Below are 60,948 nucleotides of genomic sequence, written 5' to 3' on the forward strand. Positions count from 1 at the left end.
CTGAAATTCTAAATATTCTGGTATTTGAGGCTCACAAAAACGTGTATCGGATTAAGTTTTTATCGGTCCATTTGGTAATGCCTCCATATAGACCGACTTCACTTATTGAGGGTGTAGAAGGCCAACTGATCATGAAAATTGCTTGAAACTCAACGTAAAATTTCCAAATTTTACTTCTCGGGTGAAAATCTACAGATTTAAGATTTCAAATCAAGACGTTATTTTATAATTTTCTTGCACACTTACAAGAGATGTTAATAATTCCTCTAAAACTCAAACAAAAATGGTTCTTATAAATCCAGAATCTGATATAGTCCTCATAGGTGAAATCTTTAAATTTATCTTCCGGAAGTGTCCTCAAGCCCTCCTGAAATTTCAAACGAAACTCTAATATTTGGTTCATGGTGGTGGGTATTTAAGATTCGGCCCGGCCGAACTTTCTGCTTTATATACTTGTTGTTAATCACATGTCGAAAACCAAGTTATATGATCAGTTGTCAGCACCAATGTTCTCCAGACATGATTTGCTTTTCATTATAGATGAAAGCGATTTTGATATCCAACCACAGACGATTTCTTTTCGCGATTTCAGGAACATAGATTATGACGTTCTTAAGGATTTTATTTGTAACGTGTCTTGGGATACATTATACGATACTCCGGAAGTAGATGATCAGGTGGAATTTGTTGAGACGAAATTGAATGAAATTTTCAATATCTGTGCACCTTTGAAAACTAAAATTGTGACAAACGATGAGAAACCTTGGTTCAGCAATCACATCAGGAACTTAATGCGTAAACGGGATGTATACTATAGTCGCTGGAGGCGATATAAAATTCCACAATTATACGAATTTTTTAGGTTTTGGCCTTGTGTAGTTGCCAAGGAAATTAGAATAGCGAAATCTCGTTTCTATAAGAAGAGATTTTCGAAGGCAATTAATTGTAGGGCCAAATGGAAGGAAATACGAAAAATTGGAATTTGTTTGAAGGAAGGCTAGGTGATATTGATCTGGATTCCTTAAATATGAAGTTTGTAGGCGGAGATGTCACGGGAAATAATGGAAACGTTTATCGTGATTATTACAATGTAAGGAAGGAAAATGACTTTTCATTCCGGTGTGCTAATGAAGAAGAAGTATTGTCCGCTGTTTTATCTACAAAATCCAATTCCGAGGGAGATGATGGAATTAATCCGAAATTACTAAAGATAGTGTTACCAGTATTACTACCTTACGTTACCTACATTTATGCAATGAAATCTAGTGCATGGAAAAAGGCAAAGATTTTACCCGTACCTAAGACTGACAACGATTTTAGGCCGATTGCGTTATTACCATATTTATCAAAGGTGCTTGAGAGGCTCATGTATCAACAAATGACTGAATATATTGAAGATAATGTACTGATATTTGATAGACAATCGGGATTTATGAGAAATAGAAGTTGTGTGACCGCTCTCGGTTCAACTTAAAAAAATATTCATATAATCTCATGTGTAGAGAATTTTATTTATGCATAGGTATGTATATAATATTTTTATACCCTCCATCATAGGATGGGGGTATATTAACTTTGTCATTCCGTTTGTAACACATCGAAATATTGCTCTAAGACCCCATAAAGTATATATATTCTGGGTCGTGGTGAAATTCTGAGTCGATCTAAGCATATCCGTCCGTCCGTCCGTCCGTCCGTCTGTTGAAATCACGCTAACTTCCGGACGAAACCAGCTATCGACTTGAAACTTGGAACAAGTAGTTGCTATTGATGTAGGTCGGATGGTATTGAAAATGGGCCATATCGGTCCACGTTTACGTATAGCCCCCATATAAAGGGACCCTCAGAATTGGCTTGTGGAGCCTCTAACAGAAGCATATTTCATCCGATCCGGCTAAAATTTGGTATATGGTCTCTAACAACCATGCAAAAATTGGTCCACATCGGTCCATAATTATATATAGCCCCCATATAAACCGATCCCCAGATTTGGCTTGCGGAGCCCAAAAGAGAAGCAAATTTCATCCGATCCGGCTGAAATTTGGTACATGGTGTTGGTATACGGTCTCTAATAACCATGCAAAAAGTGGTCCACATCGGTCCATAATTATATATAGCCCCCATATAAATCGATCCCCAGATTTGGCTTGCGGAGCCTCAAAGAGAAGCAAATTTCATCCGATCCGGCTGAAATTTGGTACATGGTGTTGGTATACGGTCTCTAATAACCATGCAAAAATTGGTCCACATCGGTCCATAATTATATATAGCCCCCATATAAACCGATCCCCAGATTTGGCTTGCGGAGCCCAAAAGAGAAGCAAATTTCATCCGATCCGGCTGAAATTTGGTACATGGTGTTGGTATACGGTCTCTAATAACCATGCCAAAATTGGTTCATATCGGTCCTTAATTATATATAGCCCCCATATAAACCGATCCCCAGATTTGGCTTGTGGAGCCTCTAAGAGAAGCAAAGTTCATCCGATCCGGCTGAAATTTGGTACGTGGTGTTGGTATATAGTCTCTAACAATCGTGCAAAAATTGGTCCACATCGGTTCATAATTATATATAGCCCCCATATAAACCGATCCCCAGATTTGGGTTGCGGAGCCTCAAAGAGAAGCAAATTTCATCCGATCCGCCTGAAATTTGGTACATGGTATTGGTATATGGTCTCTAACAACCATGCAAAAATTGGTCCACATCGGTTCATAATTATATATAGCCCCCATATAAACCGATCCCCAGATTTGGCTTGCGAAGTCTCCAAGAGAAGCAAATTTCATCCAATCCGGTTGTAATTTGGAACATGGTGTTAGTATATGATTTTTAACAACCGTGCCAGAATTGGTCCATATCGGTCCATAATTATATATAGCCCCCATATAAAACGTTCTCCAGATTTGACCTCCGGAGCCTCTTGGAGGAGCAAAATTCATCCAATCCGGTTCAAATTAGGTCAGTACCGTAGTACCCCCGCGAATGATTTAGTACCTTTTGTGTATACATTTTTGAGTCGATATCAGATTTATGGTACAATAGCTATAGTCTTTTACAAATATGGCGAAGCAAACATGTTCATGTGGGAAGAAAATCTTGATTTTGTAAAAGACATAGTCAAAAACAGGATTTTATTGAACTTCAAGAATGTTTTAGTCGAAAAAAGAATGCGATTCTATATTATCGATTTTTTATTTCGGTAGAAAATGTTGTCAAAATTTTATTTCTATATAGAATTTTTGCAAAATTTTATTTTTATAGAAAATTTTGTCAAAATTTTATTTCAATTGAAAATTTTGTAAAAGTTTTATTTCTATAGAAAAAATTTTGCCACATTTTTTTTACAGAATTTTTTTGCAAAATTTTATTTCTATAGAAAATTTTTGCAAAATTTTATTTATATAGAAAATTTTTGCAAAATTTTATTTATATAGACAATTTTTGCAAAATTTTATTTATATAGAAAATTTTCTCAAAATTTTATTTTCCTTAAAATCCAGTCTCTTGACAATAATCTTCCAGTGAAATTTTTGTTGAAATTTAGTAAAAAGTTCCTTTCCGCTGCAAAAATACATTTTTGTACTTTCTTAAAAATTGTATTTTCCATCCCTGAGTAACTGGCAAAGTGACCAAAATTTTTAAAAGAATATGCACGTTTGGAAATATCTAAGCGTTTTTCAAAATAAAGCCTCCAGCTTTTCTTCAACATCTTCGATAAGATTTTTCTATGCAGCTAAAAATATATATTTATTTATATAAAAATATTCATTCATTTCGGGGGGGTTTGATCCCCCTCATCCCCCCCCCTGAATACGGCCTTGATTATCTTCGTATGTAGATAACCGGTCGCAGAGGGTGCATTCACATGGTAAAGTATCAGAAACGTTGGTGTTGGAAAGGGGAGTTCCTCAAGGATAGATTTTGGGACCACTTTTGTTTTGTCTATATATAAATGACTCCCGGATATTCTAGATAACTGCAAGATGCACATCTACGCAGATGATGTGCAGTTGTATCGCTCTTCCCATATTAGTGGAACTAACGAGTGTGTTGGGAAAATTAATAGTGATTTAGTCAAGATTAAGAACTGGGCTGGAGTAAATAAGTTATGTATAAATCCGCGTAAATAGAAGTGCATTTATATAAGAAAATCAGATGTGGATGATAATATTCAGGGTATATATATTGATGATACATTGATCGATTATACCTCATCTACTATGAATCTTGATAACACCTTACATATTCCAGGGGAACTAGAATCTGTTGGTATGCCTCTGGCCACCTGCAAGCTCTTACTGCGTGAGAAGGCTGTTATGATGGCCAATATTCGATGGGAGAATTGCAAGGGTTGTAACGACACCAAACAAATATGGCCCCATTTAAACTTAAACCGCACACTAGATATGCTAGTGTTCTCAAGGCGTCAGATAGCACTCCTGATATCTGCTATAACGGGTCGCTGCCTGATAGGCGAATTTGCAAAAACTATAGGTGCGAAGTATAATGACTATTGCATAAGCTGTCATGATGTGGAGGAAAAGGAATCAATTAAACACCTCTTGTGTGAGTGTCCTGCTTTTTGTGTAAGGCGTAAGCGAATTTTAGGAGCATATAGCTTTAGATTACTGGCGGACCTGGAAAACGTTAGCTTAAGCAGTTTGTTAATGTTTTTGGAGCAATCTGGTTGGTTCCACAAAAGTAAATAATAGAGAAGGTTCAGTGGTTAAGACTAAAAGTGCCCATATGTAATAGGTACTTTTAGTTAAATGTGGTATCACAATGGACTGAATAGTCTAAGTGAGCCTGAAATTTAATCGGGCTGCCACTTTAACCTAACCTAACCTGAATCTTGGTATTTGTTTCAATGAGAAATTAACTTGGTCTAACCATATAGCTAGAGCCTCAGGCAAAGTTCACGCCATGCTGCGCAATCTATGGGCAGTACAACAATCAACACCTTCTGATACGAATGTTGCTAGCTAAGACATACCTTATACCTACACTCTTATATGGATCTGAAGTCTTCCATAATTGTAATATGATCGACTTGCAACGACTCAAAATTTAGGTTAGGTTAGGTTGTAGAGGGTGACATGAATGTCTTGTATTGATGCCCACTTAGACCAGTATAGGTCCATTGTGATCCCTCGATGTGATGTGAACGACTCAAAATTACATTTAATAATATTGCAAGATATATTTTCAATTTAAAACGGAGAGACCGTATATCAAACTACTCATATCAAATGTTGAATATTAGTTTCGAAAACTAGTTTATAACAAAGAACCTAATTATTTATTTGAAAGGATAACGTTTGCTCGCTCAAACCGAGGTAAAAAAGTTATACAGAAACGTTTTAAAAGCTCTAAGTCAGAAAAAAAATTTTATATACCAACAATTCGTCTTTGGAACAATCTCCCACCAGCATTAGCGTAGCTAGACAACTATCCTAGGGGGGGCTATAGCCCCCCTAGCTAAAAATTTATAGACTGAACTTATAGGTTCAATTATTGTTTTATTTCATAAAAATGAATAAAAAAATAGACATCAAAATAATATATAATAAAGCAACTACAAGTAGTTCCACACTTTTCCCAGCAAAAAAATTGGGATTTGTTTTAAAGACACAACTTTAAAAGCACTTCCAAAAATGTCCTCACAAAGAAGTTAATTATATTAACTACACATGAAGTTTTTTACTTCAGTTTTGCCATATTTTAATGCGTAATTTTTGTTTTCTTTTTTCAAATAGTTTAAAGAAAAGAGTAAGAATAAATAAAATGGTAAAAATTATTCAAATTTTGCCACAAAAATGCTAAATCCATTATAGAAAAATCGATAATTTTTGAAAGTATTCAAACAAATATAAAAATTATTATAAATTGATGTTTCTTGAAGCCCGAGGTCTTTATAAATATTTATATAATTCTAACAAAAGGTCGACCAAAAATCAAATAAAAAACGAATAAATAAAAATTATTTATTTGGGAAAATATCACACAATTTTTAAATTCACATTCAAAACACTGAATTCGGATCACACCGTAAGAAGTGATGAAAATTTATTGCAACGGCTGTTGAAACGGTGGACATTCGTTCTATGACGAGTTCCTTCTTCTCCGCCAATTTTGCACCATTTCCGGACCCAAAAAGGACATTTTCACTTCTTTTTTGGCGACGCTTTTTTGCAGCATTATTAAGATATTAATTTATGAAAGAATAGTTTTAATTCCAATTACTATTTTGTAATTAAGTTGACTAAACCAGACTAACGGCCATTTTTAAGTAGCTCCGTTAGGCTTTAACTGCCAGTTAGCAGAAAGTAAATTGCAAATATCTTCTCTCCAGTTAACTTTAACTGAAGAATTTTCGTCAGTTAAGTTCCTAACTGACATATGGAATATATATGCAAGATGACAGCTTCTTCCATAATACAGTTTAAAAGTTGGTTAGTTAACGGAACACTAACGGAGCTTTATGAAAATGAGGGTAAACAATATAATAAAGGAGCTTTAGTTATTCAACTAAACCATAAGTTCAATCACAGCTTTTTTTCTGGGGGGGTCGAAGCCCCTCCCCAGAGGCCTTCCTACGCTTATGCCCACCAGACTTACAATTAATAAGCAATATCCTGCATTTTAAAAGACAACTTTGCAATCATTTAAAATAAATGCAATATTTGTATTAAAACATCTTTATAAAATTAATAAGTTTAAACTTTTGCCATACGAAATTGAAAAAAAAACATATTATACAAATTTAAATATTTTGTTATCTATTATAGTAAATAATTTATAAATGCAAAACAAAATTATATACTACAAGTTAAATTGTGTTGAACCACTAACACCAACATTATAAGTTTTAGTTTCTTAAGGTGTTAGACTTTACAAATAAATAAATAAATATAACCAAAGACGCAAAATCCTTAAAAAAAAGTCTTAGTCTATATTTGAAGCTTTTTTCCATTAATGCAAAGTTTCAATATCTCAGTTAATTTAAAGATTATTTCTTTAAATCAAAAATGTTTACCTTACTTCAAACATATGCGACTTTGGTAGAGAGACGAATTTAAAGAAAAAAAATTTTTAAGCAAAAATTAAAAACTTTCCTTTAAAATTTCTTTATTTTAACGAAATTTGTCCTTAATATTTTGTAAATTGTGTGACCAACAATTTAGGTTGCATAATCTTTCATATTAGGTCAATATTTTTTTCAGTGTTCATTTTCCCATGAAATAGTTTACTTTTTTCTATGTAGCATTTGGTATCGAGTGTTTTAAAATATCATTATTTATGTTTGTCTATGCCTGCCCCCCCTCTAGCTCGAATGTAGTATTGGGAGTTATCTATGGTAGCAACAAAAAAGTGTGATATGCATTTTTTGCAATCCTGTGTCAATCATAAATTAAGAATCAGCTTAACCTTCATAGCATTCAAGGTTCAATACTTGGATTTATCTATCCCATTCCTTCTAACAAGCAAGTGATAGAAGGAATGGAACTCGAAACAAACTGAAATCTGTTGATATCGAGTGTTTTAAATATCACTTATGTCTATACCTGCCTCCTTCTAGCTCCCATGGAGCATTAAGAGTTATCTATTATAGCAACGAAAAACTATTATATGCATTTTTGTTTGATATAATGGTTAAAAATTTTTGTAAATTCTTCCCAGTCTTTATCATTGTATGGTCAATGACACTTCAATTTTAGAAGACGCCTTCATTCCTGTGTACTAAAGAGATCGAAGTGAACACAACGCGGAAAATTTTAAAATACTAGTGGCGAGTGAAAACCAAAGGAAATATTTAAGTATTGACTAACAAAAATCAAAAAAATTTAAAAAAAGTGAAAAAAGATAAAAATCAAAATCAAAAAAATTTAAAAAAAGTGAAAAAAGGTAAAAATTAATTGGTATTAAAAGTTCGGCCAGGCCGAATCTTATGTACCCTCCACCATGGATTGCGCAGAAACTTCTACTACAGACTGTCATCCACAATCGAATTACTTGGGTTGCGGTAACACACGCAAAGAAAAAAAAAAAACGTTTGGAAAACGTGTACCGAAAACGTTTTTCTTTTGTTAGAGTTTTTTGAATTGCTTCGAAAATTTTAAAGTTTTATCACCAAAAAAATTCGTTTGTTACAAAATTTTTATTTTTTCACTAAAAAAAATTATTTTTGAAACAACACAGTCCATTTCGTTTATATCAAACACTGTTCTTTTGTGACTTTACGTCTTTAATAAGACACATTTTACAGTTCAAAATTTAATATAGTACAATGTAATGTACAACATTTTTTCGGAATCTTCCGAACATATCTGGAATATATGTAAAAAAAAAACAAAAAAAAAACTTTGGTCGAAGCAAGGATCGAACCCACGACCCTTGGCATGCAAGTCAGACGTAGCAACCACTGCTCCACGGTGCCAAACTAACTGTTTGTTTCTGTTAAATAAACTTTGTTTATTCGGTTCGTGGGCGCCGCAAGCTATGCTATATAAATATAACTTATATGGATATTTATCTATTGATGACCATAACAGGTACATAGCTCAGTGGTTAGTGTGTTGGCTTACAATGTGCATGGTCCGCAGTTCGATTCTCCGTCCAGGCGAAAGGTAAAAAAAATTTAAAAATTTATAAAATTGTATAATTTCTTCTACATTGTTGGTATTACAGGAAAAGGTGTTAAGAACTAAAAAACCTCGTGGATGTGAGAAAGATGTGAGGAAAAATGCAATCAGCAAGAAAACAATGTTTTTTTTTTGAGTTAGTCTTTATGAAATTGTTTTTACATCCTGGAAAAGAATAAACGTTTATCACAAAAAGTACATACTTTTCTTCCAAATACACTTCCTTACAGCGAAAAGCAAATGAGAAAAGAACTTTGTCTAAAATTTCGTTTGGGAGGAAAGAATTATTTTTTTGCGTGCACTTGCCGATGGCAAGGTAAAAAAACTTCGTACCACCGTCTTCTCAAAAAAAGGCCGATTAAGTACGTATATAATTCAGTTTGACCAAATTTTCTATAGAAATAAAATGTTGACAAAATTTTCTACAGAAATAAAATTTTGACAAAATTTTCTATAGAAATAAAATTTTGTCAAAATTTTCTATAGAAATAAAATTTTAACAAAATTTTCTATATCAATAAAATTTTGACAAAATTTTCTATAGAAATAAAATCTTGAAAACATTTTGTATAGTAATAAAATTTTTACAAAATTTTCTATAGAAATAAAATTTTGGTAGATTATTTTTGAGGATCGGCTATATATAACTATAGACCGATATGGACCAATTTTGGTATGGTTGTTAGCGGTAATATACTAGCGCAATGTACCAAATTTCACCACGTACCAAATTTCATCCTGATCAAATGAATTTTGCTCCTCCAAGAGCTACCGAGGTCAAATCTGGGGATCGGTTTAAATGGGGGCTACATATAATTATGGACCGATATGGACCAATTCCTGCATGGTTGTTAGAGACCATAAACTAACACCACGTACCAAATTTCAACCGAATCGGATGAATTTTGCTCATCTATGAGGCCACGGAGGTCAAATCTGGGGATCGGTTTATGGGTGGGGCTATATATAATTATGGACCGATGTGGACCAATTTTTGCATGGTTGTTAGGGACCATATACTTACACCATGTACCAAATTTCAGCCGAATCGGATGAAATTTGTTCTCTTAGAGGCTCCGCAAGTCAAATCTGGGGATCGGTTTATATGGGGGGCTATATATAATTATGGACCGATGTGGGCCAATTTTTGCATGGTTGTTAGGGACCATATACTTACACCATGTACCCAATTTCAGCCGAATCGGATGAAATTTGTTCTCTTAGAGGCTCCGCAAGTCAAATCTGGGGATCGGTTTATATGGGGGCTATATATAATTATGGACCGATGTGGACCAATTTTTGCATGGTTATTAGAGACCATATACTAACACCATGTACCAAATTTCAGCCGGATCAGATGAAATGTACTTCTCTTATATGGGGGCTATACGTAAAAGTGGACCGATATGGCCCATTTGCAATACCATCCGACCTACATCAATAACAACTACTTGTGCCAAGTTCCAAGTCGATAGCTTGTTTCGTTCGGAAGTTACCGTGATTTCAACAGATGGACGGACATGCTCAGATCGACTCAGAATTTCACCACGACCCAGAATATATATACTTTATGGGGTCTTAGAGCAATATTTCGATGTGTTACAAACGGAATGACAAAGTTAATATACCCAAGGCCGTAGCCAGGATTTTAACTTAAATCCGTAGCCAGGATTTCAACTTAAAAAAAAATATTCATATAATCTCATGTGTAGAAAATTTTATTTATGCATAGGTATGTATACAATATTTTTATACCCTTCACCACTACTGTGGTACAGGGTATAATAAGTTTGTGCATTTGTATGTAACGCCAAGAAATAGTGATCATAGAACCATCTTTTAGTATACCGATCGGTTTAGAATTAAATTCTGAGTCGATTTAGCGATGTCTGTCTGTCTGTCTGTCTGTCCGTCCGCCTGTCTGTATATGTAATTTTGTGCACAAAGTACAGCTCGCAATTTAAGTCCGATCGTCTTCAAATTTGGCATAGGGCCGATTCTTGGGACAGAGACAATCGCTATTGGTTTTGGAAAAAATCGGTTCAGATTTAGATATAGCTGCCATATATATTTATCCCCGATTTGGTCATAGTTAGCGTGTTTATCAACCGATTTTCTTGAAATATCGTACATCCAAATATTTTATGAATCTCGAAAATCTTGCAAAATATAAGCCAAATCGGTTCAGATTTAGATATAGCTCCCATATATATCTTTCGTCCGATTTAGACTCATAAGACCACAGACGCCAACGTTTTCTACCGATCTTCGTGAAATTTTGCAATCATTGACATTCTACCAATGCTTGGTAAATTTGATTGAAATCGGTTCAAATTTAGATATAGCTCCCATATATATCTTTCGTCCGATTTGAACTTATATGGCCACAAAAGCCAGAGTTTTGCCGTGATTTGCTTCAAATTTTGCACAAGGGGTACGTTTATTAGTATCGTTAAGTGTGCCAAATTTTGTTAAAATCGGTTCAGATTTAGATATAGCTCACATATATATCTTTCGCCCGATTTGGACTTATATGGTCTCAAAAGTCAGAGTTTTGCCCTGACTTACTTCAAATTTTGCACAAGCGGTACTTTTAATGATACTATTGTATGTGCCAAATATGGTCAAAATCGATTCAGATTTAGATATAGCTCCCATATATATCTTTCGTCCGATTTGAACTTATATGGCCTCAAAATCCAGGGTTTTGCCGTGATTTGCTTCAAATTTCGCACAAGGAGTACGTTTAGTAGTATCGGTAGTTGTGCCAAATTTTTTTTAAATCGGTTCAGATTTAGATATGGCTCCCATATATATCTTCCGTCCGATTTGCACTCTTATGACCAGTGGGGCCAAAGTTATACTCCCATTTACGTAAAATTTCGCATAGATAGCAGAATTATTGTTCTAACTATATATGTCAAATTTAGTCAAGATCGGTTCAGATTATATATATGTAGCTCCCATATATACGTGACCAGTGGGGCCAAAGTTATACTCCCATTTACGTAAAATTTCGCATAGATAGCAGAATTATTGTTCTAACTATATATGTCAAATTGAGTCAAGATCGGTTCAGATTATATATGTAGCTCCCATATATACGTACACCAGAGTTGGGGAAATATGGTAGACTGTTACACATTTTAGACCCATTTTCAATGGAAGTTTCCCCCAATTAACTGGATAGCGTTAGCCGATTTTAATTTTAATTCTAGAGATTTTGCAGAAGTAAAAAAATTGTCTCCTTTATATAGCTTCCAGCAAATGTGAAGTAGTTGAGATGGTAACACAAAAAAGGCCGATTAAGTACGTATATAATTCAGTTTGACCAAATTTTCTATAGAAATAAAATGTTGACAAAATTTTCTACAGAAATAAAATTTTGACAAAATTTTCTATAGAAATAAAATTTTGTCAAAATTTTCTATAGAAATAAAATTTTAACAAAATTTTCTATATCAATAAAATTTTGACAAAATTTTCTATAGAAATAAAATCTTGAAAACATTTTGTATAGTAATAAAATTTTTACAAAATTTTCTATAGAAATAAAATTTTGGTAGATTATTTTTGAGGATCGGCTATATATAACTATAGACCGATATGGACCAATTTTGGTATGGTTGTTAGCGGTAATATACTAGCGCAATGTACCAAATTTCACCACGTACCAAATTTCATCCTGATCAAATGAATTTTGCTCCTCCAAGAGCTACCGAGGTCAAATCTGGGGATCGGTTTAAATGGGGGCTACATATAATTATGGACCGATATGGACCAATTCCTGCATGGTTGTTAGAGACCATAAACTAACACCACGTACCAAATTTCAACCGAATCGGATGAATTTTGCTCATCTATGAGGCCACGGAGGTCAAATCTGGGGATCGGTTTATGGGTGGGGCTATATATAATTATGGACCGATGTGGACCAATTTTTGCATGGTTGTTAGGGACCATATACTTACACCATGTACCAAATTTCAGCCGAATCGGATGAAATTTGTTCTCTTAGAGGCTCCGCAAGTCAAATCTGGGGATCGGTTTATATGGGGGGCTATATATAATTATGGACCGATGTGGGCCAATTTTTGCATGGTTGTTAGGGACCATATACTTACACCATGTACCCAATTTCAGCCGAATCGGATGAAATTTGTTCTCTTAGAGGCTCCGCAAGTCAAATCTGGGGATCGGTTTATATGGGGGCTATATATAATTATGGACCGATGTGGACCAATTTTTGCATGGTTATTAGAGACCATATACTAACACCATGTACCAAATTTCAGCCGGATCAGATGAAATGTACTTCTCTTATATGGGGGCTATACGTAAAAGTGGACCGATATGGCCCATTTGCAATACCATCCGACCTACATCAATAACAACTACTTGTGCCAAGTTCCAAGTCGATAGCTTGTTTCGTTCGGAAGTTACCGTGATTTCAACAGATGGACGGACATGCTCAGATCGACTCAGAATTTCACCACGACCCAGAATATATATACTTTATGGGGTCTTAGAGCAATATTTCGATGTGTTACAAACGGAATGACAAAGTTAATATACCCAAGGCCGTAGCCAGGATTTTAACTTAAATCCGTAGCCAGGATTTCAACTTAAAAAAAAATATTCATATAATCTCATGTGTAGAAAATTTTATTTATGCATAGGTATGTATACAATATTTTTATACCCTTCACCACTACTGTGGTACAGGGTATAATAAGTTTGTGCATTTGTATGTAACGCCAAGAAATAGTGATCATAGAACCATCTTTTAGTATACCGATCGGTTTAGAATTAAATTCTGAGTCGATTTAGCGATGTCTGTCTGTCTGTCTGTCTGTCCGTCCGCCTGTCTGTATATGTAATTTTGTGCACAAAGTACAGCTCGCAATTTAAGTCCGATCGTCTTCAAATTTGGCATAGGGCCGATTCTTGGGACAGAGACAATCGCTATTGGTTTTGGAAAAAATCGGTTCAGATTTAGATATAGCTGCCATATATATTTATCCCCGATTTGGTCATAGTTAGCGTGTTTATCAACCGATTTTCTTGAAATATCGTACATCCAAATATTTTATGAATCTCGAAAATCTTGCAAAATATAAGCCAAATCGGTTCAGATTTAGATATAGCTCCCATATATATCTTTCGTCCGATTTAGACTCATAAGACCACAGACGCCAACGTTTTCTACCGATCTTCGTGAAATTTTGCAATCATTGACATTCTACCAATGCTTGGTAAATTTGATTGAAATCGGTTCAAATTTAGATATAGCTCCCATATATATCTTTCGTCCGATTTGAACTTATATGGCCACAAAAGCCAGAGTTTTGCCGTGATTTGCTTCAAATTTTGCACAAGGGGTACGTTTATTAGTATCGTTAAGTGTGCCAAATTTTGTTAAAATCGGTTCAGATTTAGATATAGCTCACATATATATCTTTCGCCCGATTTGGACTTATATGGTCTCAAAAGTCAGAGTTTTGCCCTGACTTACTTCAAATTTTGCACAAGCGGTACTTTTAATGATACTATTGTATGTGCCAAATATGGTCAAAATCGATTCAGATTTAGATATAGCTCCCATATATATCTTTCGTCCGATTTGAACTTATATGGCCTCAAAATCCAGGGTTTTGCCGTGATTTGCTTCAAATTTCGCACAAGGAGTACGTTTAGTAGTATCGGTAGTTGTGCCAAATTTTTTTTAAATCGGTTCAGATTTAGATATGGCTCCCATATATATCTTCCGTCCGATTTGCACTCTTATGACCAGTGGGGCCAAAGTTATACTCCCATTTACGTAAAATTTCGCATAGATAGCAGAATTATTGTTCTAACTATATATGTCAAATTTAGTCAAGATCGGTTCAGATTATATATATGTAGCTCCCATATATACGTGACCAGTGGGGCCAAAGTTATACTCCCATTTACGTAAAATTTCGCATAGATAGCAGAATTATTGTTCTAACTATATATGTCAAATTGAGTCAAGATCGGTTCAGATTATATATGTAGCTCCCATATATACGTACACCAGAGTTGGGGAAATATGGTAGACTGTTACACATTTTAGACCCATTTTCAATGGAAGTTTCCCCCAATTAACTGGATAGCGTTAGCCGATTTTAATTTTAATTCTAGAGATTTTGCAGAAGTAAAAAAATTGTCTCCTTTATATAGCTTCCAGCAAATGTGAAGTAGTTGAGATGGTAACACAAATTTTGGCCTACATAGTGGTGAAGGGTATAATATAGTCGGCCCCGCCCGACTTTAGACTTTATTTACTTGTTATAATATTAAATTGAGCCGACGGGCTTTTTGGGCAGCAAATAAATCAATTACTTCTTCAGTCGGCACATTTATTCGGCGATGAACCGACATTAATGCCAATCCATTGAGTCTACTCTCGCTAGTTGAATTTCTAAGATACGTCTTTAATCTCTTCATTGTTGAAAATGAAAGTTCGGATGAGTACGTAGTAACTGCAGGGATGGAAAATGCAGTACTATAGTACTTTTTTCAATACTTTTTCACCCCGGTCAGTACCGTAGTACCCCCGCGAATGATTTAGTACCTTTTGTGTAGACATTTTGAAAAAGTCTCTATCAACCTTATTTGCTAATAGTCTTTTACAAATATGGCAAAACAGACATGTTCATGTGGGAAGAAAATCTTGATTTTATAAAAGACATAGTCAAAAACAGGATTTTATTGAACTTCAAGAATGTTTTAGTCGAAAAAAGAATGCGATCCTATATTATCGATTTTATATTTCGGTAGAAAATGTTGTCAAAATTTTATTCTATATAGAATTTTAACAAATTTTTTTTTTTATAGAAAATTTTGTCAAAATTTTATTTTAATTGAAAATTTTGTACAAATTTCATTTCTATAGGAAATTTTTGCAAAATTTTATTTCTATAGAAAAAATTTTGCAACATTTTTTTCTACAGATTTTTTTTGCAAAATTTTATTTCTATAGAAAATTTTTGCAAAATTTTATTTATATAGAAAATTTTGTCAAAATTTTATTTTCTTTAAAATTTAGTCTCTTGATAATAATTTTCCAGTGAAATTTTTGTTGAAATTTAGTAAAAATTTCAAAAAATACATTTTTTGTACTTTCTTAAAAATTGTATTTTCCATCCCTGAGTAACTGGCAAAGTGACCAAAATTTTTAAAAGAATATGCACGTTTGGAAATATCTCTTTATTGCACTCTCCAAGTGCTTCCATCGCTGAATTAGGCAGGTTCTTTTCGCAGGTTTTGCGCCATTTCATTTACACATGTGCGTTTGGCTGTTTCGTAGTTATTGCTATGGCCAAACAAAGCGAGTCATGTTCACAAAAAGAACAACAAACACAAATAAAAAGCAGAAAGACTTTTTCCAAAAATGAAATTTGTGGTGCGAGAACAAAAACAATTTGTTTTTTTCGACCGTCGTTTGACGGGATTTTCAACTAGTATTCTATGATTTGTGCAAGTTTTATAGGTAAGCGTTTTTCAAAATAAAACCTCCAGCTTTTCTTCAACATCTTCGATAAGATTTTTCTATGCATCTAAAAATATATATTTATTTATATACAAATATTCATTCATTTCGGGGGGGGGTTTGATCCCCCTCATCCCCCCCCCCCTGAATACGGCCTTGAATATACCCCTATCCTATGGTGGAGGGTATAAAAATACTAAATTTCATAAATGTTCCAAAAATAAAATAATAAGTTTGGAGACGAATAATTTCCATTTAACCAAGAAAAAATCAAACAATTTTTGCTGTATAAAGCCGTTTATACCAATCATGATTATAGATTTTTCTGAAGAAAATGGAGGAGTATTGAGGGGATTAAGATTTCAAAATCTTCAACATTTTTTGAAGACCCCATGCCGTCATCTTCGTTAGGTAGTTTTGTGGAAGATAGGGGTGTCAGAAAGCCCGAAACGTTTAAACGATTTATGCGAAATTAATTGTGCCTCATCATCAGACTCAAAATCAATCAGCAAACGAGAACATTTCGCCTGGTTATGCATGAGTCCCCCTGAAAATCGATCGCGATTGTGAGATTGAGTATCAAATGATGACTGAAGAAGATATTTTGAGAATCGTGTATCAAGAACCACAAACGCCGAATTTGGACGACATTCCAATTTTTCATTAGATAAATGATCAATATGAGAAATATTAAATTGTAATACAATTAAATAAAATAAAATCTGAAATCATTCAAAGGACGTTTTCTTTAATTTTATAATAATTGGTTTTCCAAAAAACAGATAATTGCTTTAACAAACGAATGAAACCTTATTGGTTGTGATTTCCAATTAGACTGTTATTGTGCCCAAATATTTAGTCATCCAAACAATTTTCGGTACAATTGTGCCAGACAAGAATTGGTTGCTCTGAAAAATTTTGTGATAGTAGATGGGACCAAATAATTCGGTTGGCAAAAAAATTGGTTGGCACAACAAATTTATTTTCTGTGTGTATTGAGGCGATTAAGATTTCAAAATCTTCAACATTTTTTGAAGACCCCATGCCGTCATCTTCGTTAGGTAGTTTTGTGGAAGATAGCGGTGTCAGAAAGCCCGAAACGTTTAAACGATTTATGCGAAATTAATTGTAATTCCATATGAAAAATCATCATGTTTATGTGTGTTGTATTTAAAATAGACTTTAGCTCAGGGATGGAAAATACAATTTTTAAGAAAGTACAAAAAAGGTATTTTTTGAGCGGAAAGGTACTTTTTACTAAATTTCAACAAAAATTTCACTGGAAGATTATTGTCAAGAGACCGAATTTTAAAGAAAATAAAATTTTGAAAAAATTTTCTATATAAATGAAATTTTGCAAAAATTTTCTATAGCCGGCTATCATACAAAAACCTTTTTTTCGGAAGGTTCAAGTGTGGTTTATTGTTGGGTTTAATGAACTGCCTGAATTTATTCTTATAATTGGTTGATAGTTTTGCTGCAAGTAGGGGATGCTGATGAGGAATGTGGTAATTCCGAAACGTGCGTCCATCCAACCATCTTGCAGTCTATAGGGCTTAGCCCAAATAAATTTGACAAACATTCTTTTCCTCTGTTGGTTAAGCTACACTTGTAGTTTAGTCAATGTATGGTTTTAAGCTGCAATAAAAAACAACAACAATGCTTAAAGAACAAAACCAACAATAACAAAACAAAACGAAGGGAAATAAAATTTTGCAAAAAAATTCTATAGAAATAAAGTTTTGCAAAAATTTCCTTAGAAATAACATTTTTACAAAATTTTCAATTGAAATAAAATTTTGAAAAAATTATCTATAAAAATAAAATTTTGCAAAAATTCTATATAGAAATAAAATTTAGACAACATTTTCTACCGAAATAAAAAATTGATAATATAGAATCGCATTCTTTTTTCGACTAAAACATTCTTGAAGTTCAATAAAATCCTGTTTTTGACTATATCTTTTACAAAATCGAGATTTTCTTCCCACATGAACATGTCTGTTTTGCCATATTTGTAAAAGACTATTAGCAAGTAAGGTTGATAAAGACTTTCTCAAAATATTAAAATATTTTGTCAAAGCTATTGTACCATAAATCTGATATCGACTCAAAAATGTCTACACAAAAGGTACTAAATCATTTGCGGGGGTACTACGGTACTGACCGGGGTGAAAAAGTATTGAAAAAAGTACTTTAGTACTGCATTTTCCATCCCTGCTTTAGCTCTGTGCAAAGCACAGCCGACCGTAGCCGAGTGAATAGAATGTGCGCCTATGAAGTCAATGGTCGTGAGTTCGACACCGCTTTCAGGAGATATTTTAGAAAGGTAAGAAAATAGCAAAAAATTGTAATAACAATAATTACTATGTCAACATACATCAAGGAATTTGGGAAATAACATTAAAAGTAAAAAAGAAAAAAATCTAAAAATAGATTTTTTTAAATTTTTTGTTTTCAAGACCTTACAAGACAACTTATTTAATAAGATCACGCCTTACACAAACAATATATACTGAAGTGAGAGGGCAAGGCCTTGGCCCAATGACACCTAATGTTATTTTGAAAAAAGTTTGCATTTGTGTGGCATCACTACTGGATCCTAAATAAGGTACGTTATAACGCCTGTAACACGACGCTTCTTCCTACTGGGTAACTGCATTAAATTGTGGCGATTGTGGGGTGTGTATGTTCACCAAACATAAATGACTGTTGCCACAGGTAACTGACCATACAAAGTAAAACGGTGAAAATTCGAAATAGAACAATGAGAGCGCTAACAAAAACAACAACAACAATAAGAAAAACAACAAAGTTCATACAAAAAAAAAAAAAAAAAACAAAACAAAACATTCAAACGAACTATTTCAATGTTCTTTATTCCGAGGAATGGGGAAATTTGATTGACTACCGCCACCAGCAACAAAAAACACCACGGTTGCCCGCCACTCTTTTTTTTAATCAAGGCAAACAACAACGAAAAACAGTTTTCGTATAGCACCTGACGAATAGAGTTGGCTAATTGTATTGCAACGGAAAAAATGACCAAAAATATTCTATACTCGCTTCCAAAGAAAATACAAACAAAAGAAAATTAAATTACTTATGGGAAATTTTGAAAAACAAAACAAATATTAACAAGTTTTATTACAATTACAAGAAATCCGTTTCCTTTTTTTTTGAATTCCCAAATCAATGTGCCTGAGTAGTGAGTGTTGACAAGTGCTGAAGTATTTCGCAATTGCGAACAATTTCAACTACAATTATGAAGTTATGCAAAAGTTTATCCTGCAGAAATTCAAAGGTTGACTTTTGTTGTCTTCGTCTGAGTTGGAAATATCAACAGCTATTAAACTACCAATGCTGTCATTATTACAACTAAAATTATTAGTATGCGTGTGTGTGTGTTCTGTGTGTTATTGCGTAAAAAAAAAATTCAATTACTGAAAACGGAATTGTAACAAGCGTCGACAAGTTGAACAACTTGAAGAGACAACAATTTCAAATCATTGTCACTCATTATTCATTGTTTAAACTAACAAAATAAATATAACATTTATCGTGAGTGTATAAAATGATTTCAGAAAGATTTATAAAAGTTTTAATCGTTCTCTTTGGAATCGCATTGAAATTCCTCAATTGTTATGGTGACGTTGGTTTGCCGTTGATACAAATAAGTCATGGTACGTTGCACATACGGTTGATTATACCATAGAAACTCATATAAATCTACATTCATGCATATCTATAAATAAATCTATATACATAAGTGAGAGTTTATTTAGTAAAATTTAGCGATACCTTATTTGCGTAGTATGTTAACTCGACATTACATGTTTTTATAACCAAAGGATTAAAATATTATTGTTGTTGTCGAGAATAATAAATACTTGAAAATGAAGTGTATGCGACGGACGCAGAGGAGGAGGGATCCCGGGGGCTGGTACCTGAAAATAAAATAATAAAACAAAATCGAGTTAAATCGACCTTTTTAAGGAATAAAGGGTGATACGGTCAAAATTTGGTCAAGGGAAAACGCGTGTAAATCGGTAAAATCGGTGAAATCGTTTATTTATAAAATTCAGGAAAAATATTCAGTTAGGCTTTCGCTTTTCCAAATCCGAATTGCCGGGCCTCACGCTTGACATCTGCCATCAGATTTAGTACAGCCACGTTGTCCACCTTCTTAGCCGCAGAAAGCCAGTTTGCCTTGAACTGCTGCTCGTCCTTAGCAGTTTTTTTGGTCTTCTTTAGGTTCCGCTTGACAATAGCCCAGTATTTCTCAATTGGGCGGAGCTCTGGCGTGTTGGGAGGGTTCTTGTCCTTGGGAACCACCTGCACGTTGTCGGCGGCGTACCACTCCATGGCCTTTTTACGGTAATGGCAAGATGCCAAATCCAGCCAAAACAGTACGGAACAACCGTGTTTCTTCAGGAAAGGCAGCAGACGTTTATTCATACACTCTTTCACGTAAATTTCTTGGTTGACAGTCCCGGAAGCTATGAAAATGCTGCTTTTCAAGCCACAGGTACTTATGTGCATGAAAATATCTGCTACCTTTCCCCTTCCTTTTGCCGTATAAAACTCCTGTCCCGGAAGCTGCTTGTAGTCGGCTTTGACGTAGGTTTCGTCGTCCATTACCACGCAGTCAAACTTCGTCAGCATCGTCGTGTACAGCCTCCGGGGTCGCGCTTTGGCCGTCATATTTTGTTTATCATCGCGATTTGGAGTCACTACCTTCTTGTAAGTCGATAGTCAGGCTCGTTTTTTGGCTCGATTCACGGTTGTAGACGATACACCCAGCTTATTTGCGGCATCTCGGAGAGAGAGGTTAGGGTTTCGCTTGAAACTACCGGCAACTCTCTTTGTCGTCTCAGCGGCTTCCGGTTTTCGATTTCCCCCCGTAGCCAGACTTTCTGGCTGTCGACAAACGTTCCCAAAACACTTTAATTACATTTGTAACGGTTGATTTGGCAACTTTTAGCGATTTTGCCAGCTTTGCGTGCGAGTAACTCGGATTTTCACGATGCGCGAGCAAAATTTTGATACGCTGCTCTTCTTGCTTGGACGGCATTTTGACAACTGAAGAGTGAATTCCAAAATCAAAATAGGAGCAACATTCTACACACACACCTTCAAAATGAGGGGTGTTCAGGTTTTTTAAATGCAAAATTGAAAGATATACGTCAAGTTTATATTGACCCTATCACCCTTTACATTGAATTTGCATTGATTTAGATATTTTATGCTGTTTTGATTTCAGCTAGGTTAGGTTAGGTGGAACACCGATGTATCAGGCTCATGGACTATTCAGTCCATTGTGATACCACATTGGTGAACTTCTCTCTTATCACTGAGTGCTGCCCGATTCAATGTTAAGCTCAATGACAAGTGACCTCCTTTTTATAGCCGAGCCCGAACGGCGTTCCACATTGCAGGGAAACCACTTAGAGAAGCTTTGAAACCCTCAGAAATGTCACCAGCATTACTGAGGTGGGATAATCCACCGCTGAAAACTTTTTGGTGTTCGAATTTCAGCTAAAAAGCAGTAAAAGTATGTTTGTCATGATGGTTGGATGGACGATCGTTTCGGAATTACCACATTCCACATCAGCATCCTCTACTTGATGGAAGCAAAGTCTACTATCAAAAACCTTTTTCGGGGAACACTTATTTTTGGATAAAATACTTCTAGATTTACAATTTCAGGGAAATCGGATGAAAATTTCAGCAAATCTAGAATCCTAAGATATCAAATTGCGATATCAGTACGATATGGCGTCTATAGCAAAATATACACACCATATTGGGCACATCTATTTGTGGATCTAAAATAGTTCTGGATTTACATTTTCAAGGTAATCGTATACTATTTTTGGGTAAATCCAGAAAGCTAAGAAATAAAATTGGGAGATCAGTGAATATGGGAGATACATAGCAAAACATGGACCGATATAAATAATATTCGTCACCCCTATTTGTGGATCTAAACTACCTCTAAAATCTTTGTTTGAGGCAAATCGGATAAAAATAAAAAAACGCCCAAGAAGTTAAATCGGGAGATAAGCCTAAAGGGAAGACATACAAAAACTTAGACCGATACACACCATGCTCGGCACGGCAAAATAACGGTGTCTAAATGTCCAAGATGTCAAATCGGGAGATCAGCTATACCAAAACATGGACCTGTACACACAATGCTCGGTACACTTATTTGTGAACTTAAGTACCTTTAGATTAACAATTTCATGATAATAAAATCTGCGTTGTATAGATGCTCAAGAAACAACATCGGGTGCCGGTTTAACAGGTTAACTGATAAGTCCCCGGTCTAACAAAGAAAAACACATTTTTTGTCAAAATTCGTTTTTATTATTCAACATAGTTCCCTTCAAGAGCAATACAACGATTATAACGACCTTCCAATTTTTTGATACCATTTTGGTAGTACTCCTTCGGTTTTGCCTCAAAATAGGCTTCAGTTTCGGCGATCACCTCTGCATTGCAGCCAAATTTTTTCCCTGCGAGCATCCTTTTGAGGTCTGAGCTCAAGAAAATTTCGCTGGGGGCCAGATCTGGAGAATACGGTGGGTGGGGAAGCAATTCAAAGTCCAATTCATGAATTTTTGCCATCGTTCTCAATGACTTGTGGCACGGTGCGTTGTCTTAGTGGAACAACACTTTTTTCTTCTTCATATGGGGCCGTTTTGCAGCGATTTCGACCTTCAAACGCTCCAATAACGCCATATAATAGTCACTGTTGATGGATTTTCCCTTCTCATCCCAAATAACAGAGGCCATTACTTTGCCAGCGGACATTTGAGTCTTTCCACGCTTTGGAGACGGTTCACCGGTCGCTGTCCACTCAGCCGACTGTCGATTGGACTCAGGAGTGTAGTGATGGAGCCATGTTTCATCCATTATCACATATCGACCGAAAAACTCGGGTGTATTACGAGTTAACAGCTGCAAACACCGCTCAGAATCATCAACACATTGTTGTTTTTGGTCAAATGTAAGCTCGCGCGGCACCCATTTTGCATAGAGCTTCCGCATATCCAAATATTGATGAATGATATGACCAACACGTTCCTTTGAAATCTTTAAGGCCTCTGCTATCTCGATAAACTTCATTTTACGGTCATTCAAAATCATTTTGTGGATTTTTTTGATGTTTTCGTCGGTAACCCCTCTTTCGGTCGTCCACTGCGTTCACCGTCCTCCGTGCTCATTTCACCACGCTTGAATTTTGCATACCAATCAATTATTGTTGATTTCCATGGGGCAGAGTCCGGAAACTCATTATCAAGCCAAGTTTTTGCTTCCACCGTATTTTTTCCCTTCAGAAAACAGTATTCTATCAAAACACGAAATTCCTTTTTTCCATTTTTTTTCATAATAACAAAAGTTGCTCAACAAAAGACGCTCTATCTCACAAACTAATTGACTTACAGACGTCAAATTTTGACACGAATCATTTGAAGAATAAAATTTTGACAAAATTTACATTAGAATAGAAATTGGACAAAATTTTCTATGGGAATAAAATGATGACAAAATTTTCTATAGAAATAAAAATTTGACAAAATTTTCTATAGAAATAAAATTTTGACAATATTTTCTATAGAAATAAAATTTTGACAAAATTTGGTATAGAAAAAAATTGTTGACAAAATAAGAATATAATTTTTCATATGGAAATAAAATTTTGACAAATTTTCCATAAGAATAAAAATTGGACAAAATTTTCTATGAAATGAAATAAAATTTTGACAAATTTTTTTTATGGGAATACAATTTTGACAAAATTTTCTATAGAAATAAAATTTTGAATTTTGTATAAAAATAAATGTTGACAAAATTATCTATAAGAATAAAATTTTTCATATAGAAATAAAATTTTGGAAAAATTTCCATTAGAATAAAAATTGGACAACATTTTCTATGGGAATAAAATTTTGACAAAATTTTCTATAGAAATAAAATTTTGACAAAATTTTCTATAGAAATAAAATTTTAACAAAATTTGGTATAGAAACAAATTGTGGACAAAATTTTCTATAAGAATAAAATTTTTCATACAGAAATAAAATTTTGGAAAAAAATCCATTAGAATAAAAATTGGACAACATTTTCTATGCGAATAAAATTTTTCCAAAATTTTATATAGAAATAAAATTTTGACAAAATTTGGTATAGAAAAAAATTGTTGACAAAATAAGAATATAATTTTTCATATGGAAATAAAATTTTACATAAGACTAAAAATTGGACAAAATTTTCTATGAAATGAAATAAAATTTTGACAACATTTTCTATGGAAATAAATTGTTGATAAAAATTTCTATAAGAATAAAATTTTACATATAGAAATAAAATGTTGATAAAATTTCCATTAGAATAGAAATTGGACAAAATTTTCTATAGAAATAAAATCTTGACAAAATTTTCTATGGGAATAAAATTTTGACAAAATTTGCTATAGAAAAAAATTGTTGACAAATTTTCTATAAGAATAAAATTATGACAAATTTTCCATAAGAATAAAAATTTGACAAAATTTTCTATAGAAATAAAATATTTACAAAATTTTCTATAGAAATAAAATTTTGGAAAAATTTTCTATAGAAATAAAATTTTGGAAAAATTTTCTATAGAAATAAAATTTTGGAAAAATTTTCTATAGAAATAAAATTTTGACAAAATTTTCTATAGAAATAAATTGTTGAAAAAAATTTCTATAAGAATAAAATTTTTCATATAGAATTAAATTTTTGACAAAATTCCCTTAGAAAGTTGGACAAAATTTTCTATAGAAATAAAATTTTGACAAAATTTTCTATAGGAATAAATTGTTGAAAAAATTTTCTATAGAAATAAAATTTTGGCAAAAAATCCTATAGAAATAAATTGTTGACAACATTTTCTTAGAAATAAAGTTTTGACAAATTTCCTATAGAAATAAAATTTTGACAACATTTTCTATAGAAATAAAATTTTGCAAAATATTTTTTTTTTTAGAAAAACAAAACAAAAAAATGTCTAAATCGGTCTAGATTTAAATATACGTATACTTTCACAATAGTCTTGAAATTTGATATAATGTAATTTTAGCACCTTTTGGCTTCGAAAAGTACCTTTTTAGTAGATTTTTAGTGCTTTTTCGTCAACATGATTTATCATCCCTGCCTACCCGAAGTCGGTTGAATTCGGCCGGGGCAAGACTCTGTGCGTGTGTGAGTGAATGTATACAAATGGCCAGCTTAACTAACCTAACCTAAGATTCTAATATTAGAGCAGTTCATTTATATTTACTATGGTCCAATTACGTTTCAGTGATGTGATGAGATAATGTGGATCAATATACCTTAAAACATAATATCAAATAGTTAAATTAACCAAAATCGCAATTTGTGGATCATTGTACGATCGATGTCCTATTATGTGGGATGAGATTTTTTATTTTTTTTATTTTAGCACACGATTTTATGTAAAATCGTTATGACATCCATGGTGATGATTTGGTTGGCGATGAAATTTGTGCGTATTTAATCTATTGGATACCGGCATTCATATTCCTTCATGTGGAAACTTTGGAGCCCAGTGTAATGTTGGCATTTGGTTACCCAATTTTCACAATTGACATTTAATGTGTACACTTTATGTACATATACTTGTAGTAGCTCTTGTGGTGACCATATTTGCTATGAATAACCTTACCAAGCCAACAGTAAGTGGCCTGGAGGGTAATTACAATAGTCCCACAATAGAATCTGTAAAACAAAAATAATAACATATTTATTAAAACATTAAGAACAAATGTTGTATGTATTTACTTCCGCTAACCACCAAAATATTGAAAGCTTCCATTATGATATATTGTGATTAAGCAAACTTTTGTTACGTGATAGAAAATATATGTGATTAAATGTGGTATGGGCTATGATGTTATACCATTTTGTCATTCTGCCAAATGTTATATTGAACGCCTAGGCATAGGCGAAAATAACCTTGACGTTGGCTCTGTATTGGTCAAATAACGAATTGAAATTTCCATTAATTTTATCTTCCTGTGGTTTAGCACATTCCTGTCTAATGATTCTTTTCAGCGCATCACTTCAACGCATCCAATTCAACTTTTGGTTTCAAGCTATAACATTTTGTTTGAATGAAATTATAAGTTTTCTATACTTTCTTCTTTCACAAATATTTCGGTATCACAAAATAACAAAAAACAAGTATATCCGGCCATAAGTTCGGCCAGGCCGAATCTTATGTATGCTCCACCATGGATTGCGTAGAAACTTCTACTAAAGACTGTCGTCCACAATCGAATTACTTGGGTTGTGGTACACTCAAAAAAAAGTGAACTCACTATTTCACTAAAGCCAATTTAACTATATTTTAGTTCATGAACTTATTATATTTGGTGAAAGTTTCATTTACTCTAATAATTTTTTGCGTACGTTAGTTAAATTAACTAAAAGACGGCAAAAAATTATACACAAGTTAAGGATAGAGATTTACTAAATTCGTATTTGTCATAAAATAGTTCATTATTTCTTCAAATTTGTAAATTTTACTACAAATGCGTCCATCATGAACTTCGTATGTCACTAAAGACATTCTTGCAATTTTGAACTCCAATTTTTTCCTTCAAACTACAAAATTTTCTTTAATATGTGTAAAAAATTATTTATGTCTAATAACTTTTCTTGAATTTGTCGAAAAATATTTACTTATTTTTGTGATATCAGCGTGATGCCAGCGCTTATAATACTGTTTAGTTAAAAATTTCTAAAAATATTCAAAAATTTCCAAAATTAATCAAAAGTTTTCTTCCTGGCGGGTTCACTGTTTTTTCAGTGTAATACTTACCGATGGCAAGGTATCTTAAAACTTCTTAACATCGTCTTCTAAATTCTAAGTTAGTCCATACATGGTATATATTAGTCAAAAAAGGTATATTAAATAAATATATAAATCAGTTTTTGACTGGTATATATAGGAAAGTCTACAAATAATTACGAACCGATATCAACTTCTGCGCGGTTATTAGAGAGGAGGAATTGAAATATGGAATCAGTTTATATGGGGGGCTATATATAATTATGGATGATTGCTAGAGACCATATACTAACACCACGAACCAAATTTCAATTTGATCGGATGAATTTTGCTCCTTCAAGAGGCTCTGGAATTCAAATCTGGGTAACGGTTTATATGGGCTATATATAATTATGAACCGATATGGACCAATCTTTGAATATTTTTTATCTTTAATACAAAACCTAGTTTTGGCTCTTATTACCCATTGGATTTTGCAACTTCTTCCAGATATACTATTTTATAGGAGTTCTATTCAGAACCACGGTTACCACAATTGGTAGAGTTCTGCCAAAAATGGTAGATTGGTAGAATTCTTGATGATTTGGTAGATTTTGCAAACTATTCCTCTCCCGCAATGAAGTACTCTACAAATATTTATAGAAATAAAATTTTGACAAAAAATTTCTATAGAAATACAATTTTAACACACTTTTCCATACAAATAAAATTTGAAGAAAAATTTTTATAGAAATAAAATTTTGACAAATTTTTCTATAGAAATAAAATTTTGATAAAATTTTCAAGAGAAATAAAATTTTGACAAAATTTTCTTTAGAAATAAAATGTTAGCAAAATTTTTTATAGAAATAAAATTTTGACAAAATTTCCTATAGAAATAAAATTTTGACAAAATTTTCTATAGAAATAAAATTTTGACAAAATTTTCTATAGAAATAAAATTTTGACAGCATTTTTTATCAAAATAAAATTTTGACAAAATTTTTTATCAAAATAAAATTTTGACAAAATCTTCTATAGAAATAAAATTTTAACAAAATTTTCTATAGAAATAAAATTTCGACAAAATTTTATATCAAAATAAATTGTTTACATAATTTTCTATAGAAATAAAATGTTGACAATTTTTTCTATAGAGATACGATTTTGTCAAAATTTTCTATAAAAATTTTTACAAAATTTTTTATAGAAATAAAATTTTGACAAATAAAATAAAATTTAGAAATAAAATTTAGATACAATTTTTTATCAAAATAAAATTTTGACAAATTTTTTTATCAAAATAAAATTTTGACAAAATTTTTTATCAAAATAAAATTTTGACAAAATTTGCTATAGAAATAAAATTTTCATACGTTTTGCTTTGTTATTGTTGATTTTTTTTATTTAATCATTGTTGTTGTTTTTTTTTTATTTCAGCTTAAAACCATGCATTGACTAAACTACAAGTGTAGCTTAACCAACAGAGGAAATAATGTTTGTCAAATTTATTTGGGCAAAGCCCAAAGAGATATGTTTGTACAAATTTATTTCGGCATAAGCCGGCTATCATGTAAAACCTTTTTTCGGAAGGTTCAAGTGTGATTTACTTTTGGGTTTAGTGAACTGCCTGAATTTATTCTGATAATTGGTTGATAGTTTTGTTGCAAGTAAAGGATGCTGATGAGGAATGTGGTAATTCCGAAACGTGCGTCCATCCAACCATCTTGCAGTCTATAGGACTTTGTCCAAATAAATTTGACAAACATTCTTTTCCTCTGTTGGTTAAGCTACACTTGTAGTTTAATCAATGCATGGTTTTAAGCTGAGATCAAAAACAACAACAAATAAAATTTTGACAAAATTGACAGAATAATATGTTGACTACATTTTCTATGGAAATAAAAAATTGAAGAAAATTTCTATATAAATAAAATTTTGACAACATTTTCTATAAAATTAAAAATAAATAAATTAAAATTAAAATAAACTTTTCTGTAGAAATAAAATTTTGCAAATTAAGATTTTTTTATTGGCAATTTTTTGGTAAAATTCTCTCAAAAATTATTTTTGGTTCGAGTGGCAACTGTGTTCAGAATCCTACGGTAGGTTAGGTTAAGTATAGTAAGGTATGGATACAGCCCGTTATTTTGGGGCTTAATTAGGCTATTCAGTCCAAAATGGTGAGCTTCTCTTTTATCAATGAATGTTGCCCGATTTTATGTTTAGCTCAATGACAAGGAACTTCAGTCCGAACTGCATTCCACATTATGGATAAACCACTTTGAGAAGCTTTCAAACTCTCAGAAATGTTACCAGCATTAGTAGGAGGGGATAGTCCACCTCTGAAAACTTTTTGGTATTCGGTCGAAACTGGAAGTAAACCATGGCCCATTGTATGCAAGGCTAAAATACTAACCATTAAAACACGGTGGCTCCCTTCAGAACCCGTAGAAGGAGCTGGTGATGGTGGAGTCGGTCAGAATGTGGACTGACATAGTTGTTGCAAAAAGAGAGGCCGTCCATCACTTCTTTTAACAATAAATTCAGAACCTTCTCCGTCGACTGCGCCATCGCCAGCTCCTTCTAAACTGAAAAAAAGCATGCCCGGTTCCAAAGATTTTGTCTTTTCTTTAACAATTTTGGTATTGATTCCGAGCCAAAGAAGCGGAGAATACAAGCCACCGTGGTGTAATGGTTAGCATGCCCGCCTTGCATACACAAGGTCGTGGGTTTGATTCCTGCTTCGACCGAACACCAAAAATTTTTTCAGCGGTGGATTATCCCACCTCAGTAATGCTGGTGACATTTCTGTGGGTTTCAAAGCTTCTCTATGTGGTTTCACTGCAATGTGGAACGCCGTTCGGACTCGGCTATAAAAAGGAGGTCCCTTGTCATTGAGCTTAACATGGTATCGGGCAGCACTAAGTGATAAGAGAGAAGTTCACCAATGTGGTATCACAATGGACTGAATAGTCTAAGTTAGCCTGATACATCGGGCTGCCACCTAACCTAACCTAAGGATACTTTTAAGACACTATTCTCTTTTAAATTTGGGTTTTGTGTACTTGATTCTAGGAAACAAATTTTAATTATTCAGTTTTCAGCCTTTTTTCTACATATGCCATCAAAGTCTTTTAAAAAAGAGTTAACGACAATTTTATTTTGCAAATTCAGACTCGACTTCCAGTAGAATTTATGCTATGTTTCAAGTAAAAAACGTCTTTAAAATAAAGTGTTGAAAAACATGTCATATTTGTGAACGATTTTTGCTTTGTAGTCAAGATGCAAAAGGCAACAAATTAAAGACAATTTCATAATTTTAAAGAATTTTTCTGAATTATTAAAGTCAAGTTGACCTTACCCCAAAAAATTTTTCTTTCATGTTATGATACCCATTTTTAAGTCAAATCATTTAATTATAAGGACAATACGACTTCATTGAAAAGTTTATCGACTTTTGGATAAGGAAAAAAAACTTTATATTAGAGAAATGCGTCTTCAATGCTAAGCAAAATTTGCATTCGTATTTTGAGGACATTAAATCTTTGGCCTCACGACAATATTTTTTTTAGTGTACGTGTTCTGAAGGGAGCCGTTGTGGTTAAATGGTTAGCATTTTTGTCTTGCATACAATGCGTTCAAAAGCTTGGTAGCAATTCTTGCTTGCATAAGATTTCCATAATCAAATCAATTTGCATATTTTCATCTGAGTTATCAAAATTTTCTTACATAATTCTAAAGTAACGATAGTTAAACTCCCACATACACAATGCTGCATATACGCAACATCGGGCATGAGAGGTTTAAGATGATTTTGTAAACCAAATATCCCAGCAAAAAAGCGTCGCCAAAAAAGTAGTGAAAATGTTCTTTTTGAATCCGGAAGCGGTGGAAAATTGGCGCAGAAGCGATGAAGTTAACATGGGCTTGTCATAGAACGGATGTCCGTTGCATTGAATTTGCATCACTTCTTCGTGATCCGAATTCAGTGTTTTGGATGTGAATTAAAATATGTTGTGTTGTTTTGCCAAATAAATAATTGTTATAATGTTTTATGACTTTCAATGCATCTGGCGTTTGTCTGAAATGTTTGACCCCAATATTTTCAAAAATTCGAAATTTTTCTAGAAAGGATCTGTCAGTTTTTTCGACAAAATTTAAATAATTTTTAACATTTTATAAATTCTTACTCTATTTTTAACCTATTTGCAACAAAAAAAGTTAGAGCTGGGCGGAAGCGGGTTTTTTTTGGCTGAAGCCGATGTTCGGCAAAAAAAAGCAATAGTCGGCCGAAGCCGATTATTTTCCTTAAATTTGTAATTAAAGAAATTTTGATGTTTTTTAGTTCAATATTAGAATATTTTTTTAAACAAATGCATAAATACAACAATAAAAGGTAATTCATTTGATATTATAGTGACAAAACAAGATTTTTACGTATATTTGTACTGGGTGTTTTGACTGAGAAAAATTCAACACTTGGACAATTCAATATCAAATAAATTATTCAAAAAGCTTCGGCTTCGGTTAATCGGCCTCTTGATGCCGAAGACCGATTCGTGGCCGATTATCGATATTTGGCCGAATGCCGAAGCTTCGGTCGAGCTCTATTACCCATTAAAAAAGCGAGTTTTAAAAAATTGAATTAAAATAACTTCCTGTGTAGTCAAAATAAAGAACATCTTTGGGAGAAAATTTTTGAAGTGCTTTTAAAGTTGTGCATTTAGAAGAACTTCCCAATTTTATGCTGGGATGGTTTTCATCAACGAAGGAATGCATAAGTCTCGTATACTAAATTTAATAAGAAAAAGGCAAAGATTTAAAACTTTATTATACCCTCCACCATAGGATGGGGGGTATATTAACTTTGTCATTCCGTTTGTAACACATCGAAATATTGCTCTAAGACCCCATAAAGTATATATATTCTGGGTCGTGGTGAAATTCTGAGTCGATCTGAGCATGTCCGTCCGTCTGTTGAAATCACGCTAACTTCCGAACGAAACAAGCTATCGACTTGAAACTTGGAACAAGTAGTTGTTATTGATGTAGGTCGGATGGTATTGCAAATGGGCCATATCGGTCCACTTTTATGTCTATAAACGGACCCCCAAATTTGGATTTCGAGGCCTCTAAGAGAAGCAAATTTCATCCGATCCGGCTGAAATTTGGTACATGGTGTTAGTATATGGTCTCTAACAACCATGCAAAAATTGGTCCACATCGGTCCATAATTATATATAGCCCCCATATAAACCGATCCCCCGATTTGGGTTGTGGAACCTCTAAGAGAAGCAAATTTCATCCGATCCGGCTGAAATTTGGTACGTGGTGTTAGTATATGGTCTCTAACAACCATGCAAAAATTGGTCCACATCGGTCCATAATTATATATAGCCCCCATATAAACCGATCTCCGATTTGGCTTGTGGAGACTCTAATAGAAGCAAATTTCATCCGATCTGGCTGAAATTTGGTACATGGTGTGAGTATATGGTCTCTAACAATCATGCAAAAATTGGCCCACATCGGTCCATAATTATATATAGCCCCCATATAAACCGATCACCAGATTTGACCTCCGGAGCCTCTAAGAGAAGCAAATTTCATCCGATCCGGCTGAAATTTGGTACATGGTGTTGGTATATGTTCTCTAATGACCATGCAAAAATTGGTCCACATCGGTCCATAATTATATATAGCCCCCATATAAACCGATCCCCAGATTTGACCTCCGGAGCCTCTTACAGGAGCAAAAGTCATCCGATCTGGTTGAAATTTGCAACGTGGTGTTAGTATAAGGCCGCTAATACCCATGCCAAAATTGGTCCATATCAATCTATAGTTATATATAGCCGATCCCCAATCACACAAAAATTGGTCCATATCGGTTCATATTCATGGTTGCCACTCGAGCTAAAAATAATCTACCAAAATTTTATTTTTATGGAAAACATTGTCAAAGTGTTATTTCTATAGAAAATTTTATCCAAATTTTATTTCTATAGAAAATTTTTTCCATTTATTTCTATAGAAAAATTTTTCCATGACATTTGGTACATGGTGTTAGTATATGGTCTCTAACAACTATGCAAAAATTGGTCCACATCGGTCCATAATTATATATAAACCGATCACCAGATTTGACCTCCGGAGCCTCTTGGAAGACCAAAATTCATCTGATTCAGTTGAAATTTGGTACGTGGTGTTAATATACGGCCTTATACACCAATGCAAAAATTGGTCGAAATCGGTCCATAATTATATGTAGCCCCCATATAAACCGATAGGCCAAATACATTCGTAGAGACAAAACCAGATATTTATGAATGACTTATCATACATTATCACCGCCACCACCCCCATCCATTGCCCCAGGGCAAAACATTGCTATAGTAACATACCTTATGATTCTTGAATTTTATATAAACATGAACAATTTTCATATCCGCATTGGAACATTAAAGTGAACGTTTGTTTTAATTCCCATTATGCTTTTTGTTTGTTTTTTTCAGATGATGATGACTTCGGTGACGATTATCCGGAACTTCGTGAGGAGGTGCATTTGGAAGATTTCTTTTGGACTGGTTCCGGGGATGGGCCACCCGATTATTTGAAACAGGTGCATACGGGCATAAGTAAAGGCAAAGATGTTGTGGTTAAAACGGAAACAGTTGTTGCCACTGTCTATGTCGATGGTAATAATGTGAGTAATGTGATTTGTTATGATTGTTGTGAGACAATTGGCGTTTTGGTTAATGGGTGGTTATGGTTATTGATTTCTATGGGTTAATTAAATTGCTGACACTTCCTATGATTGGGTTTTCGTTTCGATTAATCGATTGTGGTTTTATTTGTAAGAGTAAATATACAATAAAACAAGTAAGTAAAGTCTAAAGTCGGGCGGGGCCGACTATATTATACCCTGCACCACATTGTAGATCCACATTTTCGATAGCATATCAAATCTGTCCAAGGTTTTTGTTCCCATATACATATTTTTATACTCTCGACCATAGGATGGGGGGTATATTAACTTTGCCATTCCGTTTGTAACACATCGAAATATTGCTCTAAGACCCCATAAAGTATATATATTCTGGATCGTGGTGAAATTCTGAGTCGATGTCCGTCCGTCCGTCTGTTGAAATCACGCTAACTTCAGAACGAAACAATCTATCGACTTGAAACTTGGCACAAGTAGTTGTTATTGATGTAGATCGGATGGTATTGAAAATGGGCCATATCGGAAACTATTACGTATAGCCCCCATATAAACCGACGCTCAGATTTGGCTTGCGGAGTCTCTTGGAGGAGCAAAATTCATCCGATCCGGTTGAAATTTGGTACATGGTGTTAGTATATGGTCTCCCACAACCATGCAAAAATTGGTCCAAATCGGTCCATAATTATATGTAGCCCCCATATAAACCGATCCCCAGATTTGGCTTGCGGAGCCTCTAAGAGAAGCAAATTTTATCCGATCCGGTTGAAATGTGGTACATGGTGTTAGTATATGTTCTCTAATAACCATGCAAAAATTGGTTCACATCGGTCCATAATTATATATAGCCCCCATATAAACCGATCCTCAGATTTGACCTCCGGAGCCCCTTGGAAGAGCAAAATTCACCCGATCTGGTTGAAATTTGGTACGTGGTGTTAGTATATGATCTCTAACAACCATGCAAAAATTGGTCCACACCGGTATTAATTATATATAACCCCCATTTAAACCGATCCCCAGATTTCACCTCCGGAGCTATTGGAGGAGCAAAATTCATCCGACCCGGTTGGAATTTGGTACGTGGTGAAATTTGGTATATTGCGTTAGTATATGGCCTCTAACAACCATGCCAAAATTGGTTCATATCGGTCTATAGTTATATATAGCCGATTCCCAAAAATAATCTACCCAAATTTTATTTCTATAGAAAATTTTGTCAAAATTTTTGTACTATAGAAAATTTTGTCAAAATTATTTTACTATAGAAAATTTTGTCAAAATTTTATTACTATACCCAGCAAAATTTATGATTACTGGTGGTACCTTCAACTTTTGTGGAAGTGGAAAATCTTACTCAGACTTCACATCATTGTTGTTGTAGTTGCCATCAATCCCTGTAGTTGCTTTCTTCGCCGTTTTGTGGGTTGTTGAAACTTCGTTTGGCTTAATTTAAAATTGCTGCATTGTTGTTGTTGGGTGTAATTGGAATTCGGTTGTTGCTATTCTTTTGGGCAAAAAAAAACTAATAATTTAGCTCATATTTAAGTAGGAAGAATTCCCCAGTCCTTCATTGGATTTTATTTATTTATTTATTTATTTATTTACTTATTTAGTCATTCAGCTATGGTAAGCCAGCTTGAAGATAAATTCATTAGTACAATAAGTTTATATATTCTTTAACGTTAAACAAAAAATGCGGACCAGAAAAAAAATTATGTAACGATAAAAAAAAAAATTCTATAGAAAATTTTGTCAAAATTTTATTTCTATTTCTGATTGATTATCGTTGACCTTTTTATTTTATTTTTTAGCAATACTTATCATAGTTTCGGCTATAGGTCGATTAAAAAACATAGGATTGATGTTTTTATTTAAGTTTTATTTTCAATATTTCGGTTGACTTCGTCAAAACCGTTTTCAAGGATTTATTCAGGTGTGTAAAACATGAAGTGTGTGAAGCTGTGCACACCAGAATAAATCCTTGAAAAATGTTTTGACGGAGCCAACCGAAATATTGGAAATAAAACTTAAATAAGAACATCAATCCTATGTTTTTTAATCGACCTATAGCCGAAACTATGATAAGTATTGCTTAAAAATAAAATTTTATTTCCATAGAAAATTTTGTAAAAATTTTATTGCTATAGAAAATTTTGTCAAAATTTTATTTCTATAGAAAATTTTGTCAAACTGAATTATTTACGTATTTAATCGGTCTTGTTTTGTTTAATATATACCCCGTATGGACTAACTTACAATTGAGAAGACGGTGTTAAGTTTTATGATACCTTGCCATCAGCAAGTGTTACCGCAACGCAAGTAATTCGATTGTGGATGACAGTCTTTAATACAAGTTTCTATGCAATCCATGGTGGAGGGTACATAAGGGTTCGGCCTGGCCGAACTTATGGCTGTATATACTTGTTAAATCTGACCCGATCTGGACAAAATTTGTTAGATTTCTACAAAATTATTAGACTTTAAATTTAACAGGTTGGCTGATAAGTCCCCGATCTGACACATAGATGGTGTCGCTAGTATTAAATGCATATTATTTTTATATAGTACCAACCTTCAAATGATTCGTGTCAAAATTTGACGTCTGTGACGTTTGTGAGATAGAGCGTCTTTTGTGAAGCAACTTTTGTTATTGTGAAAGAAAGGGAATAAAGGAATTTCGTGTTTTGATAAAATACTGTTTTCTGAAGGGAAAAAATACGGTGAAAGCAAACACTTGGCTTGATAATGAGTTTCCGGACTCTGCCCCAGGGAAATCAACAATAATTGATTGGTATGCAAAATTCAAGCATGGTGAAATGAGCACGGAGGACGGTGAACGCAGTGGACGCCCGGAAGAGGTGGTTACCGACGAAAACATCAAAAAAAATCCACAAAATGATTTTGAATGACCGTAAAATGAAGTTGATCGAGATAGCAGAGGCCTTGAAGATATCAAAGGAACGTGTTGGTCATATCATTCATCAATATTTGGAAGCTCTGTGCACATTTGACCAAAAACAACAACGTGTTGATGATTCTGAGCGGTGTTTGCAGCTGTTAACGCGTAATACACCCGAGTTTTTCGGTCGATATGTGACAATGGATGAAACATGGCTCCATCACTACACTCCTGAGTCCAATCGACAGTAGGCTGAGTGGACAGCGACCGGTGAACCATCTCCGAAGCGTGGAAAAACTCAAAAGTCCGCTGGCAAAGTAATGGCCTCTGTTTTTTGGGATGCGCATGGAATAATTTTTATCGATTATCTTGAGAAGGGAAAACCATCAACAGTTACTATTATATGGCGTTATTGGAGCGTTTGAAGGTCGAAATCGCGGCAAAGCGGCCCCATATGAAGAAGAAAAAAATGTTGTTCCACTAAGACAACGCATCGTGCCACAAGTCATTGAGAACGATGGCAAAAATTCATGAATTGGACTTCGAATTGCTTCCCCACCCACCGTATTATCCAGATCTAGCCCCACAGCGTCTTTTTCTTGTTCTCAGACCTCAAAGGGATGCTCGCAGGGAAAAAATTTGGCTGCTATGAAGAGGTGATCGCCGAAACTGAGGCCTATTTTGAGGCAAAACCGAAGGAGTACTACCAAAATGGTATCAAAAAATTGGAAGGTCGAATCGTTGTATCGCTCTTGAAGGGCACTATGTTGAATAATAAAAACAAATTTTGACAAAAAATTTATTTTCCTTTGTTAGACCGGGGACTTATCAGCCAACCTGTTAAGTTGGCTAATGTCCGCGGTGGAACACAATGTTAGTAAAAAGAAACATTTAAATCTGAACCAATTTTGAGGCAATTTCGCAAAAGGGTATTTTGGCCATTTGGAAAAAACATAAATGTATATGGAAGCTATATCTAAATCTGAACCGATTTCGACCAAATTTAGCAAGTATAGTTAGAGTGATAATTCTACTCCCTGTGCAAAATTTCACGTAAATAGGATTACAACTTTGGCCTCTGTGGTCATATGATGGAAAATCTGGCGAAAGATATATATGGGAGCTATATCTAAATCTTAACCGATCTCAACCAAAATTGGCGTGCATATCCAGAAACTTAATTCTACTCCCTGTGCAAAGTTTCAAGTAAGTCGGAGTAAAACTTTGCCCTCTGTGCTTATATTAGTGTATATCAGGCGAAACTTATATATGGGAGCTATATCTAAATCTGAACCGATTTCTATAAAAGTTGGCAAGATTACACTACAAAAATACTTACATGATATTAAAGATTACGCAACCTAAATTTTAGGATGCGAAATTTACACACTATTATTCCTTTCGACCCCGAATTTTTATAGGTATCGCTAAAATTTTTTTTTACTTTTAATCATGTTGAAGTCTTTTAAGAAGCGTCTAGCCAAAATTTCGGGACGCCACGCCCATTCGTTTAGGCGGTAGAGAATGTTGCCTGTGGGTAACTTTGGGCAATTGTGACTACAAAATAGTTTGTATTGTAATGATAGACGTATTACGTTTTATTGGATTTTTGTTAAATTTTTTGTTAGCTTACAGTAAATATATACTTAGATGCGCGCGTGAGTAGAATTTCAATCACGCTCAAACACATTCACGAAGAAATATTTATACTCACGCACGCCATTTGGGTAGGAATTCACGGCCACGAAATGAATTCACGAAATGAAAAGTCATACTCGCGCACGCTCACACATGAACGATGCTTATGTCTCACGCTTTCATACGATTCACGACAAATTTCGTAATTCACGACAAATCTCGTGAGTCACGAATATTTTCGGAACACGACAATTTTCGTGGCTCAATAAAATTCTGGTAATTAACGAAACTTCTCGTGACTCACGCTATTGAAATCTTAAGCGTGATTAAATAAGTAAAGGTGATTAAAGTCGGTGAGCTTGAATTTAATCGTGAACGTGAATTAGTTCGTGAGTGTGACTTTTTGTGTCTGTTTTACCGTGAGTGTGAATTTTATCGTGAACATGCATTTTATCGTTAACATGAATTTTATCTTGAGCGTGAGTTGGATCGTGAAAGTAAATTTTTATCGGGAGCGTGATTTCGGAGAAAGTTTACTCACTCAAAATCACGAACTCAATTTGATTTTTACTCACGCCTCACACATTTTTCTTTAATCCAGTTCACGCACATTCACGAGATTTCGTTTAAATTTCATTCACGGCTTCGCGTGAATCACGCGTGACTCACGAAAATGTTTTGTTTTTTTTTTTGTTTTTAACCCATGTCAATTTAACTGGAGGTGTAAAAAAACCGAAGTATTATAAAGCGCCAATATTCGTGCAAATAATCCACTAGTATGTTGTCAAGAAGTGGATTCCTCCCTTTTTACGATTCCTTCCAAATTCTCCACTGCACTGCAGATATGTTTTCCACATCATCGCCGCATTTCTCGTCACTGGAACATCCCTATTGAAGTTCAAAATTTTTTCAAAATCATTGTTTTTCAAACCTTTTTTCTCCAGGTCTTATGTTCAAAAATATGTAATTTTACTACCACAATTGCCCAAAGTTGCCCACAGGCAACTTTTCATTTTCAAAAATTTCTCATCTGTTGTTTTTTTGCAATTCTAAGATTTGACTTCCAGAAATATTTTATTTGACATGTACTACAATAGATTTAATAAAAACTTTCAACATTTTAGTTGTAATTTTTGAAAAAAGTGATATGTATAAAAACCTCTTTTTAAATTCGCAAATATTTTTTTCTTGAGGTACGTGCGTATTAATGAAAATTTTTTTGCTAATTGACAACCAAATTAGCTGATTTTTCATCCAACTTGAAGAAAACACTTGTAGCTTTTGATACCATTACAGTTTTATGAACAAAAACAGCGCGGACAGTGAGTCTCAAAACACAAAAAGTTGCCCACAGGCAACTTTAGGGTCGAACGGGTTAAGGACAAATTTCTTTAAAATAATGACATTTTAATTAAAATAAAGTTTATAATCTTTGCTTCAAAAATTTTTTTCATTAAATTTAGGACACAAATTTTGTAAATTTGCGTCCCTGCGTTAAAGTCGCATGTCTTTGAACTAAGGCTAATTTTCCTTAAAGTAAAGAAACACATTTTTGATTTAAAGAAATTTTCCTTAAATTAACTGAAATATTGAAACTTTAGATTTAAGATAAAAACGCTTCAATATAGGCTAAGACTTATTTTGAGGATTTAATATTTAGTTTGAGGATTGGTTTAGAGTTTTTTTTTGGAATTAAGAAAAATTTTTTAACTTTGAAGTATCCGTTATAATTTGGATTTTTAAACTGGCATTTGTTTGTACGTGAGTAACTTTATTAATAAACCGCGAAAAGAGAATGACAAATTGATAAATGAGATCTGTATCCTAATTTCAATCTTATTTGTCCTAGATTTAAAGCCAGATAGGTCGCTAAAACATTTCTTTATTATAAAGATGCGGTTTATCTTTGGCTCGGAATCAATACCAAAATCCTTAAGAGAAGGTCAAAATCTTTGGATCCAAGTAAACTTTTTTGATATGTTAATTCTACTACCTGTGCAACATTTCAAATCAGAGTACAACTTTGGCCTCTGTGGTCATATTAGTGTAAATCGGGCAAAAGATATATATGGGAGCTATATCTAAATATATTAACGAAGGTACTCATCTGTCAATCTATCTAAACTCAATAAAAGTTTAGTTAAGGTTTAAGTATTGATTCCGAGTCAAAGATGCGACTTCTTTAAAATAAGGACAATTTTTAGAGAGGTAGCTAACTTTAAATCTAGGACCCATAAAATTAGAGTACAGACCAGAGAATGAAGCCGACCCATTTTTGTCGGTGGCGGAACCGCACAGTGGTTCCAAATCGCTTTTTTGGAAATAATTCTGTAACGGATTCTTTGAATGGATAAAGATATCCGCGTGTGAAAGCTGACGTGTTTTACTCAATGCTTGCCAATTTGTGGGTCCCTATTGGATCCCTAGTGGATTGTGGACGAAAGATTGTCAGTACAAGTTTCTATGCAATCCATGGTGGAGGGTACATAAGATTCGGCCTGGTCGAACTTACGGCCGTATATACTTGTTAGTTCAATGACAATGGTCCTCATTTTAATAGCCGAATCCGAACGGCATTCCATAATGAGATGAAACCACTTAGATAAGCTTGAAACACTCAGAAATGCCACCAGAATTTCGGTTCTGTGATCCAGCGATAAAAAATCGGTAACCCATAGTCGAAAAAATTTTACTTCGAATTTCCGAATTCACATTTTTATCAAAATATTCCTTAAAAATTACTTCGAAGTAAATGCGATAGTTCTTAGTCTCTTATAATCAGGAAGGCGCTGGGAAGCGGGCCGGGTTCGGTTAGTATCATGTCTAAAATCCTAGAAATCGACCTGCTTACCTAATACTAATACTAATACTAATACTAATACTAATACTAATACTAATACTAATACTAATACTAATACTAATACTAATACTAATACTAATACTAATACTAATACTAATACTAATACTAATACTAATACTAATACTAATACTAATACTAATACTAATACTAATACTAATACTAATACTAATACTAATACTAATACTAATACTAATACTAATACTAATACTAATACTAATACTAATACTAATACTAATACTAATACTAATACTAATACTAATACTAATACTAATACTAATACTAATACTAATACTAATACTAATACTAATACTAATACTAATACTAATACTAATACTAATACTAATACTAATACTAATACTAATACTAATACTAATACTAATACTAATACTAATACTAATACTAATACTAATACTAATACTAATACTAATACTAATACTAATACTAATACTAATACTAATACTAATACTAATACTAATACTAATACTAATACTAATACTAATACTAATACTAATACTAATACTAATACTAATACTAATACTAATACTAATACTAATACTAATACTAATACTAATACTAATACTAATACTAATACTAATACTAATACTAATACTAATACTAATACTAATACTAATACTAATACTAATACTAATACTAATACTAATACTAATACTAATACTAATACTAATACTAATACTAATACTAATACTAATACTAATACTAATACTAATACTAATACTAATACTAATACTAATACTAATACTAATACTAATACTAATACTAATACTAATACTAATACTAATACTAATACTAATACTAATACTAATACTAATACTAATACTAATACTAATACTAATACTAATACTAATACTAATACTAATACTAATACTAATACTAATACTAATACTAATACTAATACTAATACTAATACTAATACTAATACTAATACTAATACTAATACTAATACTAATACTAATACTAATACTAATACTAATACTAATATTATTTACTTTTTAATATACTAACATAATATATATTTATATTTCTTGTACAGGAAGTTGATATCCCCATTTGTTTGGACTGTTATGGAGAAGGCACAGTGGGTATTGATGGTACATGGACTGGTCCTGGTATGCCACCATTGAATTACTCGGCCACTGATAGACGCTATTGGCTGCTAACAGTTATGTCGGGATTTTATACACAAAAAGATTATCCCATGTTGGAAGAGAAATTAGCCCGGCTCTATCGACTGGCCTTTACGAGGTAAGCTTTAGAATTTTGAATTATATTTAAGTTTTTTATTAAATTGTTTTCTCTCTTTCTTTCTAAAGGCAACAAACAAAACATTTGGGCATAAATGGAGCTCAACAAATATCGGGGATATCTCTAACAGCGGGCCGTGACCGTAGGCATAATAAAAATGCGCAGGATGCAGAAAATGTAACAACAATAAAAGGTATATAAAATTCTAAAGTGAGAAAAAAAAAATTGGGAAGAGCTTTAAAAACACACAAGAGCTTCAAAAGAAAACTTCGTTTGTCAAAATTTCGTTTCTCGGCAAAGAAAATTCTTTCAGTGCAGTTGATCAAGCATTCTTGGTGTTTGTAAGCGTTGAACCCAATCCGCCGACCCGCCAAAAATATGACGCAGAATATATCTGACACGATTTTTTATAATGGACTGCCTAATTCATTTGGTCATTTTTATACCCTAAACCACATTGTGGTCAGGGTATAATAACTTTGATCTGCCAAAAAATGTGCCTACAAGACATATTGATTTTAGACCTCATAAAATAGCGCTTGGTCCATGTATTTGTTGTTCGCAGGATTCTGGTCGCAATTATTAACCGATTTTGATGAAATTTTGTATATGGCGTTTTGTTGGTACAAGGAAGAACGCTATTGAATTTGGATGAAATTGGATCAAATTAGATATAGCTCCCTTATTTATATATCGTCCGATTTCGATAAATGGGGTCAGATTGCGTTCATTTTCTAACCGATCGGCGTAAAATTTGCCACAAAGTAATCTAATTGAGAACTCTTTTAGTCCGCTTGTTTATTCACTTGTTCTTTTTTCAATTACTAGAAATCAATTACCCCCTTTTTTCTTTACATTTGTAAATTTTTCAGAACCTCCTGATTATGATGTCGAGCTCTTGGATATGGCTGTCAATAATACATCGAAAAACGATCATCATTTACCTTCGTCATCCACATATCCTATAAATACCAAGTCGGAATTGATAACATCATCCGAGGAGAATATGACAGAAACAACAACTTTGTCGTATCAATATTCTGATACAGATATACAAGCGGAATCCTCTGATATAATAGCTGCTCATAGTACACCAGCTCCATGGGAACTAATACAAGAGAATGCTCCAAAATTGGAAAAGCAAATAATGGCTCCCTTAGTATTGCCACAAACTGTAAGAGTTTTGCAACCTCAACCAAGACCTCAACCCACACAAAGTCCTCCTTCGTTATTACCACCATTGAGTATTCGTGATAACCAGGTGCGTGTTGTCATTCACAATATCACACAACTGACTGAGGAAGATGTGGAACGAAGCAATGCTGACGGTGATAGTGGAACCTTTGGTGGAGTGTCTGGCATATATGATGGTGATATCAATGATAGAATGTAAGTTAAAGGTAGAATGTTTTGAATTGCATAGCAAAAAAAACTATTATAGGAGCTTAGTTTTCCAATACAAATTCGTAGGTATGATTTTTTGCCTATTCCCTGACTACTCCAAATCAATATGGGGTTGTCTAATATGCATACGATTTACATAGCTAATTAGACATTTAGGAATACACTCGCATATCTCTATGGCGAATTCAAAGCGACTGGATATTTACTTCGTTATACAGAAAATAAAATAAATTTGTTCTTTTTAATATTTTTTTATTTGACACTAAAATAAATGAACCTAACAATAAGGAAAATATTGCAAAACAAGTATATACGGCCGTAAGTTCGGCCAGGCCGAATCTTATGTACCCTCCACCATGGATTGCGTAGAAACTTCTACGAAAGACTGTCATTCACAATCGAATTACTTGGGTTGTGGTATCTTAAAACTTCTTAACATCGTTTTCTAAATTGTGACTTAGTTCAGACGTGGTATATATTAGACAAAAAAGTTATGTATAGTTAAGTCTACAAATAATTACGAATCGATATGGACTTTTTGAACGGTACGTAGAGAGCCAGAATTGAAATATGTGGGCTATATAGAATTATGTACTTGATATGGACTAATTTTTGTGTGATTAGGGATCGATTTATCTGAGGGCTATATATAACTATAGACCGATATGGTCTTAGTTAGGCATGGTTGTTAACGGCCATATACTAGCACTATGTACCAAATTCCAACTCACTAGGATGAAATTTGATCCTCCAAGAGGCTACAAAACCAAATCTCGGTATCGGTTTATATGGGGGCTATATATGATTATGGACTGATATGGACCACTTTTGGCATGGTTGTTAAATATCATATACTATCACCACGTACCAAATTTCAACCAGATCGGATGCATTTTGTTTCTCCAAAAGGCACAGGAGGTCAAATCTGGGGATCGGTTTATAAGGGGGCTATATATAATTATGGACTGATATGAACCAATTCCTGCATGGTTGTTGGATACCATATACTAACACCACGTACCAAATTTCAACTGAATCAGATGAATTTTGGTCTTCCAAGAGGCTCCGCAAGGCAAATCTGGGGATCGGTTTATATGGGGGCTATATATAATTATGAACCGATGTGGACCAATTTTTGCATGGTTGTTAGAGATCATATGCTGACACCATGTACCAAATTGGGAGCCACCGTGGTGCAATAGTTAGCAAGCCCGCCTTGCATACACAAGGTCGTGGGTTCGATTCCTGCTTCGACCGAACAACAAAAAGTTTTTCAGCGGTGGATTATCCCACCTCAGTAATGCTGGTGACATTTCTGAGGGTTTCAAAGCTTCTCTAAGTGGTTTCACTGGAATGTGGAACGCCGTTCGGACTCGGCTATAAAAAGGAGGTCCCTTGTCATTGAGCTTAACGTGGAATCGGGCAGCACTCAGTGATAAGAGAGAAGTTCACCACTGTGGTATCACAATGGACTGAATAGTCTTACTGAGTCTGATACATCGGGCTGCCACATAACCTAACCTAACCTAACCTATGTACCAAATTTCAGCCGGATCGGATGAAATTTGCTTCTCTTAGAGGGTCTGCAAGCCAAATTTGGGGTCCGTTTATATGGGGGATATACGTAAAAGTGGACCGATATGACCCATTTGCAATGCCGTCCGACCTACATCAATAACAACTACTTGTGCCAAGTTTCAAGTCGATAGCTTGTTTCGTTCGGAAGTTAGCGTGATTTCAACAGACGGACGGACGGACGGACATGCTCAGATCGACTCAGAATTTCACCACGACCCAGAATATATATATATACTTTATGGGGTCTTAGAGCAATATTTCGATGTGTTACAAACGGAATGACAAAGTTAATATACCCCCCATCCTATGGTGGACGGTATAATTAAGGAAAATATTGAAGAAAATATTATCTAAACTGTATTACAAACGCTGATATCAATGAAACATTCAAGAAAATTTATTAGACGTACACCGCAAAAAATTCCGTAATTAAACCAGGAGCCGGAGTCGGAGTCTTGGAGTCGGAATCTAAAGATTTTGCTGGAGTCGGAGTCGTAAAAATTTTGCTCGACTCCGACTCCGGCTAAACCAAATTTTTTAAAACACTTCATATTTTTGTAACTAAGAAAGTTTTTACGCGAATTAGTTTCCATTGCGTTATTCATTCGATCAATGTACAGCATGATTGTAAATGAATATCAACTTCCAATTAAGGCTATCTTTTTAAGTTTTCTAGAATGTTAGACTAGCAGATGGGCTGTATAGATCCATTTTAACGCACATATCAATTTATTTGAAATATTTCGAACAATCGAAATTATTTTTTTTTTATTTATTTTAAGGCCATATACATATGTGGAATATTGACAGAAAATTTTTTCAAAGTTTTTTTTTTTATAGAAAATTTTATCGAAATGTTTTTTCTATAAAAAGTTTTGTCAAAATTTTATTTCTATAGCAAATTTCTATTTATTTCTATGCACAAAGGGTAGAATTGACATTCTACGAATGCTTGGTAAATTTGATTGAAATCGGTTCAAATTTAGATATAGCTCCCATATATATCTTTCGTCCGATTTGAACTTATATGGCCTCAAAATCCAGGGTTTTGCCGTGATTTGCTTCAAATTTCGCACAAGGAGTACGTTTAGTAGTATCGGTAATTGTAATTGAAATCGGTTCAGATTTAGATATGGCTCTCATATATATCTTCCGTCCGATTTGCACTCATATGACCAGGGGGGCCAAAGTTATACTCCCATTTACGTGAAATTCCGCATAGAAATTCCGCAGAATTATTATTCTAACTATACATGTCAAATTTAGTCAAAATCAGATTATATATAGCTCCCATATATATATGTACATCAGAGTTGGGGAAATATGGTAGACTGTTACACATGTTATACCCATTTTCAATGGAAGTTTCCTCCAATTAACTGGATAGCGTTAGCCGATTTAAATTTTAATTCTTTTAATTTTGTGGAATTAAAAAAAATTGTCTCCTTTATATAGCTTCCAGCAAATGTGAAGTAGTTGAGATGGTAACACAAATTTTGGCCTACATAGGGGTGAAGGGTATAATATAGCCGGCCCCGCCCGACTTTACTTACTTTACTTACTTGTTTGTTACACTTTTATTTTCTTATTATCTAATTTTTACAAATTGAAAAACTTCTTCGCTTCCACCAGGGGTTGAACCTGGGTCTGTTGGCACCATAACACAACGCTTTTGCACACTCAGCCGCAAACGCCATTGAACACGATTCATCAAAATGTCTATTCAAATGTTTGTGATATGAACCTAATATGACACCACGGCATGACATTCTAACTACTTCCTGAGATGTTCTTTATTATTAGGAATGAAAAAATAAAGAACTCCGGTTCAAATCTCACTAGTTGCAATTTTTTGTGCTACTTATTTTTTCTAAGTTTGTTGTTTTTGTTTTTTTTTACCTTTTTGTTTATTACCTTCTGTTTTCTTTTTGTAAATTCAAGCTCGAGGTCAAAGTTTTATTTTCTGTTTCATTTTTTTATAATTCGATATTTCGATCTCCTTCGGAAATCAGCGATGTTGCTGCTACCACACTGGCTCGTTTGGTTGGTTTTTTTCTAAAAAATATTTTTTAAGTTTTTATTTTGTTTTTTCCTTTCTAAGACTTGTCCAAAAGGATTGCATCTAGGGTGTCCAAAACCGACACCGGTTAACCGGATTTAGTTACACAAGTCGAAACCGGATAATGAAAAAATTGGCATTTTCGGTTAACCGTGAAAACCGGTTTTTGACCATCGGTTACCGGGTTTTCTGTGTTTCAACGAAATTTCTTTCTATTTTTCATATATTTCTTCCATAAGTGGAACTTTTTGCAGAGATATACTGAAGGTGAGAAACAAATCACTGCCCTACGCGAAATTAGTGCAAATTGCCACTAATAGACCCATTACGAGTACAGGACTGGTAATAGTCCTCCAGTTTATCAAGATTTTTAATTGTCATATAAAGGGTGATACGGTCAAAATTTGGTCAAGGGAAAACGCGTGTAAATCGGTGAAATCGTTTATTTAAAAAATCAAATTAAATTTCTTCAAACACTCTTTCACGTAAATTTCTTGGTTTACAGTCCCGGAAGCTAGGAAAATGCTGCTTTTCAAGCCACAGGTACAGATGGCTTGCCAAACCAGATATTTTTTTGCGAACTTTGACAGTTTTATGTGCTTGAAAATATCTGCTACCTTTCCCCTTCCTTTTGCCGTATAAAACTCCTGTCCCGGAAGCTGCTTGTAGTTGGCTTTGACGTAGGTTTCGTCGTCCATTACCACGCAGTCAAACTTCGTCGGGTACATCCTCCGGGATCGCGCTTTGGCCGTCGTATTTTGTTTATCATCGCGATTTGGAGTCACTACCTTCTTGTAAGTCGATAGCCCGGCTCGTTTTTCGATGCACGGTTGTAGACGATACACCCAGCTTATTTGCGGCATATCGGGGAGAGAGGTTAGGGTTTCGCTTGAAACTACCGGCAACTCTCTTTGTCGTCTCAGCGGCTTCCGGTTTTCGATTTCCCCCCGATCCAGACTTCCTGGCTGTCGACAAACGTTCCCCAAAAACTTAAGTACATTTGTAACGGTTGATTTGGCAACTTTTAGCGATTTTGCCAGCTGTGCGTGCGAGTAGCTGGGATTTTCGCGATGCGCGAGCAAAATTTTGATACGCTGTTCTTCTTGCTTGGACGGCATTTCGACAACTGAAGAGTGAATTCCAAAATCAAAATAGGAGCAACATTCTACACACACACACCTTCAAAATGAGGGGTGTTCAGGTTCAATGCAAAATTGAAAGAAATACGTCAAGTTTATATTGACCAAATTTTGACCGTATCACCCTTTAATATATTGATTTGTATGCTCACTTGATATTAAAATCTCTTTGAATCCACACTTTTACTACAATACAACTATCAGAATTGTATATTGTTTAACATATTCCTTTCTGGTGTGATACAGATGGAAACAGGGTCCTAATGAGGTTCATGAGCAGTTATCTATGGGATAGTCCTACTAAGTTGTTCCACGACGTGTCCTTTGTGATGAGTCCAATGACAAACCCATGTTAAAGTGACCGGTCCATTCCATACGCTTGGACCAGAACTGTGACTGGTCCATACACACCAGGGACTAACCGTGTACCGGTCCTGGGGTTGATCCATTTCCCGTAGGGTACTTACAACACAGTTTCACTAAGTAAATGAAGAGACTTTGGTCAAACGACATTCAACTTAGTTATAAAGTCGTTTCTTTGAGCTCAAATAAACCCGAATTTATTAGAACCGTTGTGACATTGTCTCAAATCTATTTGTATTTGTTTGGACAGACATTTTAGACAAACAACATTGTCTGTCTAAAATGTCGGTCCTCAGAAAAGAAAAAAAATCTTTTAGAAAACTTATATATGTTACAATCAGTCAACGAGTAGTTTCAGCGCAAAAGGAGCATTTTAACGGCATTCAATTTTCTAGTCAATGTTCTATAAATTGTTAATTTTATTACAATGATTTTTTTAATAAAATGAGTTATTAAACTAATTTTCACTAAGTTTTATAATTTCGGTTTTAACCGGTTAACCGGTTTCGGGATGACGGGATGGGATTTTCGGGATGACTGCATTGGAAGTGTAAAAAACTTGATGGGAATTCCGGAGTGCGCTTTAAAAGAAATTTTTTTGAAACAACTTCAAATTTTTTGCTGGGTAGTCATTATACATCTCACCAATATTTTTGGCAAAATCGCCTATCAGGCAGCGACCCGTTGTAGCAGGTATCAGGAGTGATATCTGATGTATGAGTGATATCTGATGTCTTGAGAACACTAGCATATCTATTGTACGGTTTAAGTTTTAATGGGGCCATATTTGCTTGGTGTCGTTACAACCGTTGCAATTCTCCCATCGAACATTTCCCCTCATAACAGCCTTCACATGCAGTAAGAGCAAGTAGCCATCCAACAGATTCTAGTTCCCCTGGAATATGTAAGGTAGTTCCTAGCCTTGCTACCTCATTCGATTCGCTAACTCACCAGCCTTTTTTAATTGCAAAAAAAAAATATTTAATAATATTATTTTTTTTGGAAATTTTCCACAGCCCAATGAAATTTTTCGTTTTTAAGTATGTCGCAAAGATTTTATGAGCTAAACGTGGGTATAAAGCGATTCCAAACAAGTAAGGAAAGTCTAAAGTCGGGCGGGCCGGATAATGCACTAGGGTGGAACACAATGTTAGTAAAAAACAAGTATATACAGCAATAAATTCGGCCGGGCTGAATTTTAAATACCCACCACCATGAATCAAGTATAATAGTTTAGTATGAAAACTCTTCGTCGTAGTGGGTTACTTGATAATATATAGAATTGTAGGGGGTTTGATGACAAATCTTCTCCCAAACGAGCCAGCTCCCGAAGACAAACTTTAAAGATTCTACCTATGAATACCAGATAAGATTCTGGATTTATGAGAACCAATTTTGTTTGAGTTTTAGAGAAAATATAAACATATGGTGTATATGCTGAAATTACGCCTTGATTTAAAATTTTAAATCTGTAGATTTTTCCGCATTTATTTAAATACGATGAGTAAAATCTGGAACTTTTACTTTCAGTTTGAAGCAATTTTCATGATCAGTTTTCATTTGACACAAATTTTAGAGACAATCGTTGAATAAACGAAAACACTTTATAAGAAAAAGAAATTTCGTTTGCCTAAAATTTTATTATAGATTAATAATTTCTAGCAAATCGGATAAAAACTACGGATTCTAGAAGCCCAAGAAATAACGCCGGGAGATCGGTGTATATGGGGGCTATACCAAAACATGGACCGATAGGCACCATTTGCTACTCACATATTTGTGATCTTAAAATACCTCCAGATTTTCAATTTCAAACAAATCGGCCAGAAAATATAGAAGTAAAAATCGAGAGATCAGTCTATATGGGGGTTATACCAAAAAATGGACCGATATACCTCAATTTCGGTACTCTTATTCATGGTCTAAAAATACCTCTAGATTTCGAATTTCAGGCAAATCATGTAATAAATACAGGCAAATCATGTAATAAATACAAAATGAAATTCTGAGTCGATCTAAGCATGTCCGTCCGTCCGTCTGTTGAAATCACGCTAACTTCCGACCGAAACAAGCTATCGACTTGAAACTTGGCATAAGTAGTTGTCATTGATGTAGGCCGGATGGTATTGCAAATGGATTATATTGGACCACTTTTACGTATAGTCCCAAACCGGCCTCCAGATTTGGCTTGCGGAGCCTCTTGGAGGAGCAAAATTAATCCGATCCGGTTGAAATTTGGTACATGGTGTTAGTATATGGTCTTTAACAAACATGCAAAAACTGGTCGACATCGGTCCAAAATTATATGTAGCCCCCATATAAACCGATCCCCCGATTTGGCTTGCGGACCTTCTAAGAGAAGCAAATTTCACCCGATCCGGTTGAAATTTGGACGTGGTGTTAGTATATGGTATCTAGGTTAGGTTAGGTTATGTGGCAGCCCGATTTATCAAGCTCACTTAGACTATTCAGTCCATTGTGATACCACAGTGGTGAACTTCTCTCTTATCACTGAGTGCTGCCCGATTCCATGTTAAGCTCAATGACAAGGGACCTCCTTTTTATAGCCGAGTCCGAACGGCGTTCCACATTCCAGTGAAACCACTTAGAGAAGCTTTGAAACCCTCAGAAATGTCGCCAGCATTACTGAGGTGGGATAATCCACCGCTGAAAAACTTGTTGGTGTTCGGTCGTAGCAGGAATCGAACCCACGACCTTGTGTATGCAAGGCGGGCATGCTAACCATTGCACCACGGTGGCTCCCTATATGGTATCTAACAACCATGCAAAAATTGGTCCATGCCGGTCTTAATTATGTATAACCCCCATTTAAACCGATCCCCAGATTTGACCTCCGGAGCTATTGGGGAGCAAAATTCATCCCGGTTGAAATTTGGTACGTGATGAAATTTGGTACATTGCGCTAGTATATGGCCGCTAACAACCATGTCAAAATTGGTCCATATCGGTCTATAGTTATATATAGCCTATCCCCAAAAATAATCTAGCAAAATTTTATTTTTATAGAAAATTGTGTCAAAATTTTATTACTATAGAAAATTTTGTCAAAATTTTATTACTATTACTATTCGTTTTGTTTTGTTATTGTTGGTTTTTGTTCTTTAATCAGCTTAAAACCATGCATTGACTAAACTACAAGTGTAGCTTAACCAACAGTGAAAAGAATGTTTGTCAAATTTATTTGGGCAAAGCCCTATTGACTGCAAGATGGTTGGATGGACGCACGTTTCGGAATTACCTCATTCCTCATCAGCATCCTCTACTTGCCGCAAAACTATCAACCAATTATCAGAATAAATTCAGGCAGTTCATTAAACCCAACAATGAACCACACTTGAACCTTCCGAAAAAAGGGTTTGCATGATAGCCGGCTTATGCCGAAATAAATTCGTACAAACATATCCCTTTTCCTATGCCACTGTCACATCATCGATTTGAGTGCAGTTGGCTGGGTTTATTTTGAGCGTGCTTCCTCTTTTTTCATTCGTTTTGTTTTGTTATTGTTGGTTTTAGTTCTTTAGGCATTGTTGTTGTTTTCTGATCTCAGCTTAAAACCATGCATTGACTAAAGGCTTCCAAGAAATTTAATGTTCCAAGAGCCTCCCGAGGATAAATCTGGGGATCGGTTTATATTGGGCCTATATATAATTATAGTCTAATATGGACCAATTTTTTCAAAGAATGTTAGAGACCATATGCTAATATAACGTACAAAATTTTAACCGAATCGAACGAAATTTGCTCCTCCAAGAGGCTCCGGAGGCCAAATCTGGGGATCGGTTCATATGGGGGCAATATACAATTATGAACCGATTTGGACCAATTTTTGCATGGGCGTTAAAGGTCGTATACTAACACCACGTACCAACTTTCAATCAGATCTGATGAAATTTGCAATCAATCACGAAATTAATTTGATTCAATTAATTTTTTAATTGACATGTCTTCAATTAATTGAAAGTCAATTAACAAATTTGTTGATACTATTAAGTTTTGTGATTGATTTTTGTTTCAATTACAAAATTTGTTGAATCAATTAAATTTTTAATTGAATATTTTTTATACCCACCACCATAGAATGGTGACGGGGGTATAATAAGTTTGTCATTCCGTTTGTAACACATCGAAATATCGATTTCCGACTATATAAAGTATATATATTCTTGATCAGGGAGAAATTCTAAGACGATATAACGATGTCCGTCTGTCCGTCTGTCTGTCTGTCTGTCTGTCTGTCTGTCTGTTGTAATCACGCTACAGTCTTCAATAATGAAGCAATCGTGCTGAAATTTTGCACAATCTCGTCTTTTGTCTGCAGGCAGGTCAAGTTCGAAGATGGGCTATATCGGTCCAGGTTTTGATATAGTCCCCATATAAACCGACCTCCCGATTTGGGGTCTTGGGCTTATAGAAATCGTAGTTTTCATCCAATTTGCCTGAAATTTGAAATCTGGAGGTATTTTATGACCATAAAGAGGTGTGCCAAAAATGGTGAGTATCGGTCCACGTTTTGGTATAGCCCCCATATAGACCGATCTCCCGATTTTACTTCTTGGGCTTATAGAAACCGCAGTTTTTATTCAATTTACTTGAAATTGGAAATCTAGAGGTATTTTAGGACCACAAATACGTGTGCCAAAAATTGTGAGTATCGGTCCATATTTTGGTATAGCCCCCATATAGACCGATCTCCCGATTTTACTTCTTGGGCTTATAGAAAACGCAGTTTTTATTCAATTTACCTGAAATTGGAAATCTAGAGGTATTGTAGGACCACAAATACGTGTGCCAAAAATTGTGAGTATCGGTCCATATTTTGGTATAGCCCCCATATAGACCGATCTCCCGATTTTACTTCTTGGGCTTATAGAAACCGCAGTTTTTATTCAATTTATCTGAAATTGGAAATCTAGAGGTATTGTAGGACCACAAATATGTGTGCCAAAAATTGTGAGTATCGGTCCATATTTTGGTATAGCCCCCATATAGACCGATCTCCCGATTTTACTTCTTGGGCTTATAGAAACCGCAGTTTTTATTCAATTCACCTGAAATTGGAAATCTAGAGGTATTGTAGGACCGCAAATACGTGTGCCAAAAATTGTGAGTATCGGTCCATATTTTGGTATAGCCCCCATATAGACCGATCTCCCGATTTCGGGTCTTGGGCTTATAGAAACCGTAGTTTTTATCCAATTTGTCTGAAATTGGAAATCTAGAGGTATTTTAGGACCATAAAGAGGTGTGCCGAAAATGGTGAGTATCGGTCCATATTTTGGTATAGCCCCCATATAGACCAATTTCCCAATTTTACTTCTTGGGCTTCTAGAATCCGAAGTTTTTATTCTATTTGCCTGAAATTGGAAATCTAGAGGTATTTTCGGGTCACAAAGAGGTGTGCCGAAAATGGTGAGTATCGGTCCATATTTTAGTATAGCCCCCATAAGAACGATCTCCCGATTTAACTCCTTGGGTTTCTAGAAACCGTAGTTTTTATCTGATATGCCTGAAATTGTAAATATTCTGGTATTTTAGGCTCACAAAAACGTGTATCGGATTAAGTTTTTATCGGTCCATTTGGTAATGCCTCCATATAGACCGACTTCACTTCTTGAGGGTGTAGGAGGCGCACTGATCATGAAAATTGCTTGAAACTCAATGTAAAATTTCCAGATTTTACTTCTACAGATTTAAGATTTCAAATCAAGACGTTATTTTATAATTTTCTTGCACACTTACAAGAGATGTTAATGATTCCTCTAAACCTCAAACAAAAATGGTTCTTATAAATCCAGAATCTGATATAGTCCTCATAGGTGAAATCTTTAAATTTATCTTCGGGTAGTGTCCTCAAGTCCTCAAGCCCTCCTGAAATTTCAAAGGAAAACCTAATATTTGGTTCATGGTGGTGGGTATTTAAGATTCGGCCCGGCCGAACTTACTGCTGTATATACTTGTTTAAGACTCAATTAAGACTTTAATTTGAAAATTTTGTGAATTTTGTGTATATAAATAACAACTACTTGTGCCTAGTTTCAAGTCGATAGCTTGTTTCGTTCGAAAGTTAGCGTGATTTCCACAGACGGATGGATAGCCGGACCGACAGATATATATCTAGATCGACTCAGAATATATATACTTTATGAGGTCTTAGACCAATGTTTCGATGTGTTACAAACGGAATGACAAAGTTAATTTACCTCCCATCCTATGATGGAGGGTATAAAAATGAACCGGAGAACTCTTTTAAAGAGTATAGCCTGGGGAAATCCCCTGAATGGCAAAAAAATAAATATCCAATCTCAGTTGCATAAAAACAAATAAATGATAGAAAGTAAATATTTATAAGTCCTTAAAATCTGATCATAAAATTTATGTACGGGGATCACCCTCTACCTTCACTGCATATTTAAAAAATCCGAAAACTTGCAAATTGGGCAAATTGAGTTGCCCCTATCTACCGTTCAGTAAATTTCAAATAAATCAGAGAAGTTTGAAGAAATTCTGAAAACTTTCAATTTTCAAAAAATCAGGCAAGGAGAAGGTGTAACTCCTCGAGCACACAATCACGTACCTTATATTCATTTACTCACCTACTCCCACGTTCCTTGTAAATTTCAAGTAAATCGGATGTCTTCTTCCTAGATCAAAAATCCAAAAAACAAATTTGGTGTTTTTTTTGTCCAGAGGCAACCCTAAACTTCTCTGAAATTTGAAGCAAATCGGAAAGAAGCAATTTGCAAACAGGCGGGCAATGGGGAGCTCCATCTTCCCGTCTAAATATTAAAAAATCTGGTACCCAATATTAACTTCATAAGCTCCCCCATGTCCTCTGTAAATTTCAAGTAAATCGGAGTAGTTTTGTTGTTTCACTGTGTTTAAAAAAGTCTTGCAAAGACGATGTCCCTTTCCTCGACCAAAAATAAAGTAGCAGATGTTTGTCTATACGTCACTCGCAGCTTTCCCTGAAAATGTCAAGCAATTCGCTAAACTTTGATCTAAGGGTGAGGTCTCTCTCTCTTTCTGACCAGATATCAAAAAATGAGGTACCCTATTTCCGACACGATCAAACTTTCGTTGTCTGAAAATATCGGTTCGGACGTCGTAAATAAGCTTTCAAGAAATTTTTTCATCGAATTCTGTAGATTTATATAAGTACTAATATTAAAAATATTTAATATCCTTTATGTGCCTAAAAGAAGTTATGTAGTCAGCATCTGCAGAAATTTTAAATTTTATCTCGGCCTACGGGCTCTGAGAGTTGGCCATCTTGGGTGCATGTAACCACGCATTGATTTCCACGATTTCTTTGAACTCTTGCTAGTATCTCCTTTAATTCGTAAATTTTAATAAATGTTTGGTCAGTATCTTGGACACAGAAGGGAGATTTTGACTGAATTTTTGATTCTATGATCCAATCTGCATACCTGCAAACCTATAAACAAGAAATAAACTCTTAAGTTGTACCTTCTAATTATTGATGTTTTCATTGTGCTAATGTCAAATGATACAAATCTATGATAGAGTATTTGAGACGTAGATCACCGACCGGCGCAATTTAACGACATTGTTATATTCATATAATTTTATTTCCTTACAGCGATGAAAGACCGATTGCCAATCAAACGGAACTTATCTATTCGGTTTTTGTAAATGGACGTCCTGTATTGGCTGTAACGGCGGCAAATGATATGAAATTGGTTAGCGAATCCGAAGTGGCTACAGTGATGGGAAAAGAAATTTTCATGAAAGCTGAACGTAAGTAAACGACGTAAACCAAATATTTAGAATTTCGAAACATACATAACGATTTTCCATCCTAGCCTATATGAGAGAACCTCAAGCTACACCCTTGGCCCCGGCAACCCATAGTGGTTCAGTGGGATTTATTGATTCCATACAAAATAATACCGTCCTTATAGTGGTGAGTTCAATAGCAATTCTGTTGCTATTTCTGCTGCTCATAGCCCTGCTACTAATGGGAAGATCACATGTGAGACATAAAAATCAGGAAATCAATAGGTAAGTTATGGACATTTTTTTAAAATTGTTCGTGGGGATGATTTAATACCCACTCTCATATTTGTATATAGAACCACTAGCCGTAATGAACTTATATCCGAAGTCCAATCGGTACGTCCCACATCAAGTGTTACTGCTCTGGATACGGGTCGTACAACCGCTGAATCCCGTGATGGAGGTATACAGAATTTTTCCTTTGAAAATGAGAATGGCCGTGAGAGACGCGAACCTCGAATACATTTTCCGGGGCCACCAACAACACAACAAAGTGTTCGTAGATCTTCCATTACCTCAACTGATAATACATCCGACTCTTCGGTTTATTGTCCAATAAATCCCCCGGCTGCAGATGTCCAACGTATATTGGACGAAAAATCATCGGGATTATTTGAGCGTAGTAAACAATGTCGCCACAATCAATATGATCGTGCCGAGGAGAATGAGGAAGCAGTATATACCACAGTGATTTCAGAAAAGAAACGTGATAAGGCAAGACATAAACCCAAACGTCGTTATATCTCCGAAAATCGGGTAGGATCATTGGAAACAAGTCCGGTACAAAGTCAACGTGAATACTCTGGCGATGAGGGTCGTTCGCCAAATCTAGAGAGAACCTATGTTAATTTCGAAAGATCCAATGTGGAAGCCTTCAATCCTCATAACAACTATCATCGCAATAAGTTGTTGCATCAGAAAACCATATACACTGACAGAGATGGCTTGGCGAATCAACCATCCAATGAAGCCATTAACAAAGAGATTATTAGAGCTCTGCAACCAACCGAAAAGTCTTCAGACTCTGGAAGTATAGGCTCATTTTTATCTATGCAATCGGTGAAAGCTTTTCCCAAAACTACTCTGCCTGAACCTTTGAATCGTGTTCTGGAACCTGTATTTGTCACCTATTACGATAATGTGGAGAATGTTCATCACGCCTCCTCGGGTAAGGCAGCAAGGGGACACCATAAAAAGCGTTCACAGCGTGATGTGTTAGATGCCACTACCATTGCCACCATAGAAGGTTTTCCCACGCCCAAAGCTCCACAGAAAGTACCACGTTTCGCTTCGCAAAGCGATAATCCCGATCCTGGAGTTGTGGGACCCATAGTTTGGGAAAGGCATAAGAAACGTCTAAGTGCCGATGATATCTTGGACAATGGTAATTACGAACGAAGAGAACGTTACTGATCAACTTTTCATGTTTTCTCTCCTCAACTTTTTCATCTTTTTGTATGTCCACACTTGTCCTCTCTTCCCTTCTCACCCCGACCTATTTACCACAACAACTCTACATATAAACACTCACAGAATTTGAGGATGGTGATGCTACCCGAAATCATAGAAATTTCGATTATTATAGTCCTTCACGTGATCCAGCCGCCATGCGAAATCATTATGAAGGCCTGCTAGAGGGAGCCATACAAATGTACTCCAGCCAAGATGATTTACCCATGCCACTGCCCAATCGAGATTTTACCAATAATCGTAAGCCTACGAAACGTGAATTGCGAGGTTCATCAGCTGGGGCATCCAAGTAAGTTTAGAGTCAATAATTTAAGAAATTTCTCATAAATCCAGAATGATTTTTTGTTTTACAGCAACAATTTGAAATCGCAAGCATGCGATAATCGTCCTTCAACGGCTCAACCGGCGAAAACCACAAAATCGAATCATTCCACGCAGCCTCCTTCACCCACAGTCGGTGCTTGGGATGGTGGCAGTTCACATGGATCCCATCAAACTCTGGTTAGACCCATGAGTGCCGGTCCATTTCATCGCCCTGTTGAATTTCAGAGTCAACCTACATCTTCGCGCCACGTTCAGGATCTTTCCACAGCTCCTCTCATTGAGGCTATACAAAATGAATTGCGCAAATTCCAAAAGGAATCCAATTAGAAGTATCCTTCATTTTTCACCTCGATCATATTGCAATGGGACAATTCAGTTATTAAGATGCATTGATTGTAGCTGTTTTCTATTCTCTTCAATTTATTTTACACAAATATTTAATGCATTTAAATAAAGAGAGATCGTATCCTTAGTGTAGAATGTAAAAAAAGCGATTTGACTTTGGGATGTAAGATTTTGTTAGCAATGCAGGATGTATATGAAGGATAAATCCATAGAGATATATTTTCAATGAAATTCCCATGAAAGGCTTAAAGAATTTCTAAAGGCAGTGGTTTCACATTGCGATGCAAGTTACTGAATTTGTGTTTCTTCGATGAGAAATCATTCAAAATTGAGCAGTTTGGGAACAAACAAAATAACCTGCCAAAGGGTCAGTTGAAAGTTTACACCTTCGATTGGCCACCAGACCGAAGCGCCGGCCGATCAATCCCCGCTCGTATACAACGACCATGTGGTGAAAATAAATACCAAATATTATCGAGAAAATGTCATAGTATTGAAGCCAGTATTGGCGCTCTGGGCAGACGAACAATTCGATCATGGACATTCCAACAGAATTCAGCACCATCGCACTAAGCACAAGCTAAATCCGTTGGAATTTTGTGCCTGGGTCATTTTGGAGATCAAGGTTAGCACAAACCAGTACTAAAGTGTCGATTATTTCAAGGCGGCGCTTCTCCGGGAATGGACCAATGGACCACCGCAGAGCCACTTTAATGATGCGTACGATGGTTTTGTTGGTCGTTTAAAGGCCATAATTCGTGCCAACGGTAGCCAATACGAACAACTCTTAACTGACTCTAAAATGTGATGCTATTTCGCACATTTTAGTAATTGCGGCAGCTGCACTTACCTGATCCAAAAATACCGAACGGCGTTCCACATTCCAGTGAAACCACTTAGAGAAGCTTTGAAACCCTCTGAAATGTCACCAGCATTACTGAGGTGGGATAATCCACCGCTGAAAAAATTTTTTGGTGTTCGGTCGTGGCAGGAATCGAACCCACGACCTTGTGTGTGCAAGGCGGGCATGCTAACCATTGCACCACGGTGGCGAATCAGCCTTGCTTAAGTCTTTGCCTGACTTCAGTAGTGGAGTGACCCTACCAATTTTCAAGACATCGGATGAGTGATTCCAAGGACAATTTAAAGAGTATGGTCAACTATTCAATTCCCAATATTCACAAATGCTTCAGCATTAGCATAGAAATTCCATCGGGACCTAGCGACGTTGATACTTTTGCGCTATTGATCCCATTGGTAACTTCGCTGGGGTAAATTGTGGTGTGTCGCTACCTGGAAGACTGCCGATGCGACAAATGTCTATCGCTCTCTGGATGTTCAATAAATTGTCGGATGAAAAACCTCGCACATTTCTTCGGATCCATCAGCATCACGTCACCCAAGGTGACGGAGATCCAATCATCCCTTGTATCTGGATTCGAGAGGGCTCTTCCTGTTGACCACAACTTACCTGTGCCAGTGCCTAGGTTACATTGCTGCACGTTTTCCATCCATGAGTTCCGACCGTGTTCGTCGACTATCTTTCTAATCTCTAGATTTAATTCCCTGATTCTTGGATCAGCAGGGTTAGCATATTGGCGTTTATCGCGTTCGCCGGCAAGTACCGCGGCTTCTGCTGGAGATTGGGCCTCACTTGGACAATTCCACTAGCAGATATGAAGCAAGCGGCTTCTGCGTCGATGATGTCTCGGAATATCCTCTGGATAACATGTGCTTCGGAGAGGAACGGGAGTTCATAGAAGCGATACTAATTTTATATTCCTGGAAAAAGGCGATGACGAAGATTACTTTTTGTACCAAATACACTATGATGTTGTGCAAAATGTTTTTTGTTTGACGCGGGAAAATCTTTTGATACAAAAATAATGACAACAACATCTATCCTATACAATTGGAACGACATTGACAAGGATCACTTAACGACATCCAAGGATAATTAAAATTTCGTGAAACATTAGATTTAATTTAAGATTATCTCAGTCAAACTGACTAAGATGTGTTGATGGAACACAAACTAAAATATTGGTGCTGAATAACTAAATGGGGTT

The 60,948-nt window shown here is 34.9% G+C and overlaps 1 protein-coding gene across 1 annotated transcript; it reads left to right on the forward strand.

The window, feature by feature from the left end:
- Nucleotides 1-19,174: 19,174 nt before the first annotated feature.
- Nucleotides 19,175-59,024, forward strand: LOC142221976 (uncharacterized). The gene is made up of 10 exons (XM_075291870.1): nt 19,175-19,845; nt 33,508-33,698; nt 42,168-42,379; nt 42,448-42,572; nt 43,252-43,768; nt 56,544-56,701; nt 56,767-56,965; nt 57,037-58,124; nt 58,274-58,499; nt 58,564-59,024. Exons 1-10 carry the CDS (start codon nt 19,737-19,739, stop codon nt 58,859-58,861), a joined length of 3,123 nt encoding a protein of 1,040 aa, XP_075147985.1. The 5' UTR covers nt 19,175-19,736; the 3' UTR covers nt 58,862-59,024.
- The last annotated feature ends 1,924 nt before the right edge of the window (nt 59,025-60,948 follow it).

This window comes from Haematobia irritans, chromosome 1 (genome assembly GCF_050003625.1).
Source record: "Haematobia irritans isolate KBUSLIRL chromosome 1, ASM5000362v1, whole genome shotgun sequence".
NCBI lineage: Eukaryota > Metazoa > Arthropoda > Insecta > Diptera > Muscidae > Haematobia > Haematobia irritans.

Excerpts from the sequence above, each read along its gene's own strand:
- LOC142221976 (XM_075291870.1), top strand. The coding sequence starts at position 19,737 with ATGATTTCAGAAAGATTTATAAAAGTTTTAATCGTTCTCTTTGGAATC. Across the intron at positions 19,846-33,507 it reads GTTGATACAAATAAGTCATG|ATGATGATGACTTCGGTGAC; the intron begins GTACGTTGCACA and ends TGTTTTTTTCAG. Across the intron at positions 42,573-43,251 it reads AAATGTAACAACAATAAAAG|AACCTCCTGATTATGATGTC; the intron begins GTATATAAAATT and ends TAAATTTTTCAG.